This window comes from Arachis hypogaea, chromosome 16 (genome assembly GCF_003086295.3).
Source record: "Arachis hypogaea cultivar Tifrunner chromosome 16, arahy.Tifrunner.gnm2.J5K5, whole genome shotgun sequence".
Taxonomy (NCBI): domain Eukaryota; kingdom Viridiplantae; phylum Streptophyta; class Magnoliopsida; order Fabales; family Fabaceae; genus Arachis; species Arachis hypogaea.
In genome coordinates this window covers 46,638,710-46,710,798 of record NC_092051.1, presented here as the reverse complement: position 1 = coordinate 46,710,798, position 72,089 = coordinate 46,638,710, and the positions used below count along the sequence as shown (strand labels likewise).

The 72,089-nt window shown below is 36.3% G+C and overlaps 2 non-coding genes across 2 annotated transcripts; both read right to left on the bottom strand.

Annotated features, from left to right (window-relative positions):
- Nucleotides 1–42,446: 42,446 nt before the first annotated feature.
- Nucleotides 42,447–42,554, bottom strand: LOC112760918 (small nucleolar RNA R71). Its single transcript, XR_003181332.1, has one exon. It is a non-coding gene; the product is annotated as a small nucleolar RNA R71 (small nucleolar RNA).
- Nucleotides 42,555–47,918: 5,364 nt separating this feature from the next.
- Nucleotides 47,919–48,026, bottom strand: LOC112760917 (small nucleolar RNA R71). Its single transcript, XR_003181331.1, has one exon. It is a non-coding gene; the product is annotated as a small nucleolar RNA R71 (small nucleolar RNA).
- Between the last annotated feature and the right edge of the window lie 24,063 nt (nucleotides 48,027–72,089).

Here is a 72,089-nt window from a genome sequence, read left to right as displayed (position 1 = left end):
GGAATAATAGGCAGTTTGGAGGAAACTTTATCAGAGAACGACTTGATTGGTGCTTAGTCTAAACGGTTTGGAAGATACCTTACCCAACAGCAAAGATGTTACACCTAAACGATCAAGGATTAGACCACCGCCTTTACTAGATTCAGAAGTGTGCAGTAGAAAAACAAACAGACAGTTTCGTTTCTAAGAAAGGTAGTGTGAAGAGGAAGAAGTTACCAACATAGTCAAGGATGCATAGAGGTTGAAGTATGCTGGGTCTCCTATGTTTATATTATTCAGCAAATTAAAGCACTAATGCAGACACAGTATTGTTGAGTGGCAAAAGAAGAAAAATAGGAATTTGCATAGAATTATTGAAGAAACTAAATAGGCACTAGAGGAAGAAAAATTGAAGGCAGTAGAGGCAAACAAATCAAAATTTGTTCTTTAGAGCCAGAGCTTCAAGAGGCCTATGAGAAGGAAGAGAGGTACTGGAAAGAGAAATCCCGGGTTAAATGGCTACAGTGGGGCCAAAATACAAAATATTTTCACTCTAAGTTCCGATCTTGAAATATACACAATAAGATTGAACAAATTAAAGATGAAAATGGTCAACTTCACTCTAAAGTGGAGGGCATTGGAAAAGTGGCTCAGGAGTTTTTTGAGACTTTATCTACTATATCTGTACCTATTGATCCTACAGAGGCCTTCGAGGGTATGACTACAAAGATAGAGAACAGTGATAATAAGGTGTTAACGAGACCAGTCTGTGATATAGAAATTAAAAGGGCTGTGTTTTCTATTAATCCATACTCGGCTTCGAAGAATGATGGTTTCACAGCTAAGTTCTTCCAGTTCTATTGGGATATCATCAAACAGAATGTTAATGCGGTTGTTAGGAGTTTCTTTCAAGGAAAAAATGCTAAGATCCCTAAATCATACCCAGATTTGTTTAATTCTTAAGATTCAAGGGGCAGATTCAATGTGTTTAAGCACGGTTTGTTACAAAATTATCTAAAAAATTTTGGTCCATAGGATGCAAAGAGTAATGGACAGAATCATTAGTGGAAACCATAATGCTTTTATTAAGGGTCGTTTAATCAGTGATAATTTCCTTATAGCTCACAAGTTTATGCACTACTTGAGAAACAAGAAAACTAGAGACTATGACTTTGCACTGAAGCTAGACATGAGCAAAGTCTATGAATGGATGGAATTGAGTTTTGTATGGGAAGTTTTGAAGAGATTGGATTTATGTGATAAACGGATAGATTGGCTAAAAGAGTGTGTAACTACAGTGTCCTACTTTATTACCGTGGAAGGTCATTCACATGATTTTTTTAAACCATCAAACGGACTTCGACAAGGGGATCTCCTTTCTCCTATCTAATCCTTACCTAGCATAGAGGGATTATCCCATCTTCTCCACAGAGGAGAACAGAGGCAGTAGTTTAGAGGTTTACTATTAAATAGAAGATGTCCTACGATCAGTCATTTATTCTTTGCAGATGACTTATCTTATTCAACAAAACAAACACACAAACATACCAAAACCTACTTCAAATTCTACAAAAATATAGTTAAGTAAGTGGTCAAGTGGTTAACTAGACTAAATCTTCAATCTTCTTCAGCTAGAACACTCCTCGGCACCTTAGAGTTGAACTTGCCTAGCTGCTCCAGGTTCCACATGTTGGCTCTCAGGATAAATATCTGGGTCTCCCTGCAATTTTCTCTAGATCAAAGAAAGAAACGTTCAGATATATCAAAGACAAGACTACCAAGAAGTTAAACTTGTGAACAATATCCTTACTTTTAGCAAGTGCTCGAGAAGTACTTATTAAAGCGGCTGGCATAGTAGTTCCAATATATATGCTAAGTTGTTTTAAACTTTCAAAGACATTGATTGAAAAAATTCAGAAAAAGATGATGTTATTTTAGTGGGGACAAAAAGACAATGAAAGGAAGATGCAATGGATTGAATGGGATACATTATGCAGAGACAAAGACCATGGAGGACTTAGTTTTAAAGACCTGACATCATTTAATTTGGCTCTGTTAGGAAAATAAGGCTGGTGACTAATCTCCAAAACTAATTCACTACTATACAAAGGTGATGAAAAGCAAATACTTCCCTTGCTCCAATTTCATGAAGGCACAGCTTGGTAATAACTCTTCATGGGCTGGAGAAGTTTATTAGAAGGATGGAAAGTACTGAAAAAGGGGGTCAAGTGGCAGGTGGGAATATGTTGCCTATTTTTGGATTATGGGGTGCTAATAAAGAGATGATTTACAAGCATCAGATGCTTAATGAGATTAACAATCTTCACTGGATCAACCAATACCTATACTACTTAATGGTGACTGGAATTCTCAATTAATCAATGATACCTTTTCTACGGACACAACTCAGAGAATAATGCAGACTCAATAAACGCTGAATCAAGATAAGATCATTTGGGAAAAGGAAAAGAAAGGAACATACACGATAAACTTTGGTTATAGAGTTGCTTTTCATTTTTTCTATTCTCCATATGAGTTCTAACCAGAAGTGTTTAAGCAAAAAGAAGTGTGGAGATCAATTTGTTCGCTTTATGTCCAGCAAAGGTAAAGGTGTTTATTTGGAAGATGGTGCATTTAGGTCTCCTAATCAAATTGAAACTCCAAGCTCAAATTCCTAATGTTAATCCTCAGTCAGTTCAAGTATGAAAGAAAATTGATATTCTAGACATATCTGGAGTAAATTCTGTTCTTTGAAAATGATGAAAGGAGATAGCGTGCAAGCATGGAGGTGGCACCCACAATAAACATCGCAGGAATCTCATCGCCACAATTGCATGAAAGATATGGTCAGCTCAAAATACACTGGTATTTAAGCATAAGCCTACTAATAGACTTAATATCATTGCCAGTGCAAGAAAGGTCTTGGAGAAATTTTATCGCCAAAGAAAGACTATGTCCTGTTATTGAGATTAGCTTTATTCTCTCTCAGTTTTTCTTTTCTTAGTTTCTACTTTAATTGGTCATGGGTCATGATTATGTATGTTTTGGTGAAACTATTTCTATTGTTGTTGTCCAACTGTAGATCAACTATTTATTTTTTTACAAATCAATAAAGTAACTATCTTTGTTAAAAAAAAAATTAAAAAGTAATTTTTCTCTAATGAATTTGTCTATGAAAAAAATTTGCGAATATGCGACTGATTAGAAAGCTCCTCTAAGGATTTTTTGTTTTCCTACCATATTCTCCAAATTACAAACTAACAAGAAGAATAGACACATCCCAAGCATACTTTCAAACTTTGGACATAATAGCAAAATTCCCAAACAAACCCACTTGCACATTTGAAAGTTGAAACAATGAAAAAAAATAACAAGTTAACAACCAGGAAGTAGATCTAACTTCAAAGAGTCATCAAACCACGTGCCACAATTTTAGCATTATTTTCTTTGAACCTATTTCTTAGTTTGGATTTAGTTCTGTTTTAAAAGAATAAAAATATAAAAGATTTGAATATAATTTAAATTAAGTGGACGAGTAAAATACAGAGTTTGTGTTTTTTTTATTGTTAATATATATTTATATAGTATGAGATCTGTTATTGGTTTTAAATTTAAATCTTATTTTAAATTTAAATAATTTCATCTTATTTTAAATTAAAATCTTATAAATAAAATCACAATTCAATTTAAGACAAATTCATATAAAATTTTATTCATATTTACAATTTATCATAGAATAAATAATTATTCTTATTTGTTATCTAATATTTTTAATTATTATATTATTGTTATATCTTTTGTGTAAGCAAAGAATATAATAATATCTTATTTTAATTAAATAATTAATTATTTGATCAAATCAAAACAATTATTAAATAATTTTTTTAGCAAAAATTAGAACATTTGCATTGTTAGTGTATGATCCGACATATTCAATACTAAGCAGATAGTGAATTAGTCATACTAAATTTACTAATTAAGGTTGACATCTAGCAACACTTCTTGATAACCTGACAATTTGAAATAATTGTATTTTTACTAAGAATTCGAGAAGAACAAAAATATAATTCCTTCAATCTTTTCAACTCTTAGTTAACCTTTAGAGTACGATTTGATTGTTAAACTCTAAGTTGTTATTATTACTATAATGAATTATAAATGACCTAAGAAACTCATCTCTTTATTCATTCAAACTCCTTGACCAAAATTTTGTTTAATTCCTTCATTATAATCATAGAACTCGAACTCATTACCAATTTATCATAGCTAATGGATTTTTTATTAACTAATTATTAATTCTACTAATATTTAAATCTTATCCAATATTCTTTTAACTAACACCTTAGAGCATTATGTGTCTAAAATCAAAATATAATAAATACTCTATTAATTACCATGAGTCTATGATAATCGCATATCAAAAAAAAATTCTAATATTATATTTATTATGGGAATATCTTATTTACAAATATAAATAAATAAATATATATATATATATATATATATAATTTAATAAATGAGATCTTTTAATTTTTATTTAATGAAAATTATATATACTAAATCACTAATGTCCTAATTTTATTGATTCTCTGATTAAGAACCATTTGAATTAAAAACACTCAAAAACATGTCTCTCATATTACAATTATTATTGTAATTATTTATTTTTAATTTTAATTAAAGTTATTATTATTATAAATTTTGAAAGCATATTTTTTATAAAATAAAATAAAAATAATAATAATTCATAATATTATTTTATCGGATATTAATTATTTTTAATAATTTCTCACTTATACTAGCTAGAGCCAACAATGATAGATTGGATTTAGGATCGATATACATATATTTTTAATTGTTAAAGATATAAATATTTATGTTACTTCTTCTTATCAACTTAAATTTTTGAGAGAAGTGGTATCATAACATGGTATTAAAACTCTATATCTAAAAATTTTAAAGTTTAATATTTGGGGAACTCTAAAAAAAAAATAACATAAAATAAAAAATAAAAAAAGATCTTTATAAAAAAGTCAAACAAACTCAAAAAAAGAGATTCTTATTTAGAAGAACACATTAGATATATAATTATTTTTATATTATTTTATTCTATCAACTTAAATTAAAAAAAAATAATATCATAATATAAATAATATAAATACAGATAAAAATAAATTAAATAATATAATATATTTACATACAAATATACAGTAGTTGATTTAGTAACTACCTTTTCAAACAAAATACTTTGAAATTAAACTATGCTTACATGTTGTTGGCTGAATTTTCTTAATTAACTACCTAACACCACTCTAAAATTTATATATATACTTCCTCTTCGTATAAGATTGCAGGGAGGGGGTAATTAAACTAAGACAGACCTATATACTATACGTAGAAGTGGACATCGATGGACAGAAAAGAGTAAAAAGATTTAAAAAAAAAAAAAAAAAGTAACACTAAGATAGGGTTGAATCAATATAATGTCAACTCTGGCCATGGTAATATGGGATCTTTGATTGAGAAAAAAAAAATGAGGAATGTTAGGGGACAGTAACTTTTGTGATTTATAGCCATTAATGATGGTTTTAATGGTGTGAGATTGGTGTGAAATTTTATCCAATGTCTCACTTTTCTTTACTGGTTACATGCTGGCCAGAATTTAACAAAATTGCTTGCCCTTAGACTTTTCCAAAAAGAATTAAAATAAAAGTCTTTGTTACCTGTCATTGTCATGATGGTGAAGTGTTAATGACTTGCTACTTCTTATATCCACTATTGTCAAAGCATACGGTTGAAAGCAATAATGGAGGATATTCTTTCGGAGGGAGAGAAGAATTATTGAAATAAATAATATACGTTTATTATTATATATGTTTCAACAATGAAGCTACGTTAGTTATTTATTTTTCAACTCATCACTCGCCTGAGTTCATAATCGGCATTCTCACATGTTGAATTGTAAATGTTCATTTTTTATTTGTTTTCGCTATGATGGCGCACGAAAATATATCTCAAGTGATTTTCCGAACACCAAACAACAAAATCACACCCCGATTTGGACATAAAATTATTCTAGATTTTGAACATAGAATTATTATGTGTACACTAAACTCAGTTATTAAAATTGAAGGTAAGTATTTTTTCCTTTTCTAATATCTTGTGTTAAAATCAAAATCGTCTCTGTCATTTAAAAATTATCATTTTCACATGAAATATTAATTGCATGATGATTTTGCTTCCTGTAACATCCTAACTATCAAAGCTCACGCTTCCGGCTGCGCTACTCTGATAGCTCGGACATTACGACAACTCTTATACTATTTAATACTAAAATATGAGCCTGTTTTAAACTTTAACCCGTAATACCGCTCCAAAAATACTTTTGTTATATAACGTACATCCATACATACAATACAACTTACAAAAACCACAAAGAGTACATATATATATATTAAATAATATTACAAGCATTAACTGATACAATTCCTATCCCTCTTATAAAAAGTATAAAGGTAAAGGTGAGGGAACAATAAACAATAACTAAAGCAATACAAAACATCACGACAACAACTAGATAAGCTCTTCGTGACTTCTGCGTCCATATCCTGAAATGGAGAATTTGTAGGGGGTGAGAACATCATCCTTAAAAGGGTTCTCACCATAGGGTTGCAGAATTACTATAATAGGATACGAGAAATAAAAATTGTTACAGTGATTGATAACCGCCTTATGTATATTTTCAAAAACGACAGTTTATTATAAGAGAAAAATCTGAAATCTTTTCTGAAGGAGGAACTCTTCATTAAAAAAAATAACAATTCAAAAGCCTTTCAAAAGGTTTATCTATGCTGAACCAAATTAGCCCTTCATACCTTTCCAAACCAGAAATATCAACCAGACATGGCCTTCGGCCCACCTCATGATCAACCACAGCTCTAGGCCCCAAACAACCCAACCAACAACCAATCACCACAGTCCAACAGAGTCTCAGTCGCAAACACAAATAGGAATGTTCAAGCACAAACAAACAGTTACTACAAGTAGAGCAATTAGCAGTTAATCACAAGTAATCACAAAGGCAAACCAAGTACAATATGCACACCCAAACAATGTCACATAGATGCATATGATGCATGCCTGTCCTAGTGGCTGATGATATCATCTGTCGGTTATATAACCAACCCGACAAGTCCTGGTAGCTAACCATTGGACTGTCCCTCTGTCGTGCATCCCCAACTCGAGTTATACTCAACATAAATCATAATCTCATATATATCCAACACCCCCACTGGTGTATATTTACAGGGGTGAGCTCATCTGGGACTTTCACAGTGCTCAACCACACTTACGACATAGGGTCAGCAGAGTATCAAGTCTAAACCTGGAGCACGTGGTGGCTAGCCACTGCTACTACCCAGGGAAACTCGTATCTCATATAGTTAGAAGTGCAAAATCACAATATCAATATCTCAGCATATATGCATTTATTCTCAGCCATAAATCAACATTTATTTCAGCCATCTGACTTTTTCATGACTCTAGTCAGCCATCCGGCTCAAAGTTCAATCCAGAACCAACCAAAATTCATAATCATACACAGCCATTCCGGCTCATAACAAAATAGCACTTCCACCATCCCACATCATCAAATTCATAAAATCATTATTCAAAGCCATAAATCACTTTTCTCAATTCACTTTACTCTGAAATCAAATTTCAGCTCTTTTCAGCCTTGGCTTTAAAGATCTCATTTCTCAAATCATCTCAGGCTCATAAGCCACTTTAACTCAAAGTAAGTTCGCTTTTTAAAAACAAAGCCACCCTGAGCATCCTCTTTCCAAAACTTCCAAAACCATGGCAAGTTAAGGATTTATTTTGAATTATTCAAAATCATTCATCCAACAACGGGATTTTATTACAAAATTTCCTCGGCAGAGTCTCAAGTCTTTAGGGGAGAATAACGTAACTCATTTCCTCAAATTCACTTAAAATCATTAAAACCTTGGCTTTCCTGATTTGAGAAATAAAATTGGATCTAAGTCAGACCGAGTCACGTAATCATTTATTCCTTTCAAAGTCACCTCCTTTAGTTAAGCAAAACCAGCTTCATCCCCATGATAAATTCAAAAGTGTTTCAAACTGCTCAAAATTGTTTTAGTCTTTCAAAAATTCAGAATTCAAAGAGTACTTAAAACTCTTCCCAAAACATTTTAAAATGAAACTTGTCAATAGACGTTCAGGTTCTTTCAAAGTCACAGAAACTCTTGTAATTGAAACCCTCAAGTCAAATTCATGGACATAAGTTTCATCTAAATAACTTTCTCCCAAAAGAGATACAATGCTTTTCTTAAGAAACAAGACTAGATCACAATTTCCTCTTTAATAATTCACTTCAAAAGCATGAATCATCCTTTTCTTGATAATTCAAATAAAATAGTCGAAGTCTTTAACTTATAATTTTTCCTAGACAACATTTCAATAAAGTCCCGGATCCTACCAGAATTTCGGCAGCACCTCCCCTAAAACTTGGACTTTGCCACTCGGTTCGGGTCCCAACAAAACCGTTCCACAATTCTTTTCAATGGTCCAAATCCAAAATTAGTTCAAGAGCAAGCTAAATCCAACAGTCACCTCATTTTCATATTTCAAGGAAACCGTTTCAAAATCAAATCATTATCAGCCGATTAAACTCATTTCCAAAGCTTTAAAGAAACAGTTCAACAACAATTCATTTATCAAACCAAATCAATTAAAGCAGACCAGGATGAATCCAAAAGAGTATTCTATTTTTCACCTTATTAAGAAAATCAACTCAACTCAAATCAATTCCCAACGGATTAAATTCGATCCCAAATCTTTAAAATAATCGACTTCAAAAACATTCCATTTCATAAAGCCGCACAACAATCCAGTCAAACAAACATTCATAATCATTCAAGTCAACCAAACAATACATAAGACTCACACAATCACCAAATATACCATGTCTCACATCAGTATCCATATGTAATAATTCCAATATATAAAACATAGTTTTTCGGAAAAACCCTACCTCAATTGTCGAAACCCGAAAACTCTAAAACCCATCACAACTTGTTTCCTCTTGGCCCGTAACGGCGGTAGCCGCAACCTCAACTCCAAACCGTTCTCTCAGCAACCACAACAACTCTACTCGCAACATGTAATAATCAGGACTCAATCCCACATTACCAACGCTTAGATTCATTAACTAAACACAACAGAATACTAATGCGAGACTTTTCGAAACATACTTACTTACCGAAATCACAAAATGAGGCAGCTATAATTCCGAACTGACCCGGCAATAGCTCCGGTAGCGGCCAGAAGCTCTGGTGGATGATGAGCGGATAATTTATACGCTTTTTGACATTGTTTTTAGTATGTTTTTAGTAGGATCTAGTTACTTTTAGGGATGTTTTTAATAGATTTTGTGTTAAATTCACATTTCTTGACTTTACTATGAGTTTGTGTGTTTTTCTGTGATTTCAGGTATTTTCTGGCTGAAATTGAGGGACTTGAGCAGAAATCAGATTCAGAGGTTGAAAAAGGACTGCTGATGCTGTTGGATTCTGACCTCCTTGCACTCAAAGTGAATTTTCTGGAGCTACAGAACTCGAAATGGCGCGCTTCCAATTGCGTTGGAAAGTAGACATCCAAGGCTTTCCAGAAATATATAATAGTCCATACTTTGGCCAAGAATTGATGACGTAAACTGGCGTTCAACGCCAGCTTTCTACCCAAATCTGGCGTCCAGCGCCAGAAAAGGATCCAAAACCAGAGTTGAACGCCCAAACTGGCACAAAAACTGGCGTTCAACTCCACAAATGGCCTCTGCACGTGCAACACTTAAGCTCAGCCCAAACACACACCAAGTGGGCCCCGGAAGTGGATTTATGCATCAAATACTTACTCATGTAAACCCTAGTAGCTAGTTTATTATAAATAGGACCTCTTACTATTGTATTAGGCATCTTTGGATTACCTTATGATCCTTTGATCACGTTTTAGGGGGCTGGCCATCTCGGCCATGCCTGAACCTTCACTTATGTATTTTCATACGGTAGAGTTTCTACACTCCATAGATTAAGGTGTGGAGCTCTGCTGTTCCTCAAAGATTAATGCAAAGTACTACTGTTTTCTATTCAATTCTTCTTATTTCTCTTCTAAGATATCCATTCGCACCCAAGAACGTGATGAAGGTGATGATTATGTGTGACGCTCATCATCCTTCTCCTTTATGAACGCGTGCCTGACAAACACTTCTGTTCTACATGAAATAAGCTAGAATGAATATCTCTTAGATCTCCTAACCAGAATCTTCGTGGCGTAAGCTAGAATGATGGCGGCATTCAAGAGAATCCGGAAGGTCTAAACCTTGTCTGTGGTATTCTGAGTAGGATTCAATGATTGAATGACTGTGACGAGCTTCAAACTCGCGAGTGCTGGGCGTTAGTGACAGACGCAAAAGGAGGGTGAATCCTATTCCAGCATGATCGGGAACCGACAGATGAATAGCCGTGCCGTGACAGGGTGCGTGAGCATATTATTCACTGAGAGGAGGGGATGTAGCCACTGACAACGGTGATGCCCTTGCATACAGCCAGCCATGGAAAGGAGTAAAACCGATTGGATGAAGATAGCAGGAAAGCAGAGGTTCAGAGGAACGAAAAGCATCTCCATTCACTTATCTGAAATTCTCACCAATGAATTACATAAGTATCTCTATCCCTATTCTATTATTTATTATTCGAAAACTCCATGATTATTTTATATCCGCCTGACTGAGATTTACAAGGTGACCATAGCTTGCTTCATACCAACAATCTCCGTGGGATTCGACCCTTACTCACGTAAGGTATTACTTGGACGACCCAGTGCACTTGCTGGTTAGTTGTATCGAAGTTGTGACAATTATGAATTAAGATCAAAGCACCAAGCTTTGGAGCCATTACCAGGGATTGTTCGAGCCTGGACATCACAATTTCGTGCACAAAGTTTTTGGCGCCGTTGCCGGGGATTGTTTGAGTTTGGACAACTGACGGTTCATCTTGTTGCTCAGATTAGGTAATTTTCTTTTTGTTTTGTTTTCAAAAATTTTTCAAAAATCTTTCAAAAACTCTTCCTTTGTTTTCGAAAAAAAAAAAATAAAATAAAATAAAATAAAATAAAATGTTTTCAAAAATAAATTATTCTATGGCTTCAAAATTTTTAAGAATGAATTCTAGTGTTTCATGAAATATGTTGAATCATATCTGGCTGTAAAGCCATACCCAAACTACTTTGGGATTGGTATTCAACTAATCACTCCAGCCCATGTAATTATATGCTAAAGCTTGGCTGGCTGTTAAGCCATGCCAGACCCTTTGATTGGAGCTTTAAGACTAACATGGCAAGATTACTGGAATTCATATTAAAAATTTTGGAATCCTTATTTTCTTTTTCAAAAGAATTTTTCGAAAAATATAAAATAAAAATCCAAAAAAATTAGAAAATCATAAAAATCAAAAATATTTTTGTGTTTCTTGTTTGAGTCTTGAGTCATATCATAAGTTTGGTGTCACTTGCATATGCATCTTGCATTTTTTCGAAAATATCATGCATTCATAGTGTTCTTCATGATCTTCAAGTTGTTCTTGGTAAGTCTTCTTGTTTGATCTTGATGATTTTTTGTTTTGTTTCTTTTCATGTTTATCATATGCATTCTTGAATTCTTAGTGTCTAAGCATTAAAGAATTCTAAGTTTGGTGTCTTGCATGTTTTCTTTGCATTAAAAAATTTTTCAAAAATATGTTCTTGATGTTCATCATGACATTCATAGTGTTCTTGGTGTTCATCTTGACATTCATAGCATTCTTGCATGCATTCATAATTTTGATCTAAAATTGCCATGCATTGCATCATTTTTCTTGTTTTTCTCTCTCTCATCATAAAAATTCAAAAATCAAAAAAATATCTTTCCCTTTTTCTCTCATCAAATTCGAAAATTGAGTTGACTTTTTCAAAAATTTTTAAAAATCAAAGTTGTTCCTTATGAGTCAAATCAAATTTTCAATTTGAAAATCTTATCTTTTTCAAAATCTTTTTCAAAAATAAAATCTTTTTCAAAATTCTTAGTTATTTTCGAAAATTAAAAAAATATTTTTCAAAAATATTTTTCTTATTTTTATATCAAATTTTCGAAAATAATATAATCAATTAATGTTTTGATTCAAAAATTTGAAGTTTGTTACTTGCTTGTTAAGAAAGATTCAAACTTTAAGTTCTAGAATCATATCTTGTGATTTCTTATGAATCAAGTCATTAATTGTGATTTTAAAAATCAAATCTTTTTCAAAACTAATTTCAATCATATCTTTTCAAAAATATCTTCTTATCTTATCTTTTTCAAAAATATCTTTTCAAAATATCTTTTCTAACTTCCTAACTTCTTATCTTTTCAAAATTTGCTTCAACTAACTAACTAACTTTTTGTTTGTTTCTTAACTTTTTCAAAACTACCTAACTAACTCTCTCTCTCTCTAATTTTCGAAAATATCTTCCCTCTTTTTCAAAAATTTCTTTTTTATTAACTAATTATTTTTATTTTTATTTTTTATTTAAAAAAAATTTCGAAAAAAAATACTAACATTTTTCAAAAACTATTTTCAAAAATCACTAAATCTTTTTCAAAAATATTTTCGAAAATTCTCTCTCTCCCATCTTATTCTATTTATTCATTCATATCCTAACATCTCATCTCACATCTCTAGCCTCCTCACAGTTGTGTTTCTTCCATTATATTACATTCTTTATCTCCCCCTTTTCTTCCACTTACAAAGGGATCCCTATACTGTGGTATAAAGGATCTCCGTTATTATTATTATTTTTCTGTGCCTTCTTCTTTGTCATATGAGCAGGAGCAAGGATAAGAACATTCTTGTGGAAGCAGATCCAGAACCTGAAAGGACTCTAAAAAGGAAACTAAGAGAAGCTAAAATACAACAATCCAGAGATAACCTTTCAGAAATTTTCAAACAGGAAGAGGAGATGGCAGCCGAAAATAATAATAATATAAGGAAGATGCTTGGTGACTTTACTGCACCTAGTTCCAATTTACATGGAAGAAGCATCTCCATTCCTGCCATTGGAGCAAACAATTTTGAGCTGAAACCTCAATTAGTTTCTCTGATGCAGCAGAACTGCAAGTTTCATGGACTTCCATCTGAAAATCCTTTTCAGTTCTTGACTGAATTCTTGCAGATATGTGATACTGTTAAGACTAATGGAGTAGATCCTGAAGTCTACAGGCTCATGCTTTTCCCTTTTGCTGTAAGAGACAGAGCTAGATTATGGTTGGATTCTCAACCCAAAGACAGCCTGAACTCTTGGGATAAGCTGGTCACGGCTTTCTTAGCCAAGTACTTTCCTCCTCAAAAGCTAAGCAAGCTTCGAGCTGATGTTCAAACCTTCAGACAGAAAGAAGGTGAATCCCTCTATGAAGCTTGGGAAAGATACAAACAGTTGACCAAAAAGTGTCCTTCTGACATGCTTTCAGAATGGACCATCCTGGATATATTCTATGATGGTTTATCTAAGCTATCAAAGATGTCACTGGACACTTCTGCAGGTGGATCCATTCACCTAAAGAAAACGCCTGCAGAAGCTCAAGAACTCATTGACATGGTTGCTAATAACCAGTTCATGTACACTTCTGAAAGGAATCCTGTGAGCAATGGGACGCCTATGAAGAAGGGAGTTCTTGAAGTTGATACTCTGAATGCCATATTGGCTCAGAATAAAATATTGACTCAGCAAGTCAATATGATCTCTCAGAGTCTGCATGAAATGCAAGCTGCATCCAACAGTACTCAAGAGGCTTCTTATGCAGAAGAAGCTTATGATCCTGAGAACCCTGCAAAAGCAGAGGTAAATTATTTAGGTGAACCTTATGGAAACACCTATAACTCATCATGGAGAAATCATCCAAATTTCTCATGGAAGGATCAAAAGCCTCAACAAGGCTTTAATAATGGTGGAAGAAACAGGTTTAGCAATAGCAAGCCTTTTCCATCATCCACTCAGCAACAGACAGAGAACTCTGAACAAAATGCTTCTAATTTAGCAAATTTAGTCTCTGATCTATCTAAGGCCACTGTAAGTTTCATGAATGAAACAAGGTCTTCCATTAGAAATCTGGAAGCACAAGTGGGCCAGTTGAGTAAAAGGATCACTGAAATCCCTCCTAGTACTCTCCCAAGCAATACAGAAGAGAACCCAAAAGGAGAGTGCAAGGCCATTGACATAAGCGCCATGGCCGAACCTGTGAGGAGAGGAGAGGACGTGAATCCCAAGGAGGAAGACCTCCTGGGACGTCCAGTGATCAATAAGGAGCTTCCCTCTGAGGAACCAAAGGAATCTGAGACTCATCTAGAGACCATAGAGATTCCATTGAACCTCCTTATGCCCTTCATGAGCTCTGATGAGTATTCCTCTTCTGAAGAGAATGAGGATGTTACTGAAGAGCAAACTGCCAAGTTTCTTGGTGCAATCATGAAGCTGAGTGCCAAATTATTTGGCATTGATACTTGGGAAGTTGAACCTCCCTTGTTCATCAATGAACTAAGTGATCTGGATCAACTGACATTGCCTCAAAAGAGACAGGATCCTGGAAAGTTCATAATCCCTTGTACCATAGGCACCATGATCTTTAAGGCTCTGTGTGACCTTGGTTCAGGGATAAACCTCATGCCCCTCTTTGTAATGGAGAAACTGGGAATCTATGGGGTGCAAGCTGCTAAAATCTCACTAGAGATGGCAGACAGCTCAAGAAAACAGGCTTATGGACAAGTAGAAGATGTATTAGTAAAGGTTGAGGGCCTTTACATACCTACTGATTTCATAGTCCTGGATACTGGAAAGGAAGAGGATGAATCCATCATCCTAGGAAGACCTTTCCTGGCCACAGCAAGAGCTGTGATTGATGTTGACAGAGGTGAAATAGTCCTTCAATGGAATGAAAACTCCCTTGTATTCAAAACTCAAGGATCTCCCTCTGCAACCATGGAGAGGAAGCAGCAAAAGCTTCTCTCCAAGCAGAGTCAACCAGAACCCCCACAGTCAAACTCTAAGTTTGGTGTTGGGAGGCCACAACCAAACTCTAAGTTTGGTGTTGAACTCCCATATCCAAACTCTAAGTTTGGTGTTGGAGAGTCTCAACAAAGCTCGGCACATCTGTGAGGCTCCATGAGAGCCCACTGTCAAGCTATTGACAATAAAGAAGCGCTTGTTGGGAGGCAACCCAATGTTTATCTAATTCTTATTTTTACTGTTTTTCATGTTTTCTTAGGTTCATGATCATGTGGAGTCACAAAATAAATATAAAAATTGAAAACGGAATCAAAAACAGCAGAAGAAAAATCACACCCTGGAGGAGCATCTGTCTGGCGTTCAGCGCCAGAACAGAGCATGGTTCTGGCGCTGAACGCCCAAAATGGGCAGCTTCTGGCCGCTGAACGCCAGAACAGGCATGGTTCTGGCGTTCAACACCAGAAATGGCACACAGATGGGCGTTGAACGCCCAAAATTGCCACCAACCTGGCGCTGAACGCCCAGAGTTGTGTACAAGGGCATTTTACATGCTTAAATTGGTGCAGGGATGTAAATGCCTTGACACCTCAGGATCTGTGGACCCCACAGGATCATCCCAGGATCTGTGGACCCCACAGGATCCCCACCTACCTCATCATCTCTCTTCCCATTCATGATCATCCCTTCTGTTTTCCATTTACCACTCACATCCATACAACCACTACCTTCAAAATTTAACATCTCTCTCCCACCCAATCCCACCCATATGGCCGAATACACACTCCCATCCATCTCCTCCATATCTTCTTCTTATTCTTCTATTCTTTCTTCTTTTGCTCGAGGGCGAGCAACATTCTAAGTTTGGTGTGGTAAAAGCATAGCTTTTTTGTTTTTCCATAACCATTGATGGCACCTAAGGCCAGAGAAACCTCTAGAAAGAGGAAAGGGAAGACAAAAGCTTCCATCAAGGGTCTATAGCTCAGTGGTAGAATATTTGACTGCAAATCATGAGATCCCTGAGATACCTCAAGGGATACATTTTCTTCCACACAATTATTGGAAGCAACTAAGGGTGGAACATCAAGAGCACTCCATCATCCTTCATGAAATCAGAGAAGATCTAAAAGCACTGAAGGAGGAGCAACAAAGGCAAGGAAGAGACATAGAAGAGCTCAAGGACATCATTGATTCCTCAAGAAGGAAATGCCACCATCACTAAGGTGGATTCATTCCTTGTTCTTAATTCTTCTACTTTTCGTTTTCTATGTTATGTGCTTATCTATGTTTGTGTCTTCATTACATGATCATTAGTAGTTAGTAACTTTGTCTTAAAGTTATAAATGTCCTATGAATCCATCACCTCTCTTAAATGAAAAATGTTTTAATTCAAAAGAACAAGAAGTACATGAGTTTTGAATTTATCCTTGAACTTAGTTCAATTATATTGATGTGGTGACAATGCTTCTTGTTTTCTGAATGTATGCTTGAACAGTGCATATGTCTTTTGAAGTTGTTGTTTAAGAATGTTAAATATGTTGGCTCTTGAAAGAATGATGACTAGGAGACATGTTATTTGATAATCTGAAAAATCATAAAAATGATTCTTGAAGCAAGAAAAAGCAGCAAAGAACAAAGCTTGCAGAAAAAAAAAATAGGCGAAAAAAATAGAAAGAAAAAGAAAAAGCAAGCAGAAAAAGCCAAAGCTCTTAAAACCAAGAGGCAAGAGCAAAAAGCCAATAACCCTTAAAACTAAAAGGCAAGGGCAATTAAAAAGGATCCCAAGGCTTTGAGCATCAGTGGATAGGAGGGCCTAAAGGAATAAAATCCTGGTCTAAGCGGCTAAACCAAGCTGTCCCTAACCATGTGCTTGTGGCGTGTAGGTGTCAAGTGAAAACTTGAGACTGAGCGGTTAAAGTCAAGGTCCAAAGCAAAAAAAAAAAAAAAGAGTGTGCTTAAGAACCCTGGACACCTCTAATTGGGGACTTTAGCAAAGCTGAGTCACAATCTAAAAGGGTTCACCCAATTATGTGTCTGTGGCATTTATGTATCCGGTGGTAATACTGGAAAACAAAGTGCTTAGGGCCACGGCCAAGACTCATAAAGAAGCTGTGTTCAAGAATCATCATACTGAACTAAGAGAGTCAATAACACTATTCGAAATCTGAAGTTCCTATAGATGCCAATCATTCTGAACCTCAATGGATAAAGTGAGATGCCAAAACTATTCAAGAGGCAAAAAGCTATAAGTCCCGCTCATATGATTGAAGCTCTGTTTCATTGATAGTTTGGAATTTATAGTATATTCTATTCTTTTTATCCTATTTTGATTTTCAGTTGCTTGGGGACAAGCAACAATTTAAGTTTGGTGTTGTGATGAGCGGATAATTTATACGCTTTTTGACATTGTTTTTAGTATGTTTTTAGTAGGATCTAGTTACTTTTAGGGATGTTTTTAATAGATTTTGTGTTAAATTCACATTTCTGGACTTTACTATGAGTTTGTGTGTTTTTCTATGATTTCAGGTATTTTCTGGCTGAAATTGAGGGACTTGAGCAGAAATCAGATTCAGAGGTTGAAAAAGGACTGCTGATGCTGTTGGATTCTGACCTCCCTACACTCAAAGTGGATTTTCTGGAGCTACAGAACTCGAAATGGCGCGCTTTTAATTGCGTTGGAAAGTAGACATCCAGGGCTTTCCAGCAATATATAATAGTCCATACTTTGGCCAAGAATTGATGACGTAAACTGGCGTTCAACGCCAGCTTTCTACCCAAATCTGGCGTCCAGCGCCAGAAAAGGATCCAAAACCAGAGTTGAACGCCCAAACTGGCACAAAAACTGGCGTTCAACTCCACAAATGGCCTCTGCACGTGCAACACTTAAGCTCAGCCCAAACACACACCAAGTGGGCCCCGGAAGTGGATTTATGCATCAAATACTTACTCATGTAAACCCTAGTAGCTAGTTTATTATAAATAGGACCTCTTACTATTGTATTAGGCATCTTTGGATTACCTTATGATCCTTTGATCACGTTTTAGGGGGCTGGCCATCTCGGCCATGCCTGAACCTTCACTTATGTATTTTCATACGGTAGAGTTTCTACACTCCATAGATTAAGGTGTGGAGCTCTGCTGTTCCTCAAAGATTAATGCAAAGTACTACTGTTTTCTATTCAATTATTCTTATTTCTCTTCTAAGATATCCATTCGCACCCAAGAACGTGATGAAGGTGATGATTATGTGTGACGCTCATCATCCTTCTCCTTTATGAACGCGTGCCTGACAAACACTTCTGTTCTACATGAAATAAGCTAGAATGAATATCTCTTAGATCTCCTAACCAGAATCTTCGTGGCGTAAGCTAGAATGATGGCGGCATTCAAGAGAATCCGGAAGGTCTAAACCTTGTCTGTGGTATTCTGAGTAGGATTCAATGATTGAATGACTGTGACGAGCTTCAAACTCGCGAGTGCTGGGCGTTAGTGACAGACGCAAAAGGAGGGTGAATCCTATTCCAGCATGATCGGGAACCGACAGATGAATAGCCGTGCCGTGACAGGGTGCGTGAGCATATTATTCACTGAGAGGAGGGGATGTAGCCACTGACAACGGTGATGCCCTTGCATACAGCCAGCCATGGAAAGGAGTAAAACCGATTGGATGAAGATAGCAGGAAAGCAGAGGTTCAGAGGAACGAAAAGCATCTCCATTCACTTATCTGAAATTCTCACCAATGAATTACATAAGTATCTCTATCCCTATTCTATTATTTATTATTCGAAAACTCCATGATTATTTTATATCCGCCTGACTGAGATTTACAAGGTGACCATAGCTTGCTTCATACCAACAATCTCCGTGGGATTCGACCCTTACTCACGTAAGGTATTACTTGGACGACCCAGTGCACTTGCTGGTTAGTTGTATCGAAGTTGTGACAATTATGAATTAAGATCAAAGCACCAAGCTTTGGAGCCATTACCAGGGATTGGAAATCCAAAAAGACAAAAACCTCAATTAAAACCCTTACCGACAGAGTTTTTTGGCGACGGCAGAAACAACCAGAAGCTTCGGCGGTGGTCTCGAAAGTCACAGAACCACTTCCGGTAGCCAGAATCACAGAGACGCAGCTCCCTTCTCTGGCAATGATAGTGACGGAGTGGCAGCTTCCAATGACAGCATCAGAACAGCTGGCGGTGACCAGGGACGTGTTGAACACCGCGATAGTCACGGTAGTAGTGGCATCGCAGTAGTGGACTCCTCTTCATAGCGACCCAGCTGTGGTGGCTCTGAAGGAACGTCGACTGTATTGCAACGGCGCCGGCCATGGGAGCTCGGTGCCAAGCTGACGGCGACGATTTCCTCCCGCGGCGGTGAGGACGCAGCTGGATGCACGACTACTCTCCCTCTTCACGTCTCTCTCTGTGCCCGATCTCTCTCTCTGCTCCTCTGGTTTGGGGTGACTGGCGCGACGGCAAGCTGGGCGGTGGTGAGGCGCAACTCGCAGCGAGGCGTGGCATGGTGGCGGCGGCTCTGCACAGTGCGGTGGCGGCGAGCTGAACGGCGGCAGCAGCGCGGTTCATCTCCTCTTCTGATCGCAGCTCCGCCCCTTCTCTCTTTGACCTTTTCTTTCTTTGTTCCTTTTCCCCAGTATTGCTGTGAATGATTTGAGAAAGGGGAAGGGTTTGTGTCACTGCTGTTTAGTCTAAGAAGAGGGCAACTGGAATAGTGTTTCGGTGGCTGAAAGTTAGGGGAAAAAGGGTAAGGGTGTTGTGTGAAAAATTAGGGTTAGGGTTAGTTTAGTAATTTCAAATAAAGGTAGGGATAGTATAGTAATTAGAAATAAATTTTAATCCAACAATAATGATGTATAGAAATACTATTTGTTCATCACTTTTACAAATTATTTTCCATAGAATGTTCAAATCCAAAAATTAGAAATACTATAATTAATTTCTTTATTTTCCAAAGCAGCAGTATTAATATCTTAAAATATTAATTATTCAGTCCAAATCATATAAAATTATTATTATTTCATAACTATCAACTTTATAATTTAAATATAGAAAATAATTCAATAATTGTAAAATCGGATAATAATCTCAATTTATTTCAAATTCAATTAATCGAAACTTGCTTTAATTATCTTTAATAAAGAATTTCTGAAATTAAAGCTACAAAAATACTGAATTTGAAATTAGCTCATGATAGTCATTTTTCAAAAGTTCTGGGTCTTACATTCTATCCGGCTTATAAAAATTTTCGTCCTCGAAAATTAAAGTAATACATAAGACTATACATAGTCTTAGTACTTTTAAATACTTTTAGGAAAGTAAAAAATCTTAGCATATATGCATAAATGTTCAGATATCGAATAACCGTCAGGTTTAAATATAGGGATAAAGTATGGTGTAAGGCAGAAGATATTAGATAGGCCCAATGCAAAAGATGACATGGTTCAAACATGTAATAGTAAAGCAAGGCATCGAAGGCTATAAAATAGGATGGGGTTAAAATGATGTGCTTAACATCCGCACACTAATCTCGTATCAACCTCAAAGCTTCGACTTTTCAACTCCATCAATCACTTTACAACTCTATAACCGGTCACAAGTCTAACACCCGCAGACTCTTCTCAAGGAACAAAACACCCACAACTCATAACGTGGTACACCTACCACTTCACCTTCCATACACATATCACGTCTTAAAGAACTAACGCATCACGTTACTATGTCTACAGATCGCACGTGACATCAAAATAATTCTCGAGTCTACTCAGAAGGATAAAAGATTTTAGAAAGGAGAGACACATGTCAAGGATAATACTCATAAATTTGAAAGCGTGTATGCAATCCCAGGTAAACAAGGATGCTCAAGCTATGAAGTTTGCTAGAAGCAATTCAATTGACAACTTCAAAGATAACCCTTAGATCAAAGAAATTCAATAGGATCAATAAGAAGAAAAATCAGCGCATTAGTTTGAAATAAATTCAAGCTGAGTCAAAGAAGTATGAGGTTTACAAAAAAGAATATCTCAAACCCAAGACAAAGCTTACAGAACTCAAGAGCACGATTAAAATACTTCTGATACATTGTTCTTAAAAGAATTGAGAACTTGTAGGAAAATCACTTCGCAGTCTAAGGGAAAAGTTAAGCAACAAACATTATTCAAGAGAGTAACAAAAGCACAAACGTGTCTTTGCTTTAATACAGTTTCATGATGAAGTAGATTATGTAGAGTTTTAAAAACAAAATGTACACAAGTTCGGCTAAGAGCTAAGATATTTCCTCAAGTATTTTAGAAAGATATTTAGGTGCACAACCTAACCAAAAGGAATCATAAAACTCGAAATAAAAACCAAATGCTTGTTCAAAAATTTTCAAAGTCCATATTCAAACAAGCGTGTATAAAAATTTTAGCAAGGACGAAAGAGAAAGTTAAACTCTATTTGGAAAAGAAAATCTGAGGTAAAAGTTTGCTTATAAATTGGTAAAGGAAACAAGTGGTGCATTACAAACGGACCAGTTTCCACTAAATAAGGAAGCTTTTCAAAACTTCATTTAAAATAGCGCATGCCAACTTTAAAACAACTTTTTCAGGAATTGAGGAATGATTTTAATTACAATCAAGCAACAGAAAAATTTTTCTTTACAATATCTTTAAAGAGGATTCAAAATGTCTTTAAAAAGTTTGAAACGAAACTCCTAGAGTATACTTGAAATCCCCATCTCAAAAGGATATTCAAGAATATTAGGACGTACTTAAAAAGGAGTCAAGCCATACAAGAAAGGATCTTAAATCAAGGTAGTTCAAACAAGGTCCACTAGGCATGAAACATCAAACAAGCTCTCAATTGATCCGAAAGAATACAAAAGTCATAGGAAAAGACAACTCAATCATTAGTAATTTCTCAAGGATAAATCTTTGACTAAAAATCTTTAGTAGAAATAATGAGAGAATAAACGATGCACAAAATTGAAACAAATCAAGCTGACTCATATAAGAATGAGATTCGCAAGAGAAGGGAAGCTAAGATTGATTGTAGTGCCCACAAGAGGTAGGAGAATGATTAAGAACAGAATCAAGTATGACATTCATAGAGATAAAAAGCTTAAGAAGGAATGAGTCCATTCATAAGAAGAAAGCTATGAGTCTAACATTTTCAAAAGAACAACAATGACATAAACAATGTAGTAGGCTAAACCAAACTCAAATAAAAAATAAATTAAGTGAAGTTTACCAAACGAAACTCAACCAGAGTAAAAGCGAAAAATTCTTTCTTTCTGGAATTTTGAAAAATACCCAAATACATAATCAAATGAAGATGTGCATTGGAGCTATAGTAGAATTACTAGAAAGGCAATTTACAATTAAAGTAAGTGCGGTTCCGTAAACCAGTAAAAGTACAGGCGAGGTATTAGGAATAAATAGTTGTTAAACTGCATAAGTAATCTTCAAAGTTTCATATATGGATGAGTATATATCTAATCAACAACAATCTTTTATAAAAGTCTCAAAATTGACTGTAATCACTGTCAAATAAGAGAAAAACTGAATCAAAAATTTCTCTAAGAATGGACTCAGAATCCAGAGTTAAAAGGCACAGCGCATTAAGACAAGTTCAAAGCTATATCAAATAATACGTGAATCAAAGAGAACTCAAACAGAGAAGGACAGATGTAACGAGGACTGTAAACAAGCATATGCAATTAAGATCAAACAAGAATACATATGAATAGAGGAATAGAGTTGAAAAATCAAACTACTTTTCAAAAGGATTAGCAAACAAGAACTTCAAGTTAGGATATGAAAGAACAGGTCGACTCGAACAGAATTCAAGACACACCACTGAATAGCCTCGAGAAATAGTTTCTAACGTTTCCAAAACCCGCGATTCCCCTTACTCAAAACTCGTATATCATCTATGATAACCCATCAGTGCTTTCATATATATAATTTACTAGTATTAAGCCGGCCAAACTTAATACCAAGAAGTATGCAATGCAAGACTAACAGCGGTAATCAATAGACCATCATGTGCATAAAGCTCTAATTCTTGTTATCCAAACAAGACCTACTACATGACAACACCAGAGTATGCAATTGAAGCATAGTCGGTCCATTCCTCAGGCTCTACAGGAAAGACCACTCTGATACCATAATGTAACACCCTAACTATCAAAGCTCACGCTTCCGGCTGCACTACTTTGATAGCTCGGACATTACAATGACTCTTATACTATTTAATACTAAAATATTAGCCTGTTTTAAACTTTAAACCGTAATACCGCTCCAAAAATACTTTTATTATGTAACGTACATCCATACATACAATACAACTTACAAAAACTCACAAAGAGTACATACATATGTATATATATATATATATATATATATATATATATATATATATATATTAAATAATATTACAAGAATTAACCGATACAATTCCTATCCCTCTTATAGAAAGTATAAAGGTAAAGGCGAGGGAACAATAAACAATAACTAAAGCAATAAAAAACATCACGACAACAACAAGATAAGCTCTTCGTGACTTCTGCGTCCATATCCTGAAATGGGAAATTTGTAGGGGGTGAGAACATCATCCTCTAAAGGGTTCTCACCGTAGGGTTGCAAAATTACTATAACAGGATACGAGAGATAAAAATCGTTACAGTGATTGATAACCGCCTTATGTATCTTTTCAAAACCAACAATTTATTATAAAAGAGAAATCTGAAATCTTTTCTGAAGGAGGAACTGTTCATTAGAAAAAAATAACAATTCAAAAGCCTTTCAAAAGGTTTATCTATGCTGAACCAAATTAGCCCTTCATACTTTTCCAAACCAGAAATATCAATTAGACATGGCCTTCGGTCCACCTCATGATCAACCATGGATCTAGGCCCCAAACAACCCAACAAACAACCAATCACCACAGTCCAACAAAGTCTCAGTCGCAAACACAAATAGGAAGGTTCAAGCATAAACAAACAGTTACTGCAAGTAGAGCAATTAGCAGTTAATCACAAGTAATCACAAAGGCAAACCAAGTACAATATGCACACCCAAACAATGTCACATAGATGTATATGATGCATGCCTGTCCTAGTGGCTGATGATATCATCTGTCGGTTATATAGCCAACCCGACAAGTCCTGGTAGCTAACCATTGGACTGTCCCTCTGTCGTGCATCCCCAACTCGAGTTATACTCAACATAAATCATAATCTCATATATATCCAACACCCTCACTGGTGTATATTTACGGGGGCGAGCTCATCTGGGACTTTCACAGTGCCCAGCCACACTTACAACATAGGGTCAGCAGAGTATCAAGTCTAAACCTGGAGCACGTGGTGGCTAGTCACTGCTACTACCCAGGGAAACTCGTATCTCAGATAGTTGGAAGTGCAAAATCACAATATCAATATCTCAGCATATATGCATTTATTCTCAGCCATAAATCAACATTTATTTCAGCCATCCGGCTTAAATTCATGACTCATAGTCAGTCATCCGGCTCATAGTTCAATCCAGAACCAGCCAATATTCATAATCATACACAGCCATTCCGGCTCATAACAAAATAGCACTTCCACCATCCCACATCATCAAATTCATAAAATCATTATTCAAAGCCATAAATCAATTTTCTCAATTCACTTTACTCTGAAATCAAATTTCAGCACTTTTCAGCCTTGGCTATAAAGATCTCATTTCTCAAATTATTTCAGGCTCATAAGCTACTTTTACTCAAAGTAAATTCCCTTTTTTAAAAACAAACCACCCTCGGCATCCTCTTTCCAAAACTTCCAAAACCATGGCAAGTTAAGGATTTATTTTGAAATATTCAAAATCATCCATCCAACAACGAGATTTTATAACAAAATTTCCTCGGCAGAGTCTCAAGTCTTTAGGGGAGAATAACGTAACTCATTTCCTCAAATTCACTTAAAATCATTAAAACCTTGGCTTTCCTAATTTGAGAAATAAAATAGGATCTAAGTCAGACCGAGTCACGTAATCATTTACTCCTTTCAAAGTCGTCTCCTTTACTTAAGCAAAACCAGCTTCAACCCCATGATAAATTCTAAAGTGTTTCAAAATGCTCAAAATTGTTTTAGTCTTGTAAAAATTCAGAATTCAAAAGGTACTTAAAACTTTTTCCAAAACATTTTAAAATGAAACTTGTCAATATATGTTCAGGTTCTTCCAAAGTCACAGAAACTCTTGTGATTGATACCCTCAAGTCAAATTCAAGGACATAACCCTTTTCACATTTAAAACAGATTTAAAACATAAGTTTCATCTAAATAACTTTCTCCCAAAAGAGATACAATGCTTTTCTTAAGAAACAATACTAGATCACAATTTCCTCTTTAATAATTTACTTCAAAAGTATGAATCATCCTTTTCTTGATAATTCAAATAAAATAGTCGAAGTCTTTAACTTATAATTTTTCCCAAACAACATTTCAATAAAGTCTCGGATCCTACCAGAATTTCGGCAGCACCTCCCCTAAAACTTGGACTTTACCACCCAGTTCGGGTCCCAACAAAACCGTTCCACAATCCTTTTCAAGGGTCCAAATCCAAAATCAGTTCAAGAGCAAGCTAAATGCAACAGTCACCTCATTTTCATATTTCAAGGAAACCATTTCAAAATCAAATTAATATCAGCCGATTAAACTCATTTCCAAAGCTTTAAAGAAACAGTTCAACAATAATTCATTTATCAAACCAAATCAATTAAAGCAGACCAGACTGAATCCAAAAGAGTATTCTATTTTTCACCTTATTAAGAAAATCAACTCAACTCAAATCAATTCCCAACGGATTAAACTCGATCCCAAATCTTTAAAATAATCGACTTAAAAAATATTCTGTTTCATAAAGTCGCACAACAATCTAGTCAAACAAACATTCATAATCATTCAAGTCAACCAAATAATACATAAGACTGACACATTTACCAAATATACCATGTCTCACATCAGTAGCCATATGTAATAATTCCAATATATAAAACATAGTTTTTCAGAAAAAGCCCCTACCTCATTTGTCGAAACCCGAAAACTCTAATTACAACTTGTTTCCTCTTGGCCCGCAACAGCGGCAGCCGCAACTTCGGCTCCAAACCGTTCTCTCAGCATCCACAACAACTCTACTCGCAACATGTAATAATCAGAACTCAATCCCACATCACCAAAGCTCAGATTCATTAATTAAACACAACGGAATACTAATGCGAGACTTTTCGAAACATACTTACTTACCGAAATCACAAAATGAGGCAGCTGCGATTCCAAACTGACCCGACAACAGCTCCGGTAGTGGCCAGAAGCTCCGGTGGATCAACTATAGTAACAACGCAGCATCAAAACCTTCTTGAAATCCAAAAAGACAGAAACCTCAATTAAAACCCTTATCGGCAGTGTTTTCCGGCGATGGCAAAAACAGCCAGAAGCTTCGGCGGTGGTCCCGAAAGTCACAGAACCACTCCCGGCGGCCAGAATCACAGAGACGCAGCTCCCTTCTCCGGCAGTGATGATGAACGGAAAATTTTCGGTAAAGAATTTCACAATAAATTCTCGTCGAAGTATAGTTTCTAAACCAACAAAGAATCCTTTCATGCAAAAATTTGTTTGTCACAAGTACAAACCTCTAATAAAACTAATAACCAAAGTATTTAAACCTCGGGTCGTTCTCCCTAGGAATTGTAATAAAGTGTTCTTGTTATTGGTTATGGAGTATCTTTTGGGGTTTTGGAATAGAAACAAGAAAAGAAAATGGGGAAGGAAATAAACTAACAACTAGAAAAGCTTTTGGCAAGGTATGAGAACTAGAAGTCCTATCCTAGTTATCCTTATTAATTGTGATGAGAATTGTCCATTGCTCCCACTTAGTTAACCTCTAACTATGAAGGAAAGTCAAGTGGATGAATTAACTTGATTCCACAAGTCTTAGCCTAATCATGATGAAAGACTAGCTTTAGTGGCATTCAAGTTAATTAGCAACTTCTAATTATCAATCAACAAAGGAGTTTGATAACTCAAGAGCTACCAATTACCCTACCTAGGCCAAGAGGAACAAAATCTAACTCATAACTAAAAGAGGCATTTCAACAAACACATAGAAGGCAATAAAGGTAAACAACATGAATTGTAAGAATTGAAGAGAGATCTACATACAATGGCAAGAGATCAATAATAGAAAACCAAATCAAACATGAAAAGACATGGAATTCATAAATTGCATTGAAAGGTAAATGGAAATCAACATAAGAATTCATAAAACAAAAGGAAAATTGAAGCAAGAGAAGAAGTAGATCTAGATCTAAGAAATTCACCTAAACTTAATCCTAATTCTAGAGAGAAGAGAGAGCTTCTCTCTCTAGAAACTAACTTTCCCTCCAAAACTAAACTAAACTAAACTAATGTGATGTAATGTGTAATGTATGTTGATTTCCCTTCAATCCTTGGGTTAAATAGCATTAGAGATGAGTTGGATTTGGGCCTGCGAAGCCTAGAAATCGCCCCCAGCGGATTCACTTTAAGTGGGTCACGTGTGAGCACCGACGCATGCGCGTGCGTCACGCATACGCATCGTCATGCGACCTCATCGTTTCACATGTGCGCGTGTGCTGCGCGTGCGCGTGGTGTAAATTTCTCCCAATCCTTGATTTTCCATGATTTCTCCACTTTGCATGCTTTTCTCTCAATTCCTTTGATCCATTCCTAGCCTTTTCAACCTGAAATCACTAACACACATATCAAGGCGTCTAGTGGAATCAAAGGTGAATCAAAATCAACTAATTAAAGGCCTAAAAAGCATGTTTTCATACTTAAGCACAATTTAGGAAGACATCATGAAACCATGCCATTTCGTTGAATAAATGTGGGTAAAGGGTGATAAAATCTCCTAAATTCAGCATAGGATGCACCACCAAATAATGGTGCATCAAATCTCCCCACACTTAAACCAAGCATGTCCTCATGCTTAAACCAGGAGAAAGACAAAGGGTATCATCATTTATTAAAATGTAAAATAACTAAATGCACCCTATCTAAAGGCAACTATCTATATGAATGTAACTACTTGGTCAATCATATAAGTGCATTTGTACACAAAATAATGGACACAAAGAATCAAACAAATCAAAGATTACAATCATAGAAAGAGAATAATACACACAAGAATGAAAATAGTGGCTATATGATGTAACCACACAGTGAGGCTCAAAACTCACATGCTTATGTGTTCTTAGCTCAAAAATCATGTTTCACAATATATAGTTCAATCAAGGGGGTACGGCGACTTTCCGGATTGCCACCTTCAACTGGTGGATCAACCGGTTATTGCGTGTTCTTTCTTCTACTTCCATTTTTGCTCATGATGGTTCATCCTGACAATATGAAATAGGATATAATAAGACAAGTAAATGCACAAGCAAGGAAGCATAGATTGTTGGAATGAGGTAATGACCACTAGAATGAAGTGAGTGAAAAGGTGTGTGACATTAAGAAAGATAGTGTAGGTTCTATGTTTGTGCGCGGTTTAGAACATACACACTAGCATAAAAAGCTATGTCACAATTGCACAAAAGAAGCATGCACTTCACTCATTCTAGTGTGCCTGAAATACTTTAAAAGATTTGTAGGTTAAGATACAAACAAGTAGTGAAGAGGCATGAGAGCATTCAAGTAATTAATCAAGCAATTGTGAATTGGATAATGAATAGACATTAATTGATGTGCAAGGTAACTTTAATGAACAAAATGGAATATGAAACTTACACATCAATCACTGACACACTTTGAATTTTATTTGCAATCCCTAATTGACATAGAAGTGGGAGACATTGGTGCTATAGAACTTAGGAGAAGAGGTAGAAATTAAAATCAATCACATAGCACGAATGGTCCACAAAGCTTGAAAAGCTTAAAAATATGCAATTAGGTAAGCTTACTATCGAATTTCACAGTTATCAAAATCTCAATACATAAAATAGGTGATGTAAATAAGGGTCAATCATAAACAAGCATCACCTAACAAAAAATGCATTGATAATAAACTATTGCCTAGTAAGAGATAATGATATTAAATCACATGCTGGCCAAAACATGCAATTCAAAAGATTTAAAAAGCTTGAAGGCAATGTCACATGTACTTGGTATTCAAAGAGGTTAAGCATCAAGAACTCAAAACCAAGTGACAAAATATAACCTCAATAAGGGAATCCAACAATGACAATTAACAACAATGATGTTAAAACATCTTATTAGTAATCAGCAGCAATAAACAGGATACAAGATTAATAATCCAACACTTATAATGAAAAATAGAATATTAAACAGAAATTAAACTAACTAAATAACTACTAACTAACTAACTAAATGAGTTTGTGATAGATGGTGATTGGTGGTATTGGATGATGGTTGAAGGAGGGACAGAAAAGAAGAGAAGAAAGAAGAAGGAAAGAAATGAAAAGAAGAGAAGACATGACCTTGTTCTGAGCAAGAATAGCATCCAAGGTATCTACTTCCAAGAATCCTTTCTTCTGAGGAGCCCTAGAGTTCACAAGATTCCTATCAGAGGAGTAAAGGTATTGGTTGTTAGCAACCATCTCAATAAGCTTAGCAGCCTCCTCAGGCATCTTTTTCATGTGCAATGAACCACCTGTAGAGTTGTCTAGACACATTTTGGCCATTTCAAAGAGGCCATCATAAAAGATCTCCAGCTTGGTCCATTTAGAAAACATGTTAGGAGGGCATTTCCTGATTATCAGCTTGTACCTTTCCTAGGCTTCATAGAGGGACTCACCATCTCTCTGCCTGAATGTCTGAACATCCACTTTTAGCTTAGTCAACTTCTGTGGTGGGAAGAATTTGGATAAAAATCCATTAACCACCTTGTCCCAAGTGTCTAGGCTCTCCTTGGGCTGAGAATCAAGCTACTGCTTTGCTCTATCTCTCACAGCAAATGGAAAGAGCATGAGCTTGTAAACCTCAGGATTAACTCCATTTGACTTGACAGTGTCACAGATCTGCAAGAAGTTAGAGATGAATTGATTTGGATCTTCCTGCAGGAGTCCATGATACTGACAGTTTTGCTGCACCAGAGTGACTAACTGAGGCTTCAACTCAAAGTTTTTTGCACCTATAGGAGGCACCACAATACTGTTCCCATAGAAATTTGGACTGGGAGTAGTGTATGAGCCAAGCATCCTTCTAGGTTGTTCATTCTCATTCTAACTTACCATATTAGCATTGACAGTATTATTGTGGTTAGGATCCATTGTGAGCTCCTCAGTTTCCCTCTCAAAATTATCTCTGAGATTTTTACTGGCTTTGTAAGCTCTGGCTTGTTGTAAATGACTTCTCAAAGTCCTCTCAGGTTCAGGATCAAAATCTAGCAGAGGTTCCTTGTTCTTGTTCTTGCTCATAAACAAACATAAGACAAGAAAAAGTGGAAATCTCTATGTCAGAGTGAAGAGAATTCCCGGTGAGATAACCTGAGTAAAAGAAAGAAGATGAAATAAACTGAACTAAAGCAGAAAAATGCAAAAATCACTAAACAAAAATTGGGACAAATTTTTTAAAAAAAAAAAGATAAAAAAATTAAATAAAATAACTAGGAGACACCAAACTTACTTTCAGAAATTAAGTAAAAATAAATACTGTAATTTTTGAAAATTAGGGACAAATATAACTAAAACTCAAGCAAAAAATGCCTATTAGAAAAAGTGAAATATTAAAAGAAAAATAAATAAAAGAAAAAGAATGAAAGTTTCGTTTTTTAAAGAAGAATTAAAATTGAAAATAAGTAAAAAAACGAAACACGGGAGGGGGGGAGGGAACGAAACTAAGTAATAAATAGGAAAAGAAAACAAAAAAAAAAGAAAAGGAAAATAGGATTTATTGATAAAAGAAAATAAATTGAAAAATAAAAAAATAAAAATTATCTAATCTAGGCAATCAAACAATTGGTAGTTGTCAATCACATTCAATCTCTGGCAAATGCGCCAAAAATTTGGTGTGCGGAATTTAAAGTCCACAAAGTAACCGGCAAGTGCACCGGGTCGTACCAAGTAATACCTCAGGTGAGTGAGGGTTGATTCCACAAGGATTGATGGACTAAGCAACAATAATTGAGTGATTTACTTAGTTAGATAAGCAGAAAAGAGTGTTTTGTGGTTTTAATTGCATTAAACAGTAAATTCAAAGAATTAAAAGCAAACAGTAAATTGATGTGAAGAATGTATGAGAAAACAGTTAAGGTTTTAGAGTTGTTTATTTTCCGGATTTCTACTTCTTACCAACTATTTTAATCATGCAAGATTTAATTCATGGCAAACTATATGTGACTAAACCCTAATTCCTTAGCAATTTAGTCTCCTCTAACCTAGTTAACTGCCAATTCCTTGGTCACTTAATTTCAATTAGAGGTTTAGGTCCAATTCTAGTTTATGAGCCACAAAAATCCTAATTATCCAAATATAAGAGGATTAGATGTCACGTATCCCGTTAAGTCCAGATAATTAGTGATTTAGGAGAAATTATTTTCAAGCTGTTGTTCAAGTAAATTCACTAAATTTCTTTTCCAAGGTTCACAAGAACTCAAATAGAATTAATCTTCCTTCCAATCTACCCAAATCCGTAAGATGAAGAACGAAAACAAATTCTTGAAATTGAAATCAATACATAAATTAAAATAAAAGAGTAATAGTATTAATCCATAGAATAAATAGAGCTCCTAACCTTAACAGTGGATATTTAGTTGCTCATGGAGAAAATAACCCTAGCAGAGAGAAAGTGTGAAATGAGGTCTGTAAAAGAGAAGAGAGCTCAAAGGGCTGAATCTTTTCCCTTTTATATCTAATCCTAATTAATGTAAAACATATTTTCTAAAACTAAATAATATCTTTTTCTATTTGTAAATAAAATAAAAGTTTTAATCAAAATAAATAAATTCGTCTCATGCTGCTCCTTGGACGAATTAGGACCACCAAATTCACTAACGGTGGCGCCAAACTTGGGTTGGGCCAAGTTTGGCGCCACCATGCCCTTATGCAATCTTCAAGGTTCTTCATCAATGGCACCAAACTTGAAACCTCTAAAGTTTGGCTTCACTTTAATGCCATGCAATTCCTGGAGGTGGGTGAGTATGGCGCCAAACTTGGAAAATCCCAAGTTTGGTACCACCAAGGCAGTGATTCCAGAAGAAAAGTATAGACTATTATATATCGCTAGAAAGCTCTGAAAGTTAGCTTTTGAATTCCATTACAACCATGTCAATTAGATCTCTGTAGTACAAGATATGTCCATTGGAGTGTAAGAAGATCAGAGTTGACAACATCTTCCACTTTCTTCATTTTCTTCTACACAAACCTTGTGAAATCCATCCGAATGCTACCTGAAATATACCAAATTGCACACAACTCAAAGCAGCATTCATAATGGCTAAAAAATATTTAAATCTTGATTAAACTTAACCAATTCAAATACAAATTCACTAGGAAAAGATAGGAAGGATGCTCACGTATCAGTCATCTCTATCATTACTAGCCATGAAATAGCCTTAAAGGACATATATTAAAAAAATTTAAAAAAACTAAGCAAACCATATAGAATCTTTAATAAAAAGTTAGACTTTATACATCCATATCAAAATAAGTTATCAACATTATTCATATGTATTACTAGCTTTTATCCATCAAAATTCACAAATTTAAATTTCATAAGAAATTATTTTGTATTATTGTAAGAACCGTGCTTTTTTATGAGTCCTCGGACATAAGAAAAACATCACCAGAAAAAAAATGTTTTCACCAAGGTAATTAAATTCATGAATACGTATGTTGCATATATTAGAAAAATAAAACTTGAAGTAAACTAGTTTTGTTAAAGGTTGGAAACACTTTAGAAACTTTACAGAGAAGCATGATAGCATAGGTAAGTATCAGATTGTAAATACTAGTATAAACTATAGAAAATCTACAATCACAAAATTGCAAATACTAGTATAAACCATAGTAAAACTACAATCACAAGAACTATAGAAAGTCTCTGATTCTCAATCAAAATAAAAATGAAAAACTACAGTCAGACACATATAAACAAAATTGCAATCAACAAAGTCTTTGATTCTCAATCAACAAAATTGCAACAAATTAAAATTCTCATTCAACAAAATTGCAACAAAATTCTCAATAAAAAAAATTGCAACAAAATTCTCAATCAAACACATAAACCCACTGCACAACACATATATTAACAAAATTACAATAAAAAAAGTCTCTGATTCTCAATCAACAAAATTGTAACAAAATTCTCTATTAGACACATATAAATATACTGCATAGTACATATATTAACAAAATTTTATAAAAAATTACAGAATTTACCGGTGGTCAGAGAGACAGAGAAAATGGGATCTGGTGACGGGCTCACATGCAACGGTGATGGCCAGGCTCATAGCGACGAGGACCAAGTGATGCAACTATAGAAGAAGAAGGGAAGAACTTACATCGATCCAGTACAGACTCAAACTGTGATGGGAGAGAGAGAGAGAGAGAGAGAGAGAGAGAGAGAGAGAGAAAGAGAGAGAGAGAGAGGAACTTATGACTAGGGCAAGGGAATGAGCAGCGACAGAGAGGGACTGAGCAGCGATAGTGAGGGGCTTAGCCACAGAGGAAGACGCCGACGCAGTTAGAGGAAAGGGGCTCACTATAGCGAGTCAGCGATGGCGAGGGGCTGGGCTCAGTAGAAGAAGAAGACTTTGGTTTCTCTGACTCTAGGTGAGTGAATCTTCGAATGGAGGTACAAATGAAAAATTCTAATCCATAAAAACATATATATCTATATATATGTACTCCATGGTGGGTTCACCTGACCCCGACCCCACCGTGCCCTGCTCGAACACCCACCCTATTCGAAACCTGCCACGATCAGGTAGGGGTGGGTCAGGTACTCGTGGGTTCGGGTGCTCCTACAACTCCTATCTACAGGTTCCTCATGAACCCCAGCGCAATTGTCGCTTCCATGGGAGTGCTCATCCAAATCACTTCCTTCATATATTTGTTCCCTTTCTTGAGTGCTTGGCTTGAATTGCGTTGTAATGAGAGAGAGAGAGAGAGAGAGAGAGAGAGAGAGAGAGAGAGAGGGAGAGGGTAGTGATGGTGGTAATGGTGATAATGATGAGCAGATGATGATAATGGGGTGGTTAGTAGGTGGAAGATGGTGTTTTATTAGGGAAAAAGTCGTCGTGTAATTAACATTTTATGTAAAAATGATGATTTTAAAACGATTTTTAACGTTGAGGATGATATTAATAAGAAAAAAAGGTTGGGAAAAATTTTGTTACCCAAAATGTTAGAGTGCATTTGTTTTGCTGTACATGTCTAACGTTTGTTTTCTGAGACACAAAATTATGAAGGACACGGTTACACACATTTACCCATAAAAAGTATGTATTTTGTGTTACTAAAAAATGTTGAGGCACAAATTTTCAGCTTAAGGCACTAACTCTTTTTACATCTTTTATCCCTTAATATTTCAATAATTCCAACCAAGCCTTTCTCATCTTCCATCTAACTTCTTCTCTAGCCTTTATTCATCATCTTCTCTCTGGTAGGTAGTAGTGTAGGATTTCGAATACCCACACGCTAATCGGCAAGTACACCGGGTCATCCAAGTAATACCTCAGGTGAGTGTTGGTCGATCCCACGAGGATTGATAGATTGAGCAACAATGGTAGACTAATTGGTTTAGTTAGACAGGCAGAAAAGTTGGTTTGGTAATTTGAAATAGCATTAAACAGTAAAGAATGCAATTAAGAGAATTGGTGATAAATCAATGAGAGAAAACAGTTAAGGTATCGAAGATGTTTACTTTTCTGGATTAAGTTTTCTTACCAACTATTTTTGATCATACAAGATTTATTTCATGCCAAACTGTAATTGACAAAACCCTAATGTCTTAGTAATTTAGTCTCTTCTAACCTTCATCAACCACCAATGTCTTGGTCACTTGAGTCCAATAAGAGGGTTAAGTTCAAATCTAGTTTATGGCCACAAAACTCTAATTACCCAAAGCTAAGAGGATTATATGTTACGTATCCCGATTAGTTCAAGTAATTAGCAGTTCATGAGGAATTTACTTTCAAGCTGTTGTTCAGGTGAGAGACCTCTTCCAAGGATCACAAGAACGCATATAGAATAAGGGTTATACTTTCGTTCCACCCAGATTCATAAAATGAAGGAGGAAAGTAATCCTTGAAACTGAATCAATACATTAATTAAAATAGAAAAGCAATAGTCTTAATCCATAGAAATAAATAGAGCTCCTAACCTTAACCAAGGAGGTTTAGTGGCTCATGACTCACAGAGAAAACAAGAGTTCTAAAAAACTGTTAAAGTAAAGAAGTGAGAATATCCCCCTGAAAGGTGAATCTTTTCCCTTTTATATCTAACCTAATTTGATTTGAAACTAAAATAAAATAATAAATCCTAAAACTAAAAGATATTGTTTGTAAATAAAAATTATAAAAATAAAATAAAAGATAACTAATAAACGCTAAATCCACTTGAAGATGCTTCATTGATGAGGCTTCATTGCTTGGGTGTTTAACACCCAAAGAGGCAGAAAGCTTCCTATTTTGCAAGGCTTGCTGGCGCCTTAAATCTTCTCTTTTTAGCACAAAACTCTGCCATATTGCTCCGAATTTTACCTGAAATAAATAAAAACACCAAAATGCTCAAAGTAGAATCCAAAGAGGATTTTTGAATTGAAATAATATAAAACTTAATAAATTCTAACTAAAAATGACTAGAAAACAAAGGAAAAATGGATACAAGATGCTCACGCATCAGGTAGGTTTCTCTGCCTTCTACCGCCGTTGGCTTCGGGCATCGACGACGCCACCCTCTAACCTCTCTTTATTTGTTTGTCTTCTCCAAGGAGAACGTCCCCTTTACTTCACCCTCCCTCATGTGTCTCTGTTGTTCTTGTTCCTCTTCAAGATCTTCGCGACGATGGGGAGCAACCACCGATTTAGCGCCGAGGAACCACCACAGATCAATGGCGACAAAGAGGACTCGATGCCACCAGAGGTAGATCTATACTGTATGCATCTGCTTTGTCTTTCTTCCACATCACGTCTGTCTCTCCTCCCTTCTATGCATCTTTTTTGTCTTCTCCTTCCCTCAACCTGTAGTTTCGTGTCTCGTCCTTGTGCTCCAATGTGGTCTTTTCCACCTTTTTCTGCCTCCTGGTTCACTTTACATCTATTTGAATTTTTTATTTTTATTTTATGTTAAAAAACTTAAATCTTTATTTTTTTATTTGAGATGAAATTGAAAATTTTTTATTGATTTTATACATATTGAATTTAATTTGAATTTGCGTATTGTTTTTCCAGATGGGATGAGTTTGAATTTTTTTCTTTGTTGATTTTATAATATTGAATTTAGTTTGGATTTGGGGTTTTGTTAATTCTAGATTTGATTTGAAGATGGTGGTGGTTTTTGATAACTCTAAAAGAAGAGTAGGAAAGGTAGAGGTGGTGGTGGTGGTGCTACTGAAATAGTGAGCGTAAAATTAACATTTTAGTATAGGTATGAAAAGTGTGTTTTGTTTTGTCTAAGGTACCAAACAATATGTAAAATTAAGTGTCTTCTTGTGTCTATATACTCTTGTGTATTTATGTCTATATCTCTATTATGTTGAGACAACAACCAAACACAACCTTAAGGATGAAAAAAGTATTTAACCGTAAAATTAACTATCATGTATTTGGGTATAAATATATGCATTGTTAAGTTATTTCTAATATACATTTTGTATTTCAACATGTATTTTGTATTAATGACTAATTTTAACAACTAATTTTATTATACATCTAATATAATTGTTTTGGCATCTATCTACAGAAATTGACATTGAGGTGGAAATTGAAAAGTAATGTAACATATTTTTAAGTATCCATCTTAAAAGTATAATTTATATAGTAAATTTTAATTACAACTTTTGTATATATATATATATATATATATATATATATATATATGAAACTCTAATTATAAAAACTCTCCAACAAATATAAATTTACAAAATCCTAACTTATGTACTAATTATAAATCTCTAATTTTGTATATGAATAACAGAGTTAATCCATACATAAATAAAAGTGATAAAAAAATTAGCTCATACAAAGTAAACTACAACTGATACCTGGTTTCTAAGTTTTATAATAGAATTAATTGTTTTTGTTTTTATCATGATATCAAGAGCTTAAGTACATGCTGCAATGACTGCAGTGATCCCTTTTTAGTTTTCTTTCTTCCTTTTCTTCCAAATTAATTATTTTTTGGTACCAGTACTTAATAAGCTTACTGAAAACACCCATAGAACATAGCAAAAACTAGCATTGTATGTAATGGGAATAAATTAGGTAGTTGGGACAGAATCGAAGGCTTACAAGGAGTGGAAGAGAAAGGACTATTGTTTCATGACACGACTTTTTTCTTCCATCACTACAAGGATTTTGCTCATTTGTGGCAGTTTTTTTTCGTGTTTATGGTGGTTTCAAACCCCCAAGAAACCACCACAAAAAGGATCGTGGCAGTTTCAAAAATCCCCAAAATTTGAGATGCCACGAGCTTCTTTGTGACAGTTTTTCATAACCCCCACAATTCCATTCAGTGGCGGTTTTCTATACCTTTTGTGGGGGTTCTGTGCTTGCGTTTTGTGGCAATTCTTGATTAATCATTGTGGTGGTTTAGAACCCTCATAAAAAGAATTTTCAATTTAAAAAAAAAACACATTCATGTGGGTTTCAACCTCCACAAACATGTCAATATTAGTCTGAAACAATTAATATAGATACTAGAATTATATTATTATACTACTAATCAATTATCATTTAAAAGAGATCTTTAAATAAGACACATTAAAAATTTAGAAGAAAATTAAAATATTACATATTTGAACAAAATTTAACATGAATAATTTGAAATATAAAACAAGGTCTGTCAATATGACCTCGACCAAACTGGGTAGTAAACTAATATAAGAACCCCTTTGCATCCCAATTGGATGAAATAAAGATTTTATTTCAACTATATAAAGCACTAAAATCAATTTGGCTAATTAAAGCATTCTAGCTGTCACTTGAAAATATGATGACACCCTATGCAGAAACCATAAATATATATTGAATATTTCAAAACCAACCATGAATAGACAAGTAAGTGATGAGCGGATAATTTATACGCTTTTTGACATTGTTTTTAGTATGTTTTTAGTAGGATCTAGTTACTTTTAGGGATGTTTTCATTAGTTTTTATGTTAAATTCACATTTCTGGACTTTACTATGAGTTTGTGTGTTTTTCTGTGATTTCAGGTATTTTCTGGCTGAAATTGGGGGACTTGAGCAGAAATCAGATTCAGAGATTGAATAAGGACTGCTGATGCTGTTGGATTCTGACCTCCCTGCACTCAAAGTAGATTTTCTAGAGCTACAGAACTCGAAATAGCGCGCTTCCAATTGCGTTGGAAAGTAGACATCCAGGGCTTTCCAGCAATATATAATAGTCTATACTTTGGCCAAGAATAGATGACGTAAACTGGCGTTCAACGCCAGCTTTCTGCCCAAATCTGGCGTCCAGCGCCAGAAAAGGAGCCAAAACCAGAGTTGAACGCCCAAACTGGCACAAAAGCTGGCGTTCAACTTCAAGAAGGACCTCTGCACGTGCAACACTCAAAGCTCAGCCCAAGCACACACCAAGTGGGCCCCGGAAGTGGATTTATGCATCAATTGCTTACTTCTGTAAACCCTAGTAGCTAGTTTATTATAAATAGGACCTCTTACTATTTTATTAGACATCTTTGGTCTCAGTTTTAATCTTTTGTTCATCTTAGGAGACTATTGATCACGTTTTAGGGGGCTGGCCATCTCGGCCATGCCTGGACCTTTCACTTATGTATTTTCAACGGTAGAGTTTCTACACTCCATAGATTAAGGTGTGGAGCTCTGCTGTTCCTCAAAGATTAATGCAAAGTACTACTGTTTTCTATTCAATTCATCTTATTTCGCTTCTAAGATATTCATTCGTACTTCAATTGGGATGTGATGAACGTGACAATCATCATCATTCCCTATGAACGCGTGCCTGACAACCACTTCCGTTCTACCTTCGACTGAATGAGTATCTCTTAGACCTCTTAATCAGAATCTTCGTGGTGTAAGCTAGAATGATGGCGGCATTCAAGAGAATCCGGAAAGTCTAAACCTTGTCTGTGGTATTCCGAGTAGGATTCAATGAATGAATGACTGTGACGAGCTCCAAACTCGCGATTGCAGGGCGTTAGTGACAGACGCAAAAGGATAGTAAATCCTATTCCAGCATGATCGAGAACCGACAGATGAATAGCCGTGCCGTGACAGGGTGCGTTGACCATTTTCACTGAGAGGATAAGATGAAGCCATTGACAAGGGTGATGCCTCCAGACGATTAGCCGTGCCGTGACAGGACATTGGATCATTTTCCCGAGAGATGACCGAAAGTAGCCATTGACAGTGGTGATGTATCACATAAAGCCAGCCATGGAAAGGAGTAAGATTGATTAGATGAAGATAGCAAGAAAGCAGAGGTTCAGAGGAATGAAAGTATCTCCATTTGCTTATCTGAAATTCCTACCAATGATTTACATAAGTATCTCTATCCCTATTCTATTATTTATTTTCGAAAACCCATTACTGTTTGATATCCGCCTGACTGAGATTTACAAGGTGACCATTGCTTGCTTCATACCGACAATCTCCGTGGGATTCGACCTTTACTCACGTAAGGTATTACTTGGACGACCCAGTGCACTTGCTGGTCAGTTACACGGAGTTGTGAACCATGGTCTTGGCATCATGTTTTTGGTGCCATTTCCAGGGAAAGAAAGAGCAATGAACTTTACATAATTAAAGTGTAATCACGATTCCGCGTACCATGTTTTTGGCGCCGTTGCCGGGGATTGTTCGAGTTTGGACAACTGACGGCTCATCTTGTTTTCAAAAAAATTTTTCAAAAAAATCTTTCAAAATTTTCTCCTTTGTTTTCGAAAAAAAAAATTTTTTTAAAAAAATAAAAATGTTTTCAAAAAAATATATTTTTCTTCAGAATTTTTAAGAATGAATTCTAGTGTTTCATGAAGCATGGCTGGCTGTAAAGCCATGTCTAATACGACTGTAGGGCATGTTAGACGTGTCATGTCTGAGTTACATACTAAAGCTTGGCTGGCTATTAAGCCATGCCTGACCCTTTGATTGGAGCTTTAGAGCATAAGATTCCTGGAATTCATATTAAAAATTTTGGAATCCTTATTTTTCCCTTTTCTAAATAATTTTCGAAAAATATAAAATAAAAATCCAAAAAAAATAGAAAATCATAAAAATAAAAAAAAATATTTTGTGTTTCTTGTTTGAGTCTTGAGTCATGTTATAAGTTTGGTGTCAATTGCATATGCATCTTGCATTTTTCGAAAATTCTCATGCATTCATAGTGTTCTTCATGATCTTCAAGTTGTTCTTGGTAAGTCTTCTTGTTTGATCTTTGCATTTGCATGTTTTGTGTCTTTTCTTATTTTTCATATGTATTCTTGAATTCTTAGTGCCTAAGCATTAAAGAATTCTAAGTTTGGTGTCTTGCATGTTTTCTTTGCATTAAAAATTTTTCAAAATTGTGTTCTTGATATTCATCATGATCTTCATAGTGTTCTTGGTGTTCATCTTGACATTCATAACATTCTTGCATGCATCACATGTTTTGATCTAAAATTCTCATGCATTGCATCATTTTTCTTGTTTTTCTCTCTCATCATTAAAAATTCAAAAAAATCAAAAAAATATTTTTCTATTTTTCTCTCATCAAATTCGAAAATTTGGATTGACTTTTTCAAAAATTTTTAAAATCAAGTTGTTTCTTATGAGTCAAATCAAATTTTCAATTTGAAAATCTTATCTTTTTCAAAATCTTTTTCAAAAATCAAATCTTTTTCAAAATTCTTAGTTATTTTCGAAAATTCCAAAAATATTTTTCAAAAATCTTTTTCTTATTTTTATACCAAATTTTCGAAAATAACAATAACAATTAATGTTTTGATTCAAAAATTTCAAGTTTATTACTTGCTTGTTAAGAAAGATTCAAACTTTGAGTTCTAGAATCATATCTTGTGATTTCTTATGAATCAAGTCATTAATTGTGATTTTAAAAAAATCAAATCTTTTTTTCAAAAACTAATTTCTATCATATCTTTTCAAAAATATATTCTTATCTTATCTTTTTCAAAATATGATTTCAAAATATCTTTTCTAACCTCCTAACTTCTTATCTTTTCAAAATTTGTTTCAACTAACTAACTAACTTTTTGTTTGTTTCTTAACTTTTTCAAAACTACCTAACTAACTCTTTCTCTCTAATTTTCGAAAATATCTCCCCCCTTTTTCAAAAATTTCTTTTTAATTAACTAATTATTTTTATTTTTGATTTCAAAAATTTTCGAAAAATACTAACATTTTTCAAAAACCATTTTCGAAAATCACTAACTCTTTTTCAAAAGTATTTTTCGAAAATTCTCCCTCTCCCATCTTATTCTATTTATTTATTCATTTACTAACATCTCATCTCACATCTCAACCCTCCTCACAGTTGTGTTTTTTCCATTACATTACATTCTTTGTCTCCCCCTCTTTTCTTCCACTCACAAAGGGATCCCTATACTGTGGTATAAAGGATCCATATTATTATTATTATTTTTTCTGTGCCCTCTTCTTTGTCATATGAGCAGGAGCAAGGACAAGAACATTCTTGTTGATGCAGATCAAGAACCTGAAAGGACTCTGAAGAGAAAATTAAGATAAGCAAAATTACAACAATCCAGAGATAACCTTTCAGAAATTTTCGAACAGGAAGAGGAGATGGCAGCCGAAAATAATAATAATGCAAGGAGGATGCTTGGTGACTTTACTGCACCTAATTCCAATTTACATGGAAGAAGCATCTCCATTCCTACCATTGGAGCAAACAACTTTGAGCTGAAACCTCAATTAGTTTCTCTGATGCAGCAAAACTGCAAGTTTCATGGACTTCCATCTGAAGATCCTTTTCAGTTCTTAACTGAATTCTTGAAGATATGTGATACTGTTGTTAAGACTAATGGAGTAAATCCTGAAGTCTACAAGCTCATGCTTTTCCCTTTGCTGTAAGAGACATAGCTAGATTATGGTTGGATTCTCAACCCAAGGACAGCCTGAACTCTTGGGATAAGCTGGTCACGGCTTTCTTAGCCAAGTACTTTCCTCCTTAAAAGCTGAGCAAGCTTAGAGCTGATGTTCAAACCTTCAGACAGAAAGAAGGTGAATCCCTCTATGAAGCTTGGGAAAGATACAAACAGTTGACCAAAAAGTGTCCTTCTGACATGCTTTCAGAATAGACCATCCTGGATATATTCTATGATGGTTTATCTGAGCTATCAAAAATGTCACTGGACACTTCTACAGGTGGATCCATTCACCTAAAGAAAACGCCTGCAGAAGCTCAAGAACTCATTGACATGGTTGCTAATAACCAGTTCATGTACACTTCTGAAAGGAATCCTGTGAATAATGGGACGCCTATGAAGAAGGGAGTTCTTGAAGTTGATACTCTAAATTCCATATTGGCTCAGAACAAAATATTGACTCAGCAAGTCAATATGATCTCTCAAAGTCTGCATGGAATGCAAGCTGTATCCAACAGTACTCAAGAGGCATCTTCTGAAGAAGAAGCTTATGATCCTGAGAACCCTGCAATAGCAGAGGTGAATTACTTAGGTGAACCTTATGGAAACACCTATAACTCATCATGGAGAAATCATCCAAATTTCTCATGGAAGGATCAAAAGCCTCAACAAGACTTTAATAATGGTGGAAGAAACAGGTTTAACAATAATAAACCTTTTCCATCATCCACTCAGCAACAGACAGAGAACTCTGAACAAAATGCTTCTAATTTAGCAAATCTAGTCTCTGATCTATCCAAGGCCACTGTGAGCTTCATGAATGAAACAAGGTCTTCCATTAGAAATTTGGAAGCACAAGTGGGCCAGCTGAGTAAAAAGATCACTGAAATCCCTCCCAGTACTCTCCCAAGCAATACAGAAGAGAATCCAAAAGGAGAGTGCAAGGCCATTGACATAAGCAAAATGGCCGAACCTGTGAGGATAGGAGAGGACGTGAATCCCAAGGAGGAAGACCTCCTGGGACGTCCAGTGATCAATAAGGAGCTTCCCTTTGAGGAACCAAAGGACTCTGAGGCTCATCTAGAGACCATAGAGATTCCATTGAACCTCCTTATGCCCTTCATGAGCTCTGATGAGTATTCCTCTTCTGAAGAGAATGAGGATGTTACTGAAGAGCAAACTGCCAAGTTTCTTGGTGCAATCATGAAGCTGAATGCCAAATTATTTGGCATTGATGCTTGGGAAGTTGAACCTCCCTTGTTCATTGATGAACGGATAATTTATACGCTTTTTGACATTATTTTTAGTATGTTTTTAGTAGGATCTAGTTACTTATAGGGATGTTTTCATTAGTTTTTATGTTAAATTCACATTTCTGGACTTTACTATGAGTTTGTGTGTTTTTCTGTGATTTCAAGTATTTTCTGGCTGAAATTGAGGGACTTGAACAAAAATCAGATTCAGAGGTTGAAGAAGGACTGCTGATGCTGTTGGATTCTGACCTCCCTGCACTCAAAGTGGATTTTCTGGAGCTACAGAACTCGCAATGGCGCGCTTCCAATTGCGTTGGAAAGTAGACATCCAGGGCTTTCTAGCAATATATAATAGTCCATACTTTGGCCAAGAATAGACGATGTAAACTGGCGTTCAACGCCAGCCTTCTACCCAAACCTGGCGTCCAGCGCCAGAAAAGGAGCCAAAACCAGAGTTGAACGCCCAAACTGGCACAAAAACTGGCGTTCAACTCCAAGAAGGACATCTACACGTGCAACAATCAAAGCCCAGCCCAAGCACACACCAAGTGGGCCCCGGAAGTGGATTTATGCATCAATTACTTACTCATGTAAACCCTAGTAGCTAGTTTATTATAAATAGGACCTTTTACTATTGTATTAGGTATCTTTGATCAGTTGTATGCTATCTTAGATCACGTTTAGGGGGCTGGCCATCTCGGCCATGCCTGGACCTTTCACTTATGTATTTTCACGGTAGAGTTTCTACACTCCATAGATTAAGGTGTGGAGCTCTGCTGTTCCTCAAAGATTAATGCAAAGTACTACTGTTTTCTATTCAATTCATCTTATTTCACTTCTAAGATATCCATTCACACCCAAGAACGTGATGAAGGTGATGATTATGTGTGACGCTCATCATCCTTCTCCCTTATGAACGCGTGCCTGACAAACACTTCTGTTCTACATGAATTAAGCTAGAATGAATATCTCTTAGATCTCCTAACCAGAATCTTCGTGGCGTAAGCTAGAATGATGGCGGCATTCAAGAGAATCCGAAAAGTCTAAACCTTGTCTGTGGTATTCTGAGTAGGATTCAATGATTGAATGACTGTGACGAGCTCCGAACTCGCGATTGCAGGGCGATAGTGACAGACGCAAAAGGATAGTAAATCCTATTCCAGCATGATCGAGAACCGACAGATGAATAGCCGTGCCGTGACAGGGTGCGTGAGCATATTATTCACTGAGAGGATAAGATGAAGCCATTGAAAAGGGTGATTCCTCCAGACGATTAGCCGTGCCGTGACAGGGCATTGGATCATTTTCCCGAGAGATGACCGAAAGTAGCCATTGACAGTGGTGATGTATCACATAAAGTCAGCCATGGAAAGGAGTAAGACTGATTGGATGAAGATAGCAGGAAAGCAGAGGTTCAGAGGAACGAAAAGCATCTCCATTCGCTTATCTGAAATTCCTACCTATGATTTACATAAGTACCTCTATCCCTATTCTATTATATAATATTCGAAAACACCATTATCACTTTATATCTGCCTGACTGAGATTTACAAGGTGACCATAGCTTGCTTCATACCAACAATCTCCGTGGGATTCGACCCTTACTCACGTAAGGTATTACTTGGACGACCTAGTGCACTTGCTGGTTAGTTGTATCGAAGTTGTGACAATTATGAATTAAGATCAGAGCACCAAGCTTTGGAGCCATTACCAGGATTTGTTCGAGCCTGGAGATCACAATTTCGTGCACCAAGTTTTTGGCGCCGTTGCCGGGGACTTAATTGTTCCTGTTTGGCGCCAAGAATCGTCTGAGATCCCAATCCCGGCAACAACACCAAGTTTTTGGCGCCGTTGCCAGGGATTGTTTGAGTTTGGACAACTGACGGTTCATCTTGTTGCTCAGATTAGGTAATTTTCTTTTCGTTTTCTTTTCAAAAATTTTTCAAAAATATTTTCAAAATTTTCTCATCTGTTTTCGAAAAAAATTAAAAATGTTTTCAAAAATCTATTCAAAATTTTTAAGAATGAATTCTAGTGTTTCATGAAGCATGTGAAGCCTGGCTGGCTGTAAAGCCATGTCTAAATTCTTTTGGACTGAGGCTTCCAAACCATCAGAGGCAAGTTACATACTTGATAAATGATGAGCAGCAATTTGTTATCAAGAGCAATATACTCTGGTGTTACATGCTGAAGCTTGGCTGGCCATTGGCCATGTCTAGTGTTTTGGACTGGAGCTTTCTTTGAAAGCTTGGCTGGCTAGTGAGCCATGTCTAATTCCTGGACTGAAGCTTTAGACTAAGAATGCAAGATTCCTGGAATTCATATTAAAAATTTTGGAATCCTTATTTTTCTTTTTCAATTAATTTTCGAAAATTCAAAAAAAATTAGAAAATCATAAAAATCAAAAATATTTTTGTGTTTCTTGTTTGAGTCTTGAGTCATATCATAAGTTTGGTGTCACTTGCATATGCATCTTGCATTTTTCGAAAATTTCATGCATTCATAGTGTTCTTCATGATCTTCAAGTTGTTCTTGGTAAGTCTTCTTGTTTGATCTTGATGATTTTTTTGTTTTGTGTCTTTTCATGTTTATCATATGCATTCTTGAATTCTTAGTGCGTAAGCATTAAAGAATTCTAAGTTTGGTGTCTTGCATGTTTTATTTGCATTAAAAATTTTTCAAAATTGTGTCTATGATGTTCATCTTAACATTCATAGTGTTCTAGGTGTTCATCTTGACATTCATAGCATTCTTGCATGCATTCATTGTTTTGATCTAAAAATTTCATGCATTGCATAATTTGCATGTTTTTCATAAAAATTTCAAAAATCAAAAAAATATCTTTCCCTTTTTCTCTCATCAAATTCGAAAATTTGAGTTGACTTTTTCAAAAATTTTTAAAATCAAGTTGTTTCTTATGAGACAAATCAAATTTTCAATTTGAAAATCTTATCTTTTTCAAAATCTTTTTCAAAAATCAAATCTTTTTCAAAACTCTTGGTTATTTTCGAAAATTTTAAAAATATTTTTCAAAAATATTTTTCTTATTTTATATCATAATTTTCGAAAATAACATAATCAATTAATGTTTTGATTCAAAAATTTGAAGTTTGTTACTTACTTGTTAAGAAAGATTCAAACTTTGAGTTCTAGAATCATATCTTGTGATTTCTTGTGAATCAAGTCATTAATTGTGATTTTAAAAATCAAATCTTTTTCAAAAACTAATTTCTATCATATCTTTTCAAAAAAATATCTTCTTATCTTATCTTTTTCAAAATTTGATTTCAAAATATCTTTTCTAACTTCCTAACTTCTTATCTTTTCAAAATTTGTTTCAACTAACTAACTAACTTTTTTGTTTGTTTCTTAACTTTTTCAAAACTACCTAACTAACTCTCTCTCTCTAATTTTCGAAAATATCTTCCCTCTTTTTCAAAAATTTCTTTTTAATTAACTAATTATTCCTATTTTTATTTTTTTAATTTTAAAAATTTTTCGAAAAAATACTAACAATTTTCAAAAACCATTTTCGAAAATCACTAACTCTTTTTCAAAATAATTTTCGAAAATTATCTCTCCCCCATCTTATTCTATTTATTCATTCATATCCTAACATCTCATCTCACATCTCTGCCATCCTCACAGTTGTGTTTTTTTCATTATATTACATTCTTTGTCTCCCCCTCTTTTCTTCAACTCATACAGGGATCCCTATACTGTGGTATAAAGGATCTCTATTATTATTATTATTATTATTCTGTGCCTTCTTCTTTGTCATATGAGCAGGAGCAACGATAAGAACATTCTTGTGGAAGCAGATCCAGAACCTGAAAGGACTCTGAAGAGAAAATTAAGAGAAGCTAAAATACAACAATCCAGAGATAACCTTTTAGAAATTTTCAAACAGGAAGAGGAGATGGCAGCCGAAAATAATAATAATGTAAGGAAGATGCTTGGTGACTTTACTGCACCTAATTCCAATTTACATGGAAGAAGCATCTCCATTCCTGCCATTGGAGCAAACAACTTTGAGCTGAAACCTCAATTAGTTTCTCTGATGCAGCAGAACTGCAAGTTTCATGGACTTCCATCTGAAGATCCTTTTCAGTTCTTAACTGAATTCTTGCAGATATGTGATACTGTTAAGACTAATGGAGTAGATCCTGAAGTCTACAGGCTCATGCTTTTCCCTTTTGCAGTAAGAGACAAAGCTAGATTATGGTTGGATTCTCAACCCAAAGACAGCCTGAACTCTTGGGATAAGCTGGTCACGGCTTTCTTAGCCAAGTACTTTCCTCCTCAAAAGCTGAGCAAGCTTAGAGCTGATGTTCAAACCTTCAGACAGAAAGAAGGTGAATCCCTCTATGAAGCTTGGGAAAGATACAAACAGTTGACCAAAAAGTGTCCTTCTGACATGCTTTCAGAATGGACCATCCTGGATATATTCTATGATGGTTTATCTGAGCTATCAAAAATGTCACTGGACACTTCTGCAGGTGGATCCATTCACCTAAAGAAAACACCTGCAGAAGCTCAAGAACTCATTGACATGGTTGCTAATAACCAGTTCATGTACACTTCTGAAAGGAATCCTGTGAATAATGGGACGCCTATGAAGAAGGGAGTTCTTGAAGTTGATACTCTGAATGCCATATTGGCTCAGAACAAAATATTGACTCAGCAAGTCAATATGATCTCTCAGAGTCTGAATGGAATGCAAGCTGCATCCAACAGTACTCAAGAGGCTTCTTATGAAGAAGAGGCCTATGATCCTGAGAACCCTGCAATAGCAGAGGTGAATTACTTAGGTGAACCTTATGGAAACACCTATAACTCATCATGGAGAAATCATCCAAATTTCTCATGGAAGGATCAAAAGCCTCAACAAGGCTTTAATAATGGTGGAAGAAACAGGTTTAACAATAACAAACCTTTTCCATCATCCACTCAGCAACAGACAGAGAACTCTGAACAAAATACTTCTAATTTGGCAAACTTAGTCTCTGATCTATCCAAGGCCACTGTAAGTTTCATGAATGAAACAAGGTCTTCCATTAGAAATTTGGAAGCACAAGTGGGCCAGCTGAGTAAAAGGATCACTGAAATCCCTCCCAGTACTCTCCCAAGCAATACAGAAGAGAATCCAAAAGGAGAGTGCAAGGCCATTGACATAAGTGAAATAGCCGAACCCAATGAGGGAGAGGAGGACGTGAATCCCAAGGAGGAAGACCTCCTGGGACGTCCAGTGACCAATAAGGGGCTTCCCTCTGAGGAACCAAAGGAATCTGAGACTCATCTAGAGACCATAGAGATTCCATTGAACCTCCTTATGCCCTTCATGAGCTCTGATGAGTATTCCTCTTCTGAAGAGAATGAGGATGTTACTGAAGAGCAAACTGCCAAGTTTCTTGGTGCAATCATGAAGCTGAATGCCAAATTATTTGGCATTGATACTTGGGAAGTTGAACTTCCCTTGTTCATCAATGAACTGAGTGATCTGGATCAACTGACATTACCTCAGAAGAGACAGGATCCTGGAAAGTTCATAATACCCTGTACCATAGGCACTATGATCTTTAAAGCTCTGTGTGACCTTGGTTCAGGAATAAACCTCATGCCCCTCTCTGTAATAGAGAAACTGGGAATCTATGGGGTGCAAGCTGCTAAAATCTCACTAGAGATGGAAGACAGCTCAAGAAAACAGGCTTATGGACAAGTAGAAGATGTATTAGTAAAGGTTGAGGGCCTTTACATACCTACTGATTTCATAATCCTGGATACTGGAAAGGAAGAGGATGAATCCATCATCTTAGGAAGACCTTTCCTGGCCATAGCAAGAGCTGTGATTGATGTTGACAGAGGTGAAATAGTCCTTCAATGGAATGAGGACTCCCTTGTGTTTAAAACTCAAGGATCTCCCTCTGCAACCATGGAGAGGAAGCAGAAAAAGCTTCTCTCCAAGCAGAGTCAACCAGAGCCCCCACAGTCAAACTCTAAGTTTGGTATTGGAGAGTTTCAACAAAGCTCTGCACATCTGTGAGGCTCCATGAGAGCCCACTGTCAAGCTATTGACATTAAAGAAGTGCTTGTTGGGAGGCAACCCAATGTTTATCTAATTCTTATTTTTATTGTTTTTCATGTCTTTGTAGGTTCATGATCATGTGGAGTCACAAAATAAATATAAAAATTGAAAATGGAATAAAAAACAGCAGAAGAAAAATCACACCCTGGAGGAGCATCTGTCTGGCGTTCAGCGCCAGAACAGAGCATGGTGCTGGCGCTGAACGCCCAAAATGGGCAGCTTCTGGGCGCTGAACGCCAAAACAGGCATGGTTCTGGCATTCAACGCCAGAAATGGCACACAAATGGGCGTTGAACGCCCAAAATGGCCACCAACCTGGCGCTGAACGCCCAGAGTTGGGTACAAAAGCATTTTTACATGCCTAATGGGTGCAGGGATGTAAATCCTTGAACACCTCAGGATCTGTGGACCCCACAGGATCCCCACCTACCTCCACTCACTTCTTCTCACCACTCTCTTTCACACAACCCCATAAACACTCTTCCCTAAAAACCCCTCACAATCACCTCAATCTCTCTTCCCCACTAAACCTTCACCACTCACATCCACCCACTCTTCCCAATAAACCTACCTCATAAACTCCACCTACCTTCAAAATTCAAAACCAACCTCCCTACCCTATATAAAGCCCTCCATTCTTCATCAACTTCACACAACACACCCCTCTACACTCCTCTTGGCCGAAACCACATCTCCCTCTCCCTCTCCATATTTCTTCTTCTTCTTCTATTCTTTTGTTTATTGCTCGAGGGCGAGCAATATTCTAAGTTTGGTGTGGTAAAAGGATAGCTTTTTTGTTTTTCCATTACCATTGATGGCATCTAAGACCGGAGAATCCTCTAGAAGAGGGAAAGGGAAGACAAAAGCTTCCACATCCGAGTCATGGGAGATGGAAAGGTTCATCTCCAAAGCCCATCAAGACCACTTCTATGATGTTGTGGCCAAGAAGAAGGTGATCGCCGAGGTCCCTTTCAAACTCAAAAGAAATGAGTATCCGGAGATCCGATATGAAATTCAAAGAAGAGGTTGGGAAGTTCTAACAAATCCCATCCAACAAGTCGGCATCCTAATGGTTCAAGAGTTCTATGCCAATGCATGGATCACCAAGAACCATGATCAAAGTAGGAACCCGAATCCAAAGAACTATGTTACAATGGTTCGGGGAAAATACTTAGATTTTAGTCCGGAAAATGTGACGTTGGCGTTCAACTTGCCAAACATGGAAGAGAACGCACGCCCCTACACAAGGAGAGTCAACTTTGATCAAAGATTGGACCAAGTCCTTATGGACATATGTGTAGAAGGAGCTCAATGGAAGGTTGACTCCAAAGGCAAGCCGGTTCAACTAAGAAGATTGGACCTCAAGCCTATAGCTAGAGGATGGTTGGAGTTCATTCAATGCTCAATCATTCCCACTAGCAACCGGTCTGAAGTTACTATAGACCGGACCATCATGATCCATAGCATCATGATTGGAGAAGAGGTGGAAGTTCATGAGATTATACCTCAAGAACTCTACAAGGTGGCTGACAAGTCCCCCACTAGGGCAAGGTTAGCCTTCCCTCACCTCATTTGCCATCTATGTTACTCAGCTGGAGCTTTCATAGAAGGAGACATTCCTATTAAGGAAGAGAAGCCCATCACTAAGAAAAAGATGGAGCAAGCAAGAGAGCCCATTTATGGAGCTCAAGAGGCGCAGGAAGCTCATTACCATGAGATCCCGGAGATGCCTCAAATGCACTTTCCTCCACAAAATTATTGGGAGCAAATCAACACCTCCCTAGAAGAATTGAGTTCCAATATGGGACAACAAAGGGTGGAACATCAAGAGCACTCCACCATGCTTCATGAAATAAGAGAAGATCAAAAAGCAATGAGGGAGGAGCAACAAAGACAAGGAAGAGACATAGAAGAGCTCAAGGACATCATTGGTTCCTCAAGAAGGAAACACCACCATCACTAAGGTGGATTCATTCCTTGTTCTTACTTCTTCTGTTTTTCGTTTTCTATGTTATGTGCTTATCTATGTTTGTGTCTTCATTACATGATCATTAGTAGTTAGTAACTGTGTCTTAAAGTTATAAATGTCCTATGAATCCATCACCTCTCTTAAATAAAAACGGTTTTAATTCAAAAGAACAAGAAGTACATGAGTTTCGAATTTATCCTTGAACTTAGTTTAATTATATTGATGTGGTGACAATGCTTCTTGTTTTCTGAATGAATGCTTGAACAGTGCATATGTCTTTTGAAGTTGTTGTTTAAGAATGTTAAATATGTTGGCTCTTGAAAGAATGATGACTATGAAACATGTTATTTGATAATCTGAAAAATCATAAAAATGATTCTTGAAGCAAGAAAAAGCAGCAAAGAACAAAGCTTGCAGAAAAAAAAAAGAAAAAAAATAGAAAGAAAAAAAAAATAGAAAGAAAAAGAAAAAGCAAGCAGAAAAAGCCAAAAGCTCTTAAAACCAAGAGGCAAGAGCAAAAAGCCAATAACCCTTAAAACCAAAAGGCAAGGGCAAATAAAAAGGATCCCAAGGCTTTGAGCATCAGTGGATAGGAGGGCCTAAAGGAATAAAATCCTGGTCTAAGCGGCTAAACCAAGCTGTCCCTAACCATGTGCTTGTGGCGTGTAGGTGTCAAGTGAAAACTTGAGACTGAGCGGTTAAAGTCAAGGTCCAGAGCAAAAAAAAAAGAGTGTGCTTAAGAACCCTGGACACCTCCAATTGGGGACTTTAGCAAAGCTGAGTCACAATCTGAAAAGGTTCACCCAATTGTGTGTCTGTGGCATTTATGTATCCGGTGGTAATACTGGAAAACAGAGTGCTTAGGGCCACGGCCAAGACTCATAAAGAAGCTGTGTTCAAGAATCATCATACTGAACTAGGAGAGTCAATAACACTATTCGAAATCTGAAGTTTCTATAGATGCCAATCATTCTGAATCTCAATGGATAAAGTGAGATGCCAAAACTATTCAAGAGGCAAAAAGCTATAAGTCCCGCTCATATGATTGAAGCTCTGTTTCATTGATAGTTTGGAATTTATAGTATATTCTCTTCTTTTTATCCTATTTGATTTTCAGTTGCTTGGGGACAAGCAACAATTTAAGTTTGGTGTTGTGATGAGCGGATAATTTATACGCTTTTTGACATTGTTTTTAGTATGTTTTTAGTAGGATCTAGTTACTTTTAGGGATGTTTTCATTAGTTTTTATGTTAAATTCACATTTCTGGACTTTACTATGAGTTTGTGTGTTTTTCTGTGATTTCAGGTATTTTCTGGCTGAAATTGAGGGACTTGAGCAAAAATCAGATTCAAAGGTTGAAGAAGGACTGCTGATGCTGTTGGATTCTGACCTCCCTGCACTCAAAGTGGATTTTCTGCAGCTACAGAACTCGTAATGGCGCGCTTCCAATTGCGTTGGAAAGTAGACATCCAGAGCTTTCCAGCAATATATAATAGTCCATACTTTGGCCAAGAATAGATGACGTAAACTGGCGTTCAACGCCAGCCTTCTACCCAAACCTGGCGTCCAGCGCCAGAAAAGGAGCCAAAACCAGAGTTGAACGCCCAAACAGGCACAAAAACTGGCGTTAAACTCCAAGAAGGACCTCTACACGTGCAACAATCAAAGCCCAGCCCAAGCACACACCAAGTGGGCCCCGGAAGTGGATTTATGCATCAATTACTTACTCTTGTAAACCCTAGTAGCTAGTTTATTATAAATAGGACCTTTTACTATTGTATTAGGTATCTTTGATCAGTTGTATGCTATCTTAGATCACGTTTAGGGGGCTGGCCATCTCGGCCATCCCTGGACCTTTCACTTATGTATTTTCAACGGTAGAGTTTCTACACTCCATAGATTAAGGTGTGGAGCTCTGCTGTTCCTCAAAGATTAATGCAAAGTACTACTGTTTTCTATTCAATTCATCTTATTTCACTTCTAAGATATCCATTCGCACCCAAGAACGTGATGAAGGTGATGATTATGTGTGACGCTCATCATCCTTCTCCCTTATGAACGCGTGCCTGACAAACACTTCTGTTCTACATGAATTAAGCTAGAATGAATATCTCTTAGATCTCCTAACCAGAATCTTCGTGGCGTAAGCTAGAATGATGGTGGCATTCAAGAGAATCCGGAAAGTCTAAACCTTGTCTGTGGTATTCCGAGTAGGATTCAATGATTGAATGACTGTGACGAGCTCCGAACTCGCGATTGCAGGGCGTTAGTGACAGACGCAAAAGGATAGTAAATCCTATTCCAGCATGATCGAGAACCGACAGATGAATAGCCATGCCGTGACAGGGTGCGTGAGCATATTATTCACTGAGAGGATAAGATGAAGCCATTGACAAGGGTGATGCCTCCAAACGATTAGCCGTGCCGTGACAGGGCATTGGATCATTTTCCCGAGAGATGACCGAAAGTAGCCATTGACAGTGGTGATGTATCACATAAAGCCAGCCATGGAAAGGAGTAAGTCTGATTGGATGAAGATAGCAGGAAAGCAGAGGTTCAGAGGAACGAAAAGCATCTCCATTCGCTTATCTGAAATTCCTACCAATGATTTACATAAGTACCTCTATCCCTATTCTATTATATAATATTCGAAAACACCATTATCACTTTATATCTGCCTGACTGAGATTTACAAGGTGACCATAGCTTGCTTCATACCAACAATCTCCGTGGGATTCGACCCTTACTCACGTAAGGTATTACTTGGACGACCCAGTGCACTTGCTGGTTAGTTGTATCGAAGTTGTGACAATTATGAATTAAGATCAGAGCACCAAGCTTTGGAGCCATTACCAGGATTTGTTCGAGCCTGGAGATCACAATTTCGTGCACCATTCATCAATGAACTAAGTGATCTGGATCAACTGACATTGCCTCAGAAGAGACAAGATCCTGGAAAGTTCATAATACCTTGTACCATAGGCACCATGATCTTTAAGGCTCTGTGTGACCTAGGTTCAGGGATAAACCTCATGCCCCTCTCTGTAATAGAGAAACTCGGAATCTATGGGGTGCAAGCTGCTAAAATCTCATTAGAGATGGCAGACAATTCAAGAAAACAGGCTTATTGACAAGTAGAGGACGTGTTAGTAAAGGTTGAAGGCCTTTACATCCCTGCTGATTTCATAGTCCTGGATACTGGAAAGGAAGAGGATGAATCCATCATCCTAGGAAGACCTTTCCTAGCCACAGCAAGAGCTGTGATTGATCTGGACAGAGGAGAATTAATCCTTCAATTGAGTGAGGACAACCTTGTGTTTACAACTCAAGGATCTCTCTCTGCATCCATGGAGAGGAAGCATAAAAAGCTTCTCTCAAAGCAGAGTCAAACAAAGCCCCCACAGTCAAACTCTAAGTTTGGTGTTGGGAGGCCACAACCAAACTCTAAGTTTGGTGTTGAACTCCCATATCCAAACTCTAAGTTTGGTGTTGGAGAGTCTCAACAATGCTCTGAACATCTGTGAGGCTCCATGAGAGCCCACTGTCAAGCTATTGACATTAAAGAAGCGCTTGTTGGGAGGCAACCCAATTTTTATTTATCTAACTCTATTTTTTCTTAGTTATATGTCTTTGTAGGTTCATGATCATGTGGAGTCACAAAATAAATATGAAAATTGAAAACGGAATCAAAAACAGCAGAAGAAAAATCACACCCTGGAGAAGCATCTGCCTGGCGTTCAACGCCAGAACAGAGCATGGTTCTGGCGCTGAACGCCCAAAATGGGCAGCAGCCTGGCGCTGAACGCCCAGAACAAGCATGGTTCTGGCGTTCAACGCCAGAAATGGCAACAAATGGGCATTGAACGCCCAAAATGGGAACCAACCTGGCGCTGAACGCCCAGAGTTGTGTGCAAGGGCATTTTACATGCCTAAATTGGTGCAGGGATGTAAATGCCTTGACACCTCAGGATCTGTGGACCCCACATGATCATCTCAGGATCTGTGGACCCCACAGGATCATCTCAGGATCTGTGGACCCCACAGGATCCCCACCTACCTCATCATCTCTCTTTCCATTCATGATCATCCCTTCTGTTTTCCATCTACCACTCACATCCATACACCCACTACCTTCAAAATTCAACAACTCTCTCCCATCCAATCCCACCCATATGGCCGAATACACACCTCCATCCATCTCCCCCATATCTTCTTCTTCTTCTTATATTCTTTCTTCTTTTGCTCGAGGGCGAGCAACATTCTAAGTTTGGTGTGGTAAAAGCATAGCTTTTTTTGTTTTTTTTCCATAACCATTGATGGCACCTAAGGCCAGAGAAACCTCTAGAAAGAGGAAAGGGAAGACAAAATCTTCCATCAAGGGTCTATAGCTCAGTGGTAGAACATTTGACTGCAAATCAAGAGATCCCTGAGATACCTCAGGGGTTACAATTTCTTCCACACAATTATTGGAAGCAACTAAGGGTGGAACATCAAGAGCACTCCATCATCCTTCATGAAATCAGAGAAGATCTAAAAGCAATGAAGGAGGAGAAACAAAGACAAGGAAGAGACATAGAAGAGCTCAAGGACATCATTGGTTCCTCAAGAAGGAAACGCCACCATCACTAAGGTGGATTCATTCCTTGCTCTTACTTTCTCTGTTTTTCGTTTTCTATGTTATGAGCTTATCTATGTTTGTGTCTTCATTACATGATCATTAGTAGTTAGTACTTATGTCTTAAAGTTATGAATGTCCTATGAATCCATCACCTCTCTTGAATGAAAAATGTTTTAATTCAAAAGAACAAGAAGTACATGAGTTTCGAATTCATCCTTGAACTTAGCTTAATTATATTGATGTGGTGACAATGCTTCTTATTTTCTGAATGTATGCTTGAACAGTGCATATATCTTTTGAAGTTGTTGTTTAAGAATGTTAAATATGTTGGCTCTTGAAAGAATGATGACTAGGAGACATGTTATTTGATAATCTGAAAAATCATAAAAATGATTCTTGAAGCAAGAAAAAGCAGCAAAGAACAAAGCTTGCAGAAAAAAAAATATAGAAAAAAATAGAAAGAAAAAGCAAGCAGAAAAAGCCAAAAGCTCTTAAAACCAAGAGGCAAGAGCAAAAAGCCAATAACTCTTAAAACCAAAAGGCAAGGGCAAATAAAAAGGATCCCAAGGCTTTGAGCATCAGTGGATAGGAGGGCCTAAAGGAATAAAATCCTGGTCTAAGCGGCTAAACCAAGCTGTCCCTAACCATGTGCTTGTGGCGTGTAGGTGTCAAGTGAAAACTTGAGACTGAGCGGTTAAAGTCAAGGTCCAAAGCAAAAAAAGAGTGTGCTTAAGAACCCTGGACACCTCTAATTGGGGACTTTAGCAAAGCTGAGTCACAATCTGAAAAGGTTCACCCAATTATGTGTCTGTGGCATTTATGTATCTGGTGGTAATACTGAAAAATAAAGTGCTTAGGGCCACGGCCAAGACTCATAAAGAAGCTGTGTTCAAGAATCATCATACTGAACTAGGAGAATCAATAACACTATCTGAACTCTGAGTTCCTATAGATGCCAATCATTCTGAACCTCAATAGATAAAGTGAGATGCCAAAACTATTCAAGAGGCAAAAAGCTATAAGTCCCGCTCATATGATTGAAGCTATGTTTCATTGATAGTTTGGAATTTATAGTATATTCTCTTCTTTTTATCCTATTTGATTTTCAGTTGCTTGGGGACAAGCAACAATTTAAGTTTGGTGTTGTGATGAGCGGATAATTTATACGCTTTTTGACATTATTTTTAGTATGTTTTTAGTAGGATCTAGTTACTTTTAGGGATGTTTTCATTAGTTTTTATGTTAAATTCACATTTCTGGACTTTACTATGAGTTTGTGTATTTTTCTGTGATTTCAGGTATTTTCTGGCTGAAATTGAGGGACTTGAGCAGAAATCAGATTTAGAGGTTGAATAAGGACTGCTGATGCTGTTGGATTTTGACCTCCCTGCACTCAAAGTGGATTTTCTGAAGCTACAGAACTCGAAATGGCGCGCTTCCAATTGCGTTGGAAAGTAGACATCCAGAGCTTTCCATCAATATATAATAGTCTATACTTTAGCTAAGAATAGATGACGTAAACTGGCGTTCAACGCTAGCTTTCTGCCCAAATCTGGCGTCCAGCGCCTGAAAAGGAGCCAAAACCAGAGTTGAACGCCCAACCTGGCACAAAAGCTGGCGTTCAACTCCAAGAAGGACCTCTGCACATGCAACACTCAAAGCTCAGCCCAAGAACACACCAAGTGGGCCCCGGAAGTGGATTTATGCATCAATTGTTTACTTCTGTAAACCCTAGTAGCTAGTTTATTATAAATAGGACCTCTTACTATTTTATTAGACATCTTTGGTCTCAGTTTTAGTCTTTTATTCATCTTAGGAGACTATTGATCACGTTAGGGGGCTGGCCATCTCGGCCACGCCTGGACCTTTCACTTATGTATTTTCAACGGTAGAGTTTCTACACTCCATAGATTAAGGTGTGGAGCTCTGCTGTTCCTCAAAGATTAATGCAAAGTACTACTGTTTTCTATTCAATTCATCTTATTTCGCTTCTAAGATATTCATTCGTACTTCAATCGGGATGTGATGAAGGTGACAATCATCATCATTCCCTATGAACGCGTGCCTGACAACCACTTCCGTTCTACCTTCGACTGAATGAGTATCTCTTAGACCTCTTAATCAGAATCTTCGTGGTGTAAGCTAGAATGATGGCGGCATTCAAGAGAATCCGGAAAGTCTAAACCTTGTCTGTGGTATTCCGAGTAGGATTCAATGAATGAATGACTGTGACGAGCTCCAAACTCGCGATTGCAGGGCGTTAGTGACAGACGCAAAAGGATAGTAAATCCTATTCCAGCATGATCGAGAACCGACAGATGAATAGCCGTGCCGTGACAGGGTGCGTTGACCATTTTCACTGAGAGGATAAGATGAAGCCATTGACAAGGGTGATGTCTCCAGACGATTAGCCGTGCCGTGACAGGGCATTGGATCATTTTCCCGAGAGATGACCGAAAGTAGCCATGGATAGTGGTGATGTATCACATAAAGCCAGCCATGGAAAGGAGTAAGATTGATTAGATGAAGATAGCAGGAAAGCAGAGGTTCAGAGGAACGAAAGCATCTCCATTCGTTTATCTGAAATTCCTACCAATGATTTACATAAGTATCTCTATCCCTATTCTATTATTTATTTTCGAAAACCCATTACTGTTTGATATCCGCCTGACTGAGATTTACAAGGTGACCATAGCTTGCTTCATACCGACAATCTCCGTGGGATTCGACCCTTACTCACGTAAGGTATTACTTGGACGACCCAGTACACTTGCTGGTCAGTTACACGGAGTTGTGAACCATGGTCTTGGCATCATGGTTTTGGCGCCATTTCCAGGGAAAGAAAGAGCAATGAACTTTACATAATACATGTGGAACATAACACCCACTCATTAGAGTTTTCTTTCAAAAAATTAAATTCCTAAGCCGATATATTAGATATAAACCATTCCTATATTTTTATCTAAATTTTAAAAGAAAAAGACAAATAAATGAAAATTCCTAATTTCTTTATTACGAAACAAATAAATTCCTCTAACCATTGTAAATAAGAGAAAGGACATATGTGTCCTCAGCTTACAAATCAGAGTTTAGAAACAGAAAGAAATGAAGGTGCTGTAGGGTACGAACCTGGAGTTGGTAGTGCTTAAGGTGTGGGGGTTTGGGCTTGCGTTCTTGGGCAGCATTGGGGTGACTCTTTTGATGAAACGCAAGCTATTTTTTCCAACCATCTGCTGCACACTCTACTAGTCTTTCCAATAACATTACTGTTGTATTAGATCTCATCTCTTCCTCTATTGCAATTTGAGTCAAAAAATAATACAATTGTACCTAAATATGATACCTTATTTTAATTAGTCAAATTTACAATTCATAGTTAAGAACTTGGCAGTTAACATATTTATAATTCACAATCAGAACACTCCAATCATCTATACCTCAACAAAACAGAGGGTATTAGGCAATATTAAAAATCTTGGAATCATGATCATCATCAAGGAGCCACCAAATGAAATTGATTTGCTTTTACAGTGAGATCAAAACTGAACTATATAACTAGCAATTCAATAGAAATGAGACTTGGAAATGAATTTGCACTGACTTCGTCTTCATGTGGCCATATGTCTTTTAACTTCTCCATTCTCCTTAATTGGATCTCCTCTAACTGAGGAAAGATACAAACCTGTTTTGATGTAATAAAAAGTCATTCAATAAGAGTCAGTTAATAATGATGAACATTAGCAAATAAAATGCATTGATATATGGCTAACTAGATCAGTGAGTAAATAAAATTATAATAAAAATCTATTACAAACTTTATCATCATCCTACATACTTGTGACTACTCATTCTTATTTCCTTCGGTGATGAATAACTTTTCTATCAAAGAACTATTATATATAGAGATGCTTTTCAATTTATTGAGATTGCAAGCCACAGACAATGAACATAAATATGTCAAGTTCCGACAATCTTCCAGAGTTAACTTTATTAAGTTCTGAAACCAACCATTTGAAGGTGGATTGCTCCATATCTTGTGAATCTTGATTGAAAACAACTTCAAGATTTCTAAGTTTGGAATTTCTACCTGTAAGAAAGAACCACACACAAACCTTGTTACTCTATTTGGAATCATAGGTGATGACAAGTCATCTTATACTAATTTTACAAGCATTTTTCATTAGTTTTATTAGGTTTTATGCACTTTCTTGCACCATAAGTAAGTAATTGGAGTGGATTTTCATGGTTATCTTGAATCAATCAAACATCATGCATTTTGCACAAAATCATAGATTTTTTGCTAGAATTAATTGATTTTATAAATGATGCAAAGATCTAGTGATTTTGGTGGAGCTTTGATTAGTTGTTTGGTTGCTTGTAGGAGAAGAAATGGTGGAAAGAGGGATTTTTGGCACACTTTTGAAGTTTGAGCACACTTTGGACCTTAGGCCACGCTTTAAAAAGCGTGGCCCATGAAAATAAAGCGTGGCGCATCCAAGCTCTCAAGGAGCTTGAAGAACTGAAGATTGATGGTTTAGAAGTTATAGTAAACTCTCGTTGCAAGTATAGTTACTAAACCAAGCAATCAACCTTTCTTACAAACGTTTTGGTTCTCACAAGTAACAAACCCCTTTAAAATTGATAACTGAGTATTTAAACCTCGGGTCGTCTTCTCAAGGAATTTCAGGGAAGTATGTTCTTATTATTGATTATGAGTTTGTAATTTGGGGTTTTGGAGTTTGGGCAATGGGCACAGGTATATTTATAAATTAAATCAATAAAAATAAATAAGAAATTTTATTGTAATTAAATTAAAAACCTTGACCCAGAGAAGATTAATTGGAAGTTCTATCCTTGTTGGATTTTTTTCTCAAGATCAATTGATAATTGAAGGTTGCTTCTACTTAGTTATCCTTTACCAAGTAAAGTAAAAGAAAGTCAAGTAAGTTGGAAGTCTACTTCTATTCACAAGTTCTAATCCTCTCCCTTGGGAAGGATTAGCGTTAGTGACTAGAGAGCCAGCCAACAATAAATCCAATTATAATTTAACTCTTGAGTAATTCAACTCAACGGTCTCCAAATATCAATCAACTCCAAAATCAAGTTAGGATCTAACGTAGAACATCAATTAATAACAAACAATGGAAGAAGTGATAAATCTGAAATACCTCAATTATATTAAATAAAATATTCAAATCTTAACAAGGAAAAGTTCATAAATTAAATTGGAAAAATAAATAAAAGAAACATTGAACACGTGATTGCAGAAGATGAAATCCTAATCCTAATCCTAAGAGAGAGGAGAGAACCTCTCTCTCTAAAAACTACATCTAAAACTAAAAATTATGAATTATGAGCTTGTGTTTATGAATGAATGGATTCCCCCACTTTATAGCCTCTAATCTGTGTTTTCTGGGCCGAAAACTGGGTCGAAAACAGCCCAGAAATCGCTGGAGAAGAAAACTGCCACGCTGATTTTCGGAACTGCGACGCGTCCGCGTGGAGCACGCCTTCGCGTCGCCTAGAGTCAGAGCAACTATATCATATTATATATCAAATCAAAGCCCCAGACGTTATCTTTCCAACGCAACTAAAATCGCGTCGTTTAGACCTTTGTAGCTAAAGTTATAGCCGTTTGAGTGCGAAAAGGTCAGGCTAGACAGCTTAGCAATTTCTCCAACTTCTTGTATTCCTTCCACTTTTGCATGCTTCCTTTCCATCCTCTAAGCCATTCCTGCCCTATAATCTCTGAGATCACTTAACACACATATCAAGGCATCTAATGGTAGTAAGAGAGGATTTAAACATAGGGAACTTAAGGCCAAAGAAGCATGTTTTCAATAAAAGCACATAATTAGGAAGGCAAATATTAAACCATGCAAATAGTATGAATAAGTGGGTAAAGAGTTGATAAAAACCACTCAATTGAGCACAAGATAAACCATAAAATAGTGGTTTATCAACCTCCCCACACTTAAATAATAGCATGTCCTCATGCTAAGCTCAAGAGAAGCTGTAAGGGAGTGAAGAAGAATGGTGGAATGTATGAAATGCAACCTATCTATATGAATGCAACTACATGCTAAATGCTTTTACCTACTTGGTTTAAAAGTAAATAAATTCTCCAAGAATAAATATGAACTGGATTTCACTAATTCAAATCATAAAAAATGAAGTACAAATAGGCTTGTAGAAGAAAATAGCTCATGAAAGCCGGGAACAAAGAATCGAGCATCGAACCCTTACTGGATGTGTATGCACTCTAATCACTCAAGTGTTTTAGGTTCGATTCTCTCAATTCTCTACTAACCTTGCTTTCTAAGGCTTGCTCTTCATCTAACAATCAACATAAATTTAATGCACAGATACACATATCAAGAGGTCTTTTAAGGGTTGTAATGGGGTTAGGGTCAAGGTAGGATTGTATTTGGCCAGGTGGACTAAAATCTGAATCCTTAATTAACTTAAACTTTCCACCTAACTTTAGACAATCCATGTAATCACAATACCACATCTAACTATCCATTAATCATGTTTTCCACATATTCATGCATTCTAATTTCAAGTACAGTACATATGCATTGCTTTCACCACTTACTTTGGGGCATTTTGTCCCCTTTTTGCTTAATTGCTCTTTTTTTCTTTTCTTTTTCTCACTTCTTTATATATATATATATATATCCTTTTTTTTCTTTTCTTTTATTTTTCTCAATGCATATGATTAAATTATTGGATGCAAGAATCATGTCCTAATCATTTTTTTCACATTTTCAGAAAATTCTAACATACTCAATTCTCAAACCAAATGTTTCCAAATTCAACTTTCCCCATATTTAATTCATGAGTACTCTCACTAGTCTAAGCTAACCAAGGATTCAAATTAAGGACATTTATTGTTTTCCGCTTAGAGTTAATGATGTGCTAAAGTAAAGAACAAATGGGTATAATAGGCTCAACATTGGTTTGCAAGGGATAATGAAAGGTTAGGCCATATGGGTATGTAAGCTCAGTGAAACAAAGGCCTCAATCATGTAAGTGCATGCATACATCAAACAATGGAAATATAGAATCAAGCAAGACAAAGATCATAATTTTAGAGAGAACAACACACACCAAAAATAAAATATTGGTTGGTAAAATGCAAGCAATTCAAATAGGCTAAAAAATCTCACAGGTTTTGTGTGTTCGAGCTCTAAACCATGTTCCAGTATAATATTTCTTCAAACAAGTGTAACATTAAATTTTATTCAAATTAGTGAAATGCTCTTAAAAGGTTTCTTGAAAAAGAAAATATTACTTCAACCAAGTGATAAAATATGCACAAAATCAAATAATCATGCAAAACATGCAAATGCAACAACTAACAAGGAAAATAAACCATTGGTGTTGAGATAGAAGAGTAACTAATCCATGGAGATCGGTATCGACCTCCCTACACTTAAAGATTGCACCGTCCTCGGTGCATGCTTAGTTGTGCAGGTGGACGGGTTTCTCCAACTGATGCTTTTCTCCAAGGATTGTGCAGATGGACTTGTTTGTCTCCCCAAGTAAACGTCTTCCGATTCCCTTCCGGGTGGCCATCCTGAAAGAAAAAGGGAAGAAAAATAACCCAGAAATAAAGATAAGAAAATAAATGAAGTATGGGTGGGTTAATGCCAAACGATAAGGGTCTCATATACATGGAAGCTTCAACATGTATGTGAGTAAATAATAGAAGTACATGGCAAATCAAGAGTGAAAAAATTTGCAACAATGGGGAAGAGAGTGCAAGACAATATAAATTCACGTCAATGCAAAATTAATACAAATATCATAAAAAATTAGTATTGACTTAAATAATATTACCCAATAGTGTAAAACAAGTCACTGAACACCAAAATAATATCAGAAAAGACACAATAGTTGAATATGAACAAGTGACACCAATGGAAAAAAATAATTTTAGAAAAGAAAAGAAAAATATGCACAAAATTAAAATGCAATGAATGAAATATGCAAATAAATTAAGTAAAATAAAATGAAAGATAAGAAGAATGAGAAGGGAAAGAAGTGAGTAAGTAAGAAGGAGAGAGAAAGAAGAGAAGATAGAAGAAATTAGGAGTAGAGAAGAAAAGATAAGATAATTGGCACTAATCTGGGTAAGTTGTGCGACGAAGGCGACGCGGACGCGTGAGTGACGCGGTCGCGTGGTGCGCGATAAGGTCAGGTGACGCGGACGCGTGGGTCACGTGATCGCGTGGCCTGATTCGTGCGATTGGTGCGAGTGCAGCCTTGCGTTCGCGCAACTCTCTGTTTGAAACTCTTTTTGCCAATTTTCAGGGTGACGCGAACGCGTCAATGGCCATTTTCTTAAAATGACACGGCCGCATGGGACACGCGGTCGCATGGGAGGTCTTGGGCTTCCAGCACGAATCCAGCCCAATTCCAGCTCAACTTTCGGCCATACACCTTTTTACGTCGATTTACAGGGCCACGCGGACGCGTGGGTGATGCGGACGCGTGGGGAGGCTATTTCGCGAATGACGCGGTCGCGTGGGGTCAAATTATGCTAAAGGCACGCCTCTAGCCACGCTGTCGCGTGACTCTCTATTCAATTTCTTTTCCTCCTAATGCACTGGTGACGCGGACGCGTCAGCGACGTTGCCGCGTCGCGTGCGTGCTTTTTTTTTTATAAATCTGAAAAAGTGCAGAATGCAGTGTTAATATGAATGTGATGCAAAACTCCAGGTTCAATATAATAAAATAAAATAAAACTTGAAAATAAATAAAACTAAATAAAAGTGAGAAAGGAATGATCATACCATGGTGGGTTGTCTCCCACCTAGCACTTTTAGTTAAAGTCCTTAAGTTGGACATTTGGTGAGCTTCCTGTTATGGTGGCTTGTACTTGAACTCATCCAGGAATCTCCACCAATGTTTGGAATTCCAATAGCCTCCGGGATCCCAAACTAGGCACGTAAAGCCTTTGAGCAGCTTCAAACAGATTCTTAGGCTCCTGGGGTGTTGGATGTCAGAACAGATTCCAGGATCCCAAACCTTGCTATTGCACCCGTCTTCTTGTTGATCATCATGATTCCATCTGGGTGGTAAGCAATCTGAATTCTCACTAAAGCGGCCAAACAACTTCCTAGACCCATTCAGTTGAGCTTTACACCAACCCTTGCATTTAAACTTAAAACTTCCAACCATAATGAACCTTGCAGGGCAATTCTTACCACTGACCATCTTCCTCTTACTCTTAATGTCACAAAGAGCTCTAAGTTGACCATCCGTCTCCAGTAGCCCATATTCAAGTGGAATTAGAAAGCTAAGGGATATGAATTTTATCCACTTAATTGTTGTGAAGGATGATGGCAACTTAGGGGGAGGGGTCTCCAATAACTTTGGCAAGGTGATTACAAGCTCCACTCCCTTGTGCTCTTTGACAACTTCCACCTCTTTGCAAACTTCTTTAATTTCAACCTCTTCCTCTTGGTAGCTTTCTTCCAATTCAATCTCTTCTTCATTACTTACCAAGGGCATGGGAGGTAGTGCTTTTTCTTCTTTAATCTCCATCTCTTGACCAACCTCTTCCAAGTATTCAACTATGATATGCCCTGGAGGTTGTACACCCTCCTTAACATCAAATGCAACCGTCTTGGAAGGAGGTTCTATGTCTTGACTTTCCCATGGAGGTTCAGCATCTCCTAAGTCTTCAACCACTTCTTCCTCTGCAACTATTATGGCTTCCTCTACTTGTTCCAATACAAAGCCATATTCCTCATTGTCCACCGAAGTTTCTAGTGTCTCCTTCATGCTTTGCTCTTCTTTTGATTCTCCACATGTAGCCATGGGAGTTCTTTGAGTGCTCAGATATTGGGAAGCTATTATATTTACTAACTCGCCTAAGGCGGCCGCAAAATTTAGCACACTCTTATTCATCCTTTCTTGCTTTTGAAGAATAACACGAAGTCTGTCATCCATTGGAGGTTGGGGTGGATATGAGGGCTCATTGGTTGGGAGAGAGGGTTCATAATAGGAAGGTGGTTCATCTTGATAATGATATGGAGATGGTGAATATTGAGGTGGTGGTTCATGAGAGTAGTTGTGTTGGAATGGTGGTGGTTCTGTGTATGGTTCATTTGGCTCATAAGGTGGTTGGTATGGTGGATACGGGTTAGGGTCATATAGAGGTGATTGACGGAAAAAGGGCTTGTGAGTATGGTGGTCCAAAGTCATGTTGAGAAAAGGGTTCATAGGCATATGGTGGTGGTTGTTGATAGTCCATTGGAGGTGGTTGTCGCCATGAGGGTTGATCAAATCCTTGTGGCTCCTCCCATCTTTGATTGTTCCAACCTTGATGCCTATTCTCATTGTAATTTCTTCTTCCTGCAACATAATTGTAACCAGACTCATAGCGATGGGGGTGAGAACTCATGATAACAAATAAAAATTTAAAAATGAAAAATAAAAACAAATTGAAATTAAAAGGTTATTGAAAATTATATTTTTAAATTTGAAAATTAAATTTTGAAATCTGAAATTTGAAGTTTTGAATTTTAAATTTTTGAAATTTGAATTTTGAAATTTGAAATTTGAAATTTGAAATCTGAAATTTGAATTTTAAATTTTTAAATTTGAATTTTGAAATTTGAGATTTGAAATTTGAAAAATTTTTTTAAAATTGAATTTAAAATTTTTTTAATTTGAATTTTGGAAATTGAAATTTGAAATTTGAAATTTGAGTTTTAAATTTTGAATTTTTGAATTTAATAAGGAAAGAGAAAAACAATAAAATAACACCAAACTTAAAATTTTTAGATCAAAATGAAGAAAACAATTAAGAACAACTTGAAGGTCAAGATGAACACGAAGAACAACTTGAAGGTCAAGATGAACACCAAGAAAAAAAAAATTTTTTAATAATTAAATAAAAACCAATAACCTCTTAATTTACGACAAAGCAAAAATAAAAAAAAAATAGAAACAAATAAACAAGCAGAAAGCAAATATTTACAATAACCAATAATAAGGCACACGTTTGCAATTCCCCGGCAATGGCGCCATTTTGAAGAACTGAAGATTGATGGTTTAGAAGTTATAGTAAACTCTCGTTGCAAGTATAGTTACTAAACCAAGCAATCAACCTTTCTTACAAACGTTTTGGTTGTCACAACTAACAAACCCCTTTAAAATTGATAACCGAGTATTTAAACCTCGGGTCGTCTTCTCAAGGAATTACAGGGAAGTATGTTCTTATTATTGGTTATGAGTTTCTAAATTGGGGTTTTGGAGTTTGGGCAATGGGCACAGGTATATTTATAAATTAAATCAATAAAAATAAATAAGAAATTTTATTGTAATTAAATTAAAAACCTTGACCCGGAGAAGATTAATCGGAAGTTCTATCCTTGTTGGATTTTTTCTCAAGATTAATTGATAATTGAAGGTTGCTTCTACTTAGTTATCCTTTACCAAGTAAAGTAAAAGAAAGTCAAGTAAGTTGGAAGTCTACTTCTATTCACAAGTTCTAATCTCTCCCTTGGGAAGGATTAGCGTTAGTGACTAGAGAGCTAGCCAACAATAAACCCAATTACAATTTAACTCTTGAGTAATTCAACCCAAGGGTCTCCAAATATCAATCAACTCCAAAATCAAGTTAGGATCTAACTTAGAATATCAATTAATAACAAACAATAGAAGAAGTGATAAATCTGAAATACCTCAATTATATTAAATAAAATATTCAAATCTTAACAAGGAAAAGTTCATAAATTAAATTGGAAAAATAAATAAAAGAAACATTGAACATGTGATTGCAGAAGATGAAATCCTAATCCTAATCCTAAGAGAGAGGAGAGAATCTCTCTCTCTAAAAACTACATCTAAAACTAAAAATATGAATTATGAGCTTGTGTTTATGAATGAATGGATTCCCCCACTTTATAGCCTCTAATTTGTGTTTTTTGGGCCGAAAACTGGGTCAAAAACAGCCCAGAAATCACTGGAGAAGAAAACTGCCACGCTGATTTTCGGAACTGCGATGCGTCCGCGTGGAGCACGCGTTCGCGTCACCTAGCATCAGGGCAACTATATTATATTATATATTAAATCAAAGCCCCGGACGTTGGCTTTCCAACGCAACTAAAACCGCGTCGTTTGGACCTCTGTAGATAAAGTTATAGCCGTTTGAGTGCGAATAGGTCAGGCTGGACAGCTTAGCAATTTCTCCAACTTCTTGTATTTCTTCCACTTTTGCATGCTTCCTTTCCATCCTCTGAGCTATTCCTGTCCTGTAATCTCTGAAATCACTTAACACACATATCAAGGCATCTAATGGTAGTAAGAGAGGATTTAAACATAGGGAACTTAAGGCCAAAGAAGCATGTTTTCAATCAAAGCACATAATTAGGAAGGCAAATGTAAAACCATACAAATAGTATGAATAAGTGGGTAAAGAGTTGATAAAAACCACTCAATTGAGCACAAGATAAACCATAAAATAGTGGTTTATCAGAGCGCTCAAAGTTGCAAATTGAGCGCCCAAGAGGAAGCACCAAATGGTGCAGCACAAGCAAAGGGTAGCGTTTGAAATTGTGAGCGCTACGCTCACATTCCTTACCTTTTTCGTGCCCTTTTGTCAAGGAAGCAAGGCACACAAGGCCAAGCAACAAAGGCCAGGAGTAGCGCTCAAAAACTCGAGTGTAGCGCTCCCTTTTGTTCACTTTTTCGTGGAGCTTGGCAAGGAAGCAAGGCACACAAGGCCAAGCAACACAAGGAGACGCAATGCTCACACCAAGGCTCGAAGAGGGGAACCAAGCAAAGGCCAGGAGTAGCACTCAAAGATTCAAGCATAGCGCTCTCTTTTGCTCACTTTGTCGAGCTCTTTTGGAACCAAGAAAGCCAAGCATGCACAAACCAAGGCTCAGCCTCATGTAGCGCTCAAAGAGTGAGTAGAACGCTCACTTAGTGAACGCTATGGACAAGGAGCTAGGCAAGGAGAATTGGCACCAAGGCTCACCAAACCAAGAGTGAAAGTAATGCTCACTATACCAAACGGAGCGCTCCCCTGGGAGGTTCCCACACACCTTGACCCAATTTGAACCAAAACCAAATCAGACCCATCCTTCTTCAAATCCATTTTTCATTCAAGACCAACTTTGAAAAGCCCACTCCAAGCTTTGAAGATCAGAATAGAAAGTGTATAAATAGGATTAAGTTTGATTTGTAGAGGGTTTAGCTCATTTTTAGTTTTCACTTTTAATTTTCAATTGTTTTAAATTTGGGATTTGGGAATCGGATTTGGTTTTCTTTCTGCATTTTATTTCTTCTGCAACTTCTACTTTTCTGTTTTGGATCTTGAATTGGGATTGAATGGTTCTATTGATTCTAATTCTGAGAATCATCTCTTACTCTTCTTCTCAATTGATCTAAGGATTAGATCTTAATCTTCTCTTCTGTTCTCATCTTCGTTTTCTTCTGCAATTTTATTTCTGTTTGATCAAGGGAGTAATTGAGATCTAGATCTGATTGCTAATCTCATTGCTCTTCTTCGATCTTCAATTTCTCTTTTAGAATTCCACAATTGATTTAAGTTTCTTGCTAATTTGTTTCTTCAAGAAATTTTACATTTCTGTTCTTGCTACTGAGATCCAGATCTGAAGTCTTGCATCTCAGAGCTTTTTGATTTACTTTAATTTGCAATTTCTTGTTCAATTCCAAGTCCCAGCACCAAAATCCTTTTACTCTTCAAGCAATTTACATTTCTCAGTAATTTAGATTCAGCAAATTTATATTTCTTGCACTTTAAGTTTCTGCAATTTACTTTTCTTGCAATTTAAGTTACAGCTCTTTTACTTTCTTATTCTTTAAGTTACTTGCAATTTAACTCTTCTGCACTTTATTCTTCTGCTCAATTTATTTTCTGCACCTTTATTTACTTGCAATTTAGCTTCTGTCAATCAAAATCACTCAATTCATCAAATATTCGCTTAACTAAATTCATCACCTAACTAAAATTGCTCAATCCATTAATCCCTGTGAGATCGACCTCACTCTTGTGAGTTATTACTACTTGATGCGACCCGGTATACTTGCCGGTGAGTTTTGTGTGGAATCTGATTTCCACCCATCAATAGGTCTTAAAATGATAAATACATATTATTTTAAGTTGGAAGAAAGCCATACATTTTCATTAAAGAGAGAAAATGAAGTTGTGGCATTCTGCCCATCCGTTGCTGGGACAATTTCCCTGCTCAAAAATAAGGTATTTTGGGAAGATTTGTTGAATGAACCTTGCCACCGCATAAGAATATTCACAAGTACAATGAAATCTCAACTATCTCCATAATAGCAACCAACTTTCATAAGAGGCATAACCTGCTAACATAGAAGACAGAGGCATGACGACGGCAGAGGAGAGACAGAGATCAGCCACAAAACACAAACACACAAATTCTATTTATCATTTGAGGCATTTCTGGAATCAATTAACAGGCATGCCATCATATCATAGAGAATAATCTAATCAATAATGACACTTATTAAAACAACTGAATGAAAAATAGAAAACACAAAGATTGAAGAATAGAAAATCACTAAAGTTTGAAAGAAAAAAAGAAGAAACAAAAGATCAATTCGAATGGAATCAAAGATAACACATTTTCTTGTAGGTGAATCAAATCAGAGAACAAAGAAATAAAAAATAGAGAACAAAAAAAACCTGAAAACAGATTTGATTTGAGAGAAAGAGCATTTTTATTTACCTCTTTGAAAGAGCCTGAGCTTCTTCCTCAGTGAACTGGCCTCAATGCAAACAACGAAAAGTGATAATTAGAAAAAGAATTCGAAAAGTCAGAGAGAGAGAGAGAGAGAGTAGTGGATGAATGTGTGAACCTGGCCTCCATTCATAACTCCAGCAGGCGATGGTTGACAGAGAAAACTTGGCGGTAACGGTGGCAAGGAGATAAATGGTGGTGGCGATGGAATTGTGATTCTAGGGTGACTCTCCCTTGTTCTCTCTCTCGAATAACTCTTTCCATTTTTTTTTTATTTTTGGTATGGGCTTGGTAAATATTTGTTTGGGTTGGGTTTTTTATAATTAATTGGGTTGAAAAGTGAAAACAAACAGTGAGAGTTTTTGTTAACTCTTTAAAATTGTTACAAATAAAATATATTGTGGAGGTTTTAATAACTCTCACTAAAAAACTTCCATAAACAAATAAGAATTTTGTAGTGCATGGATGGTACTGACAAGAATAGAATGCTCGAGTGTCAATATCCGTATCAAGTATTGACCACAATTAATGAGTATTTTACCAAGATTTTGAAGATCAAGATTTAGCAACTCAAAATTCAGTTCAAGATAGTGAAGAAACAAGGAATTACGACCACTTAATATCTCAAAAAACATAAGATCCATTGTTGATGCTTTCACTGCAATTGGCCATTCACTCACAATGGAAGATCATATTACTACCATAACCGAAGGCAGCACTGAAGAGTATAATATATATATATATATATATATATATATATATATATATATATCTAATTTGATAGTATCACTCTAGTTGAGGTTAAATCACTCTTGTTAGTTCATGTGGATATGATAGAAAGATTCAAGAAAATTGAATTGGGCACAATTCAACCCAATTTTACTCCTGCATCCTCATCTCACTTTGGTCGCTCTCAATTCAATTTTAACTATGGCAGCTGAAGAGGCTATAGAGGACGTGGTTTTAGAGGAGGATGCTTCTCTTCAAATGAATCTCGACTTTAATATCAGGTTTGTAGTAGATATGGCCATACTGCTCTTAATTTCTTTCATAGATT